This window comes from Garra rufa, chromosome 18, assembly GCF_049309525.1.
Source record: "Garra rufa chromosome 18, GarRuf1.0, whole genome shotgun sequence".
NCBI lineage: Eukaryota > Metazoa > Chordata > Actinopteri > Cypriniformes > Cyprinidae > Garra > Garra rufa.
Window position 1 is genome coordinate 28,785,450 of NC_133378.1, and position 71,105 is coordinate 28,856,554.

Below are 71,105 nucleotides of genomic sequence, written 5' to 3' on the forward strand. Positions count from 1 at the left end.
TTCACATACCTGACCGAAAATGATAAGAACAAACACAAATATTGACAAGATATTTGCCCTGGAAATCCTGGTTCAGTTTGTTTTCATTCAGTGCCACCAAGATGGCCGATTGATGACACATCGTGAAAACAATCTATTCCTTAAAGGAGTAGTTCACTTTCAGAACAAAAAATTACAGATAATGTACTCACCCCCTTGTCATCTAAGATGTTCATGTCTTTCTTGAGTCGTGAAGAAATTATGTTTTTTGAGTAAAACATTTCAGGATTTCTCTCCATATAATGGACTTCGATGGTGCCCCCGAGTTTGAATTTACAAAATGCAGCTTCAAAGGACTCTAAACGATCACAGCCGAGGAAAAAAAAATCTAGCAAAACGATGGGTTATTTTCTAAAAAAAATTACAATTCATATACTTTTTAACCTCAAATGCTCCTCTTGTCTAGCTCGGCAAGACAAGCGTTTGAGATTAAAAAGTATATAAATTGTAAATGTTTTTAGAAAATAACCTATCGTTTCACTAGATAAGACTCTTCTTCCTTGGCTGGGATCATTTAGAGCCCTTTAAAGCTGCATTTTTCCTCAAAAAAACACCACTTCTTTACGACTAAAGAAAGAAAGACATGAACATCTTGGATGACAAGGGGGTGAGTACATTATCTGTAAATTTTTGTTCTGAAAGTGAACTACTCCCTTAAGCTTATTGCTGTTACTGTGGCAGCCAACAACAGTACAACTTAACCTTGCGCACATTTTTATAGTCACATTATAGTTACATTAAAAAAGTTTCAGTTGAATTAATTCAGTCCCACTTTAACATGGCTTTCTATTGAGACCGGAATAGGAGAGCACCCAAACGGAAGTTAGGCTCCTGCATGGCGGCGCTCATCAGAAAAAACAGGAAGAATAGACCTTATTCCTGATCTGTTTTTAATGTAGCTAAGGTCAGCAGCTTCGTGTCATCTACACACACATCTGACAAATGACGGTCATTGCGATATTGCTAAGTGATGGTGGAGCCATGTGCTTTTTAAAAACATTTTAATAGGTTTAACATTAGATTATCAACTCGGAATATACACTAATTTGACTAGAAACAATGCAGACCGGAAATGCAAAGCATTCTTCAGGTTAAGAGTCAGGCGTGACTTCCGCATTCAGGAAAAACGTCTATAACAACGTGCAGTAAACAGTCAAACTGTTTGCACTACAAACCAGTGTGTTTATAATTAACATAATACATTAAAATACATGGTAAGACAATATCAAGCAGCAAAACAAGCTGTTTTGTACAGCTAAAAAACTAGCTTGGCGTGGATGAGATGGGAACCCTGAGCTATAAAATGTACAAATGGCCGTGCCGGTGATTAGGGGACACCCTAAAAACAAACACAAATGTTGTCAAGATTTTTGGCCAATCACAAACACCTTTTGTTCCTCAGACAGTTTTTTGCACTCTTTTCCTTGATGTGTTATAACGTTTGGCAGTCTATAGTAGGCTACTCCAAATGTTTTTCCCCGTCCGACCGATTAGTACAGCCCAAAACATGACAATAATTGACCGTTTTCAGAAATTGTATTTTTGGTCAGTGTTTCCTCCCACCCTGACGGTGGCGCTAAAGACCGTCATGCGCTCCGACTCTGCACACCAAAAATCAGCGTAGTTTGATCTGGCGCTGGGGCGGGGCGAAAGGTGGTAAATATGGCGGCGGCCTTGGAAGAAGATGAAATCGACAATGATGACTATTATTCTCTGTTAAACGTCCGCAGAGAGGTATGACATATTGTTATTAACAGAGAAGAATAATGTGAGAGAGCTGCAAGTGAATAGTAAATGCAGACGCCTCAGGTATCGCGCTTTAAAACAGGATCCGACAGTTTGTCGTTAAGCTGTGGCTCAGTCAGCACACCGTGACCCTTACATATCATTGTCTTCATGCAGGAATTTGACTGCATGGCTACTAATAGATCGGATTCATGTTATATGTAAATACCTTCTGTTTCTCTTTAGACTTAAACAAGAAGCACTGAGTATAAACACTAAGTAAGTGATTATATTTGGCGCTTCTGAACTCTAAAAGTGAAACTGCTTCAAAAGTGTTGAACTCAATGAAGAAAACTCCAGAAGTTATAATAACAACACGCATAAAGATTGTTTTGTCTTTGACAGCTGTTAAGATTATATTAAAAAAAATAATTCGCCTATAAATGAAAAATCTGTTACCATTTATTCACATTTATTTCTCTAATCTGTAAGTTTCTTCTGTGAGATGTTATGCGCAATGTTAGGGTCTAACAGCCATTTTTTGACATATTGTCATTAAATGTTGACTACCATTTTGTGTAACTTAGGAAAATAAAATCAGAACAAAAATGACATTGTTAACTGTCACTTTAATGTGTTCACAGAAGTCTTGAAAGAATTTAAATTTGTCTTGATCACAACTTCTAAACTTGCTTTTAGATTGATCTTGCACCTTTTAATATTATGTCTTACCAAGAGCAATGCTGTAGTTTAGGTTTATGATGAATGATTTCTTTTTAACTTTATATCCAGGCCACACAGGATGAACTCAAGGCTTCATATCGCCGTCTTTGCATGCTCTACCACCCAGATAAGCACAGAGATCCAGAGCTTAAGAGGCAGGCAGAACAGCTTTTTAACTTGGTTCACCAAGCATATGAAGGTAAAATGTTTTTGCACACTCTGCCTTTTCAAGCCTTTGACAAAGCAAGCCACTTTTGTGGCATTATGTCTGCTTTACTATCAAGGAAGTGTGTTCTGTTGTATCTTAAAGGGATAGTCCACCCATAATTGAATATTTTGTCATCATTTAGTCACTTATGTTGTTCCAAACCTGCATACATGCAAAAAAAGACATATTTTGAAAAATGTTGATAACTAAAACATTTCAGTTTAACTTTGTCATCCATTGTATTTTTTGACCATGCGATGGCAGTCACTGAAAACTGAAACTGTTTAGTTACCAACATTTTCAAAATATCTTCTAGAAAGTCATACAGGTTTGGAACAACATGAGGGTGAATAAATGATGACAAAATGTAATTTTTGCGTGAACTGTCCCTTTAACAGACAGATTCTCTTTACGAAAAGCAAGTTTTTAATACCAAGTCCTGAATATTTCATGATTGTGATTAATGTTCTTTTGCAGTACTAAGTGACCCACAATCTAGAGCAATCTATGATATATATGGGAAGAGAGGGCTGGACGTGGAAGGATGGGAGGTAAGTTGAAGATTCAGAAGACTAAAAAATGCTTTCCACAGTTTCATAACATTTCAAGCAAATCATTTTCCCAGTGGGCTTTTGTGTCATCTTCTTTGTGCTCACTGCAATAATGATTTCTAGGTAGTGGAGAGGAAAAGAACGCCAGCAGAGATCCGTGAAGAGTATGAGCGACTTCAAAGAGAGAGAGACGAGAGAAGACTACAGCAAAGGACCAACCCTAAGGTTTGACCTAATGATTTCAAAGCAGCAGCAGCAGCAGCAGCAGCTGTCATGATTAATACAGGTTTTGCTGATTGTTCCTTGTCTCACTCAGGGGACAATAAGTGTGGGTATTGATGCGACAGACCTCTTTGATCGCTATGAGGAGGATTATGAAGAGATCTCTGGCGGCGGTGGTGGTGGTGGTGGCGGCGGCCTACCGCACATCGAGATCAACAAGATGCACATATCCCAGTCAATAGAGGTACAGTCTTTAAATCATGTTTTATGTGTCAGTTAGATGTTTGTGTTTCTTTTGAAGACATCAATACTTTTATTCAGAAAAGATACATTAAACAATAAAGATTTGTAATGTCACAAAAGATTTCTGTTTAGAATAAATGCCATTGTCCTGAGCTTTCTGTTCTTCAATATGGGGTTCCATTTGTGCCGAAAAAAAGAGTCAATTGCCTTGTGCTTTGTACTATACATTTGTCTTTGTCTTCAGTCATTGCCTACTTGTTCAGGTAAATCAGTATATGTTGACGTGCATGTTGTTTGTTTACGTCGTCTTAATCTGTCGTCCTGCTTTCCTTTTCTCTGTTGTTTTTACTGTTGTCTTATTCTGTCATCCTGTTCTGTCGTCTTATTCTGTCATCTTGTTTTGCCATCCTTTTCTGTCGTCTTGTTCTGTCATCCTATTCTGTCCCTGTTCTGTCGTCCTGTTCTGTCGTCTTGTTCTGTCGTCTTATTCTGTCATCTTGTTTTGCCATCCTTTTCTGTCGTCTTGTTCTGTCATCCTATTCTGTCCCTGTTCTGTCGTCCTGTTCTGTCTTCTTATTCTGTCGTCCTGTTCTGTCATCTTGTTTTGTCGTCCTTTTCTGTCGTCTTGTTCTGTCGTCTTATTCTGTTGTCCTATTCTGTCCCTGTTCTGTCGTCCTTTTCTGTCGTCTTGTTCTGTCGTCCTTTTCTGTCGTCTTGTTCTGTCGTCTTGTTCTGTCGTCTTATTCTGTTGTCCTATTCTGTCCCTGTTCTGTCATTTTGTTCTGTCGTCCTGTTCTGTCGTCTTATTCTGTCATCCTATTCTGTCGTCCTGTTCTGTCATCTTGTTTTGTCGTCCTTTTCTGTCGTCTTGTTCTGTCGTCTTATTCTGTTGTCCTATTCTGTCCCTGTTCTGTTGTCCTTTTCTGTCGTCTTGTTCTGTCGTCCTTTTCTGTCGTCTTGTTCTGTCGTCTTATTCTGTTGTCCTATTCTGTCCCTGTTCTGTCATTTTGTTCTGTCGTCCTGTTCTGTCGTCTTATTCTGTCATCCTGTTCTGTCGTCTTATTCTGTCATCCTATTCTGTCGTCCTGTTCTGTCATCTTGTTTTGTCGTCCTTTTCTGTCGTCTTGTTCTGTCGTCTTATTCTGTCGTCCTAATGTTGTGTTGTTCTGTCATTTTTAAGTGCGGTAAAGTTAGTTTTAGATTTGATATTTGCTGCATATTCGACTAAGATGCTTTAGGGATCATCTGTAAATTTACCTCACAGTACAAAACGAAGTCCAATAATTCATTCAAATTAATGTTTACAGGACTATCGTTAATGCCTAGTGGGTAATAGGCCTGCAGCGACTTGTCGATGACGTCGACGACTCGGTTCTAAAAAAAACGTCGACGTCAAATCCAGTAGTCGACACATCACGCCCACTCACCAGACGCATGTGGGCGACCAAAACAAAGCAGCATGGATAACTAAACTCCGTCCACTTCTCAGGTTCAGCAGCCTGCACTCCCAAGCAATACATGTCATCAGAAACAGGGCTCACTGACTGTTTTTGTTAACGAAATAAGCAGCAGAACAGTCGCAAATCTGACAAACACACAGCAGTGTTTCAATACTGAATGATTTAGCATTTAATTTAATGAATGGGGTGAGTCAGTGAACGAACTGGTTGAATCCGTCTATGGTTGAATCCGTGACTCACTCATTAAGACAGTGACTTATTGCCACCTATTGGTGGTTCGGTTTCATATTTAAAAGTAATGCATTTTTTTCAACATTTTAGATTTATATGTTAAAAAAAGTACAACATTAATCTTAAAACATTATTTATGCATTTGCAATTTTACTGTGCAAATGCATTTTTTGGAACCTCTTATCTTCATTTAACAGTCTAAGTAAATACATTTAAATAGCATTTTCGATGCAGACTGGGTTTTTCCTGTGCAGTGGAAAGATGGAGTTTGTTGATACTGATTTAATCTGAATGGTAACCATACAGAGTGTAGTTATTCTAATTGAATGTATTGATTAAATTTCAGAATTGAATATAAATGATGATACATTTAGTAAGGTTAGGAAAATAAAATTAAAAAGTGTCCTAGAATCAATTTAAGGCAAATATCACAAATATTCTGATTAAAGTAAGACCTTATAGAGCACTGATGAGACTATTGCTTCAGAAAAGATTAATTTACGGCAAAAAAGGCTCTTTTTTGCCTTGGACAAGTAAATTTTTTACTCGGACAAGTAAATCAGACATTCACTTGTCCGCGTAAAAAAAAGTCAAAGCTTAATGTCAAGCCCTGTCATCAGAAAACAACTCACCGTCCTACCTCAAAGGTGTGGGAATATTTTAAACACAGCCAGAAACGTAACGGTATAGTTATATGCAGTCTTTGCAAGATGGAGCTAGCATACCACACCAGCACGGCTTCCATGTGGGAGCATCTTTTAGGAGGAAACTGCTAACTATGTAAAAAAAAATAATAATAAGATAAATCATCTAATTAGTCATTAGAATAGTCGACTATTCGATAAAATAATCGCCCGAATAATCGTTTTAAAAATAATCGTTTACCCCTAGCCCTAGTGGGTAACTTGACTAAATAAATGTTGCCAATTGGAACTATTGTGTAAAGCTAGATATTGGCAAAATATATTAAGTCAGTTTGCTCAGCGTTTGCTCGTTTTGTACTGTGAGGTAAATTTGCAGATGATCCCTAAACCATCCTAGTCGATATGTAGCAAATATCAAATCTAAAACTAACTTTACTGCACTTAAAGATGACAGAACAACAAGACATTATGACGACAGAACAGGACGACAGAAAAGGATGACAGAATAAGACGACAGAACAAAATGACAGTTAGGACAACAGTAAAAACAACAGAGAAAAGGAAAGCAGGACGACAGATTAAGACGACGTCAACAAACAACATGCACGTCAACATATACTGATTTACCTGAACAAGTAGGCAATGACTGAAGACAAAGACAAATGTATAGTACAAAGCACAAGGCAGTCAACTCTTTTTCGGCAAAAATGGAACCCCATACTTCAAGGAATACCTGAAATATGTATGTTTCCACAACATTATTAAGCAGTACAACTGTTTTCTGCTGTGATAAGAACTATTCATTATATAAAACTTTTTTTAGCAACAAATCAGCATTTTATAATGATTTTTTTGAAGGATTCTGTGACACTGGAGTATAGGGCTGCACGATATTGGGGAAAAATTACATTGCGATATATTTTTTTCTTGCGATATATATTGCGATGTGTACAAATTCATTTATGTTCATCAGGTTGTTTTGAACTGCTTAAAAATCAAATAATAATTCAAGAATAATTGGAGTAATTTTGTAAGCATTTTCAAAGAATAAAAAAGTAAAAGTACAGTATAATCAAAACCCTGAAATAAAATACTTTTTAAAGCTTATTTTGGGTAGTTTCATAAACAGTTTGACTCACCTTATTCACTGTCAATTCAGGCAAATCAAGGCTCTAATATGAAATTAATAATGAATGTTTCTTTTACCCTGATGAAAGGGAAATCAGCTTCTTCCTTTCACGAAAAGCTTAGCCAAGATGGAGGAACAGCTAGCTGATCATAGCTGTTACAGGGATAACATTTTTTAGCAGCAGAGCTACTGCAAGCAATTTTTAGTTTTGGAAATCCATTTATCTTTGTTTATTTATCTTTGCTGAAACTTTCACGTCTTTAGGAGAGCGCGGGTCATGGTTGCTTAGCAACGGCAGACGCCACTCTGCCACTCAAGTTACAGAGCGCTTTGGAAAGAAGGAGAACGCGACGCGTCTAGCGTTTTCCACGCGTTTTAAGGGGCGACATGTGAACGGTCCCTTAAATTCGTAGTGTTTCCGCGAGTTGTGGCAACATCTGCCAGGCACTCCCGACAAAGCACCTGTTTTTGGTCAGCAGCATCCCTTTTGCATCCTTTTGCACCCGCGCTCATTTCGCCATGCGCACGCAGAGACTGCATGCATGAAGTAGGTGAAGCAACGTGTGCATTGTAGTTTTTAAAGAACCCTTAAATATGAGTTAATTACTTTATTTTAGACAAATATAGATCCGTGAATAGAAAGTTTAGAAATATAGAAAGTACATTTTAAAATCAGACACACATAATTTTTTTTTTGCCCTGCATCGTGACTGCCACGATGTGACTATCGCGCATGCGTGCATCGCGATGACGATGCTGAAACGACCTATCGTGCAGCCCTACTGGAGTAATATTAAGCTTTGTGATCACAGAAATAAATTAATTTATAATTTAATTATAGAATAAAAAATTCTAATAATATTTCACAATATTATTAGTTTAACTATTTTGTATAAATTCAGCCTTGGTACGCATGAGAGACCTCTTTCTAAAACTTTTATGATAGGGCACAATGCAAGTGTTTACATAAATATTCACATTTCATTCACATTTAAAAATGCATTAGTTGCATATAGTGAATTAGTATTTCATTCTCTGTATTTGTTTGAAACACTTTTTACTTAAAAAAAAAAGTGGTTTAAGGGTTTGCACTTATGTCATGGTTTGGTCAGTTTGCCTGAATGTGTGGCCATATTGGAGATACTCGGATGTGAACAACAACATGAATTGCGCGGTTAATATGTTACTGAATACGTTGTTCCTCAAATTTTTGCTACTAAATCATAGAAAAGGACTTAGTAAGCAGGAAAGGGTGCAATGTTTTGACAAACTAAAGTTAATAGGTGGTGAAGTTACATACAAGCAATATTAATTAAGACATTGGCCTAATATTTCACCTACCTGACCAGAAATGATAAGAACAAACACAAATGTTGTCAAGATTCTTGCCCTGGAAATCCTGGTTCAGTTTAGACACAAACGCATTTCGTTCCTTAGACAGTTTTTTGCACTCTTCCCCTTGATTTGTTATAACTTTTAGCAGTCTATAGAACTCCAAATGTTTTTTTCCCATCCTACAAATGAATACAACCCAAAATATAACAATAATTGGCCATTTTCAGCAGCAGTAATCAGCTAAATATGTGAGTTTTGTTCAGATCAGTGCCATTGTTTACGTACAGTGCTGCCAATATGGCCCATTGATGAAACGTCGTGAAAACACTCTATATAGAATTAATAAATATATTTAATCCATTAAATTCAAACCTGGGTCCCACTTTATATTAGGTGGCCTTAACTACTACGTGTTTTCAGCAGAAAATAAGTACAGTGTACTTAATGTGTTCATATTGTATTGCAAGACACTTTTGCTGCTCTTGAGGTGAGATATGGGTAAGGTTAGAAACAGGTTTAGTGGTTTGAGTAGGTTTAAGGTTGGGTTAAGGTGTAAGGGATGGTCAACAGGGAACTTTATAAATTTAATTACAGAAATTAATTACAGATGTAATTACACTAAAAAGTTTTCACCAGATTCAACTTAAAAACCTAAGTTCAGCAGCTGCCTTAAAATTTTAAGTTAAATCAGCTTAAAACTACAAGTCACTTTAACTTATTACAATAAAAATGAGTTGATTTAACTTGTGAGTTGAAATGCCTTAAGTTGATTTAACTTAAAATTGTAAGGCAGCTGCTAAACTTGAGTTTTTAAGTTGAAACTATTTTACAGTGTAGGTATTTTTCAAATATAAGTACAATGTAAAAACATGTATGTACACAATAATAGCATCGAATCAAATGATTAATTTAAATGTAAGTACATAGTAGTTAAGGCCACCTAATATAAAGTGGGACCTCAACTTGAAAATGAAAGCTTTTCAGGGAAAAAAAAACATGAAACATAAATTTAAAAAAAAAGCACATTTCTGAGAGAATTTCTAAGAGATTTAAACTAGATATTTCCTTTCTTTTAAAAGTTGTTCACTTTTGTTTATTGTTGAAACACACTCATGTCATTGACCTTTATTTTAACACAGTCGTAAGGCTTATATATTGTCCAACTCTGCTCTCATAGGCCCCTTTGACAACCACAGACACAGCCATTCTTTCTGGCTCTCTCTCCACACACAACGGCAACGGGGGAGGAAACATAAATTTGGCCTTGCGACGAGTCACCTCGGCTAAAGGCTGGGGAGAAGTAAGTGCTTTCAGTTTGTGCTTTACATAATAATGGACTGGATTGTCATTTTTGCTGAGCATGTAACCAAACATGATTCATACATGTTTAATACAGCTTGAGTTTGGGGCAGGAGACACACATGGCCCTCTCTTTGGGTTAAAGATTTTCCGTAACTTGACTTCACGCTGGTGAGTACAGCACATCTCTGTGGTGTTTGAGTAATTTAGTTGAATTTAATATCTCTTGATTTATTTTTGTAAAAAATATTTTGACTGTCTTTGTTGCAAGTTGCATGCTATTGGGTGTTTTGTATACTAAGATATATTTGTTTTTTAGCTTCACGACGGCTCATTGTGGTTTGCAGTTTTCATCCCGCGGTATACGGCCGGGTCTCACTACTATGCTTGCACGCCACCTGGATAAAAACACTATGGGTTATTTACAGTGGCGCTGGGGAACGCAGTCTTCCATGAACACCAGCATCGTCAGGGACACCAAAAGCAGTCATTTCACCTTCGCTGTGCAGGTCAGTTGCTGTTTTGCACAGCAAACCCTAAGCTTTATTCCAGTGTTTTTTCTCACTGTTCATCATCTTTTTTATTGCCATAGTTGGGAATTCCACATACATTTATCATGATGAGCTACCAGTACAAATTCCAGGATGATGACCAGACCAAGATCAAGGGCTCTGTCAAGTAAGTATATGTGGATGCTGCCTTTGTCTTTTGTGCGTGTGTGTGTTTTGCATAGAGACAGCTTGTTTTTTTCTGGCTACAATTGGTTAGTTTAAACAGGTAGTTCATAAATCTGGTTATTTAAAACGGGTACACTGCCATTCAGAGGTTTTTCATGTTTTTATAGAAGTCTTTCCTGCTCATCAAGGCTGCACTTATTTTATTAAAAATACAAAAAAACAGTAGTATTGTGAAATATAAATGGTGCAATTTAAAATGGTGGTTTTCTATTTTAATATACTTTTGAGGGTACCCTAGTTAAAAATAGAATTTATTACTGCAAAGCTGAATTTTCATCAGCCATTACTCCAGTCTTCAGTGTCAAATGATCCTTCAAAAATCATTCTAATATGCTGATTTATTATAAATGTTGGAAACAGTTGTGCTGCTTAATATTTTTTTGGAACCCATGATAGTTTGTTCTGGATTCTTTGATGAATAAAAGGTTAAAAAGAAAACAGCATTTATTTTAAAAACAAATATACACTACCGCTCAAAGTTTTGGGTCAGTCCAAAAAAAAAGATTATTTTCTTTTTTCTTTTTTAAAGAAATTAATGCTTTTACTCAGGATGTGATTAAAAAATTTATGCTTTCACTAGGATGTGTTAAATTGATAAAAAGTGATAGTAAAGACTTGTATTGTTAGAAAAGATGTCTATTTTGAATAAATTCTGTTTTTTTCTATATATTAATCAAACAATCCTAAAAAAAAAGTATCAAAGGTTACAAAACAATATTAAGCAGCACCACTGTTTCATAATAAATTAGCATATTAGAATGGTTTCTGAAGGACTGTGTGGCACTGAAGACTGGAGTAATGGCTGGTGAAAATAAAAATATATTTTAAAGTATATTAAAATGTAAAACTTATTTTAAATTGCAATAATATTTTAGAATATTCTTTTTTTTTCTGTGTTTTTCATCAAATAAATGGGACTTTGAGCATAAGAGACCTCATTAAAAAAAATCCTGATCCCAATCTTTTGAACAGCAGTGTAGTTCGAAAAGGCACTGCTAGAATTTGTCAGCCAGTATTAGCTTTAATATTATTATGCACAATATTTGTAAAAAACATTTTTGCTGTATTTGAAGAGTTCTGTTTTATCAAATTCTTTATCTTTGTTATACTTTACTTATCATTCTGCTTTAGATTTTTTTGCTTATCACGTACCCTGTTTGGCACAGACTTTATCTTGACTTTTTGCATATGTAAACAACAAAAAATGGTTTGCATCGAGTTTGTATTAAATCGGATTTGTACCCTGTCTGACCTCTAAATGCATGTATCTGATTTCTCAGAAATATTGCAGATTTCTCATTATTTTTACAGAACTGATAGGCTCAAGTAAAGTTACTATATGCATTGAAATTCGCCTTTTTTTCATACCGCCTATTTTAATCTGTTACAGTCTTTAGTTCAAGCTGTAGTTGAATTAGGTTATCCTTGTATTTTTCTTTGCTTATTTTGAGATCAAATATTATATGGAGAGCACTTTGCAGTATTGCTGTGGACTCCCTAGGGATCACAGACTTATTGTTGAAGACAGCTGGACTAATGAATGTAAATAAACAGGAAATCTGTCTATTTGTCCATGCGGTGTAAATACAGCTATCCTAGATTCTGTGTTCATATGACCTGTGTTTGTGGCTAATCAGCACTAAGTGTCTTAATGATTCTCATTTTCTGTTTCTAGCCTGGTAAAATAACAGCACTTGTGTTGCAGGTCAGGGTTTTTTGGTACGGTGGTGGAATACGGCGCCGAGACTAAGATCAGTCGACACAGTGTCCTGGGCGCTACCGTCAGTGTCGGAGTACCTCAAGGCGTTTCTCTCAAGATCAAGTAAAATGCTTTTGATCATTCTGAAGCTATTTCCCAATAGTAGTTTTTCAGTAGCTCTGTAATCGTGGTATTTTTGTCTAACCCAGGTTGAACCGAGCGAGCCAGACGTACTTCTTTCCAATTCACTTAACAGACCAGCTTCTACCCAGCGCTGTTTTTTATGCCACTGTCGGACCCCTTGTGTTCTACTTGGCCATCCAGCGGCTAGTTATCAGACCTTACCTTCGTGCTCAGCAGGAACAGTAAGCCTTTTTAGCTGATTAAATGTGCAGTAACATTCTCCACCTGTTTCATTTTGTTGTCTTTTATTGGCTAGTTGACTTCCTCCTCTCCAACCTTTATCCCCTGTGAGTCTGGAAAATAATAGACTGAAATCCGTTTAAACGGCTGTGAAACTGTGAGTAAAAGAGCAAATGAGTAAATTAAAATTGAACCTTTCGTCTTTTGTTTAGAGAGCTCGAGAAGCAGCGGGAGAGCTCGGCATCAGACATTGCCAAGAAGAAGCAAGAGGCAGAAGCAGCTGTGAGTTCATAACGCCTAAATACGCTGCAAATAATTTATAATGCATGACCGTTTAAAGTGGTCATAACTTTCACGGCAGGCTCTTTGTGTTCACAGAAACAATGAGTTAGCGTCAGGCTATCGTTTCTATCTGCACATCAGTCGTTGTGTCAGGGTGATAAATGTGTGCCTTCACTATGTGCATATACAAGCAGTCTTATTTGAAATCACTCTTTTCTCTAGGTTCTGCTGATGCAAGAGTCTGTGCGTAGAATTATCGAAGCAGAGGAGTCCAAAATGGGTACGATAGCATTGGATGAGATCAAACTATGAAAGTGAGGATTGGTGACTTAATCTTCTTGTGTACTAGGTCTGATCATCCTCAACGCTTGGTATGGCAAGTTTGTGACAGACAACAGCCGTAAGCATGAAAGGGCAAGGGTCATTGATGTGACGGTGCCTTTACAGTGCCTGGTAAAGGACTCCAAGCTCATTCTCACAGAAGCCTCTAAGGTAAAGCACAGTTATGCTTGCTTTGTAATTGGTTTTGGTCCAGAAGACAAATAAGGGATGAGAGTAGAGGGTTATTGGAACGGCAATAAATTCTCAGAAGGATTTATCTAGTTTTATTCTAGGTTTTTGTAATGTTTTGTATGTGCTTTCCAAAGCTTGATTTTTGCTTCGGAAATAATAAATGTATTTTTAGTATTGCTGTGCTGAAAGAGGAGAAAGAAACAGCAAAATTATGAAAATATAAACTATTTTAAACAAAGATGTACAGAAGAGTTCAGAAGTTTTAGGTTAGTATGAATATCTTTTTAAAAAGAAAATACTTTCAGCAAAGATCCATTAAAGGATTAGTTTACTTTCAGAATAAAAATTCCCTGATAATTTACTCACCCCAATGTCATCCAATATGTTCATGTCTTTCTTTCTTCAGTTGAAAAGAAATTAAGGTTTTTTAAGGAAAACATTCAAGGATTTTTCTCCATATAGTTGACGTCGATGGAAGAAAAAGGGTTGAAGGTCCAAATTGCAGTTTCAAAGGACTCTACACGATCTCAGCTGAGGAATAAAGTTATAAAATAAATAAATAAAATTATATACTTTTTAACCACAAATGCTCAACTTGCACTAGCTCTACTTTACGCATTATGTAGGAAAAAAATTGGAAAGATTTTGAAGTTGGAGGAGAAAATGAGATGTAGTTTTTTGCCCTACTCTACATTTTTGAATCAAGGTACACAGACAAAGAGTGAACTTTCCAACGTATTTACATAATTACGTGAATCACAGAGCTAGTTCAAGAAAAGCGTTTGTGGTAAGTATATAAAATGACCCTTATTTCTTGGCTGGGATCATTTAGAGCTCTTAGAAACTGCATTGAAACTGCAATTTGAACCTTCAACCCATTGATCTCTATTGAAGTCCACTTTATCGAAAAAAATCCTGGAATGTTTTCCTCAAAAACCTTAATTTCCGTCCGACTGAAGCAAGCATCTTGGATGACAGGGTAAATAAATCAAGTAATTTTTATTCTGGAAGTGAATTAGTCCTTTAAATGTATTACATGTATTAAATGTGACAACAAAGTCTCAATTTCATATAAATGAGTTGTTTTGAACACTGTTCCTCAAAAAAAAAAGTATCAATTTCCACAGATATATGAACTAGAATGACATTAAGAATTGTTTGTTGAGCACTAAATCAAAAATGTTTTTGACATTTAAAACATATTATGATTCTAAAATCATAGTAGTGGTTTTAAATGTCCTAGTGTTGTACTCTGAGAGCGTTGTAGAAAATGTTTAACAAACAAAAGATAATAAAAACCAAACCTTGGGAAAAACCGAATTGCTGTGCCCATAATGTTAAACACTGTTGCAGGTGTTAATTGGATGTTTTTGCATACATGTCCTCAGGCTGGGTTACCGGGCTTCTACGACCCCTGTGTAGGTGAGGAGAAGAGTCTGAAGGTGCTGTATCAGTTCAGAGGTGTGATGCACCAAGTTCTATGTGGTGACACAGAAGCACTCAGGATACCTAAACAATGTGAGTATGCAAAGTTGTTTTAGAGCATTAATTTTAATTCCTAATATCCTGACGAATGCTATTCCCAATTGTAATTTAAAATCTCATGTTCTTTTGTCTTTCCTCTCCCTTGTAGCCCACAGGATTGATAACGACAGTTAGAAACATGTATCTCTTAAGCTGAAAGGGACAGTTCGGACTGGTATAGACTGATGAGACACAGATGTTCTGGAGTAGTGCCCTGGAAACACTCTGTGCCCTTAAAAGTCTTCATATACCTATTTATCCTTTATTTTGTGCTGTTTTAAATATTATTCTACATGATGTCTGTTTGCAAATTAGAACTAATTGGAACATTTAATTTGCTGGATTTGCATTAATAAAATGTCATTTCCCAGAAAAAAAGCTAGACAACAGATATATTTTTGTGTTGGTAGGCCTTAAAACCATTTTTAAACAAAGGCCCCCTTCTCAACTATGGATCCACAACGGTGCCTGTAATCAGCACTCAGCAGAGAGAGCTATTTTACCCTCATTACATCACAGAGAAACTATTGCTGCTTGATCCGACTCACTGAATCCCACAGGAGCTGGTGTGCCCCAGCTGTCAGCCTTCTTTCTATATCTGACTTTTTGTACCACCAGCTTCCAAATAAACGATCTTGCAAGTGTTTAGGAGGCAAAGCATGTTCTTAGTGAAACCCTGGCTGCTTAATCATTTGCATTGTTTTTCTTTTTCATCCCATTCCCTTAATATTTCGAGGCCCACCTTTCGTACTTTACATCTGCCAGCAGTGTCATAGGAATTGAAGGGGCCAGTGCACACAATATGCTGGTACTGTCTATTGCGTGCTGGTTGAGGAAACAGAATGTGAACTGTGTACTAAATCTCACGTAGGGCTAGTCTCCCACCTTGTGTCCAAAGACTTGAATAGCAGTGGATGAAGGGATAATAGTGGAATGTCCTCTATTTTTATTTTAGACTCGATCTCCCTTAATCCCTGCATTTTAGTGCCATAATTCATACAGGGAGGATGCAAAACCCTATTATAGTCTTTGGTTGATTTAAACTTTTTGTTGCCTTTTTGGTATTTGGGTATTCTTTATGCAAAAACATCACTTGTCTTGATAAATGACTTCACTTTTATTTGAAAGACTGGCTGTATGGAATCTGTTTCCTTTTTGAGAAGTAATAATTTATATGAAATGTGTCCATTCTGCACACTTGCCATTTGATGTTAAAAAAGACAATCTATTATTGTTGGCTGGAGTATCGATTGGTTCAAAGGTGTTTGTTATACTTTACCCAATGGCCTACCACTTGCAGCAAGTATAGACTGTCATTTTTAAAAATAAACCATCAAGGAGCAATGGAAATGTATGTTGTGTTTGAATAATGAATGGTGTACATTATTTTAATTAAAAAAAATAGAGCATGACGTTTCCTCCAGTGTTTTAAGCAGGGTGACATTTGATATAATGTAATCAACGCTTTATAGTGAGGTTCTAATTAACATTAGTTAACATTAACAATTAATACGTTAAAAGCATTTATTAATTTAATCATTTAGTAATATATTAGAAGTTCTGTTAATAAAGTTTAGGTCAAAAGTTTACACACACACACACACACACACACACACATACACACACCCTGCAGAATCTGCAAAATGTTTTGTCAGCAAAATAAGAGGGATCATACAAAATGCATGTTATTTTTAATTTAATACTGACCTGAATAAGATACTTCACATAAAAGATGTTTACATATAGTCCACAAGGAAATAATAGTTGAATTTATAAAAAAAAATACCGTTCAAAAGTTTACATACGCTTGATTCTTAATACTATGCGGTTACCAGAATGATCCACATGTTTTTTGTTTGTTTGTTTGTTTAGTGATAATTGTTTATGAATCCCCTTGTTTGTCCTGAACAGTTAAACTGCCTGCTGTTCTTCAGAAAAAAATCCTTCAGGTCCCACAAATGATTTGGTTTTTTAGCATTTTTTGTATTTTAACCCTTTCCAACAATGACTGTATGATCTTGAGATTTAGTACTGCTCTTCAAAAGATACATGTTTCCCAGAAAACAAAATAAGTTCAATTTACCCTGATCTTCAAATTCAAAACATTTTCAGACTCTTAAAGCATTGTTTCTCCTTCTGAAGCATCAGTGAACCTTCTGTAATAGCTGCACATGAGTCCCTCAGTTGTCCTTAGTGTGAAAAGATGGATCTCAGTCATCGCTGGAAAGGGTTCAAATACACAAAAATGCAGAAAAACTAAAGAATTTTTGGGTCCTGAAGAACAGTAGACAGTTTAACTGTTCAGGACAAACAAGGGACTCATGAACGACTATCACTAAAGGGGAAAAAAATGGATCGTTTAGGTAACAAAACCGTATTAAGAATCAAGGGGATGTAAACTTTTGAATGGGGTCATTTTTATAAGTTCAACTATTTTCTCTTGTGGACTACATGTGAATATATTGTATGTGAAATATCTTATTCGGGTCAGTACTAAATAAAAAATAACATGCATTTTGTACAATCCCTCTTATTTTGCTAAAATAACATTTTACAGATTCTGCAAGGGGTATGTAAACATTTGACCTCAACTGTATTATTTAATGGACCTAAGCTAGCATTTACTAGCAATAACCTTTCATATTTTTATTAACTAATGTTAACAAAGATTAATAAAAGGGACCTTATTGTATAATGTTCCCATTTATTCAAGAAATGTTCTCCTAAAATTCTTTGGGCAGAAAATCTTTCACACAAGTCAAAACCAAAGCACAGTAAATTGAAGTTTTAATTGGACATATCTGGCCAATTAAACAAAAAACTTGTCACTTTTGCCTCTTTTCGAGAAATATATGCTGAAACATTGTCCATGACCAAAAGTTCAGTCCTCCTTAAAGTTCAAAAATGTTTGTGCATCCCGAGGTCTTTATTACTGCTTGACTAGGTCTTGTAACAACTTCCACATCGTACTGGGAGCTGTAAATGTCTTTGGCGATATGTATATTTACATCTGAGCTGTCGGCGCAAAGTCAGAAGCTTACTATGAGCATCTTGCAGTTGAAGTTTCATTCTTTTTATGAGTCTGCATTTGGTCTGCAACCTTTTCTGCAGCCAGCTGTTAGCATCCAAAACATTAAATAATTGAGTTTTGGTCGTGCATGGATCCAAAAGAGCATAGTTGTGGTCTGTTGCAGATAAATCCTGTTAAAAAAAAAACATTTATTCCATAACTATTATTATATATATATATATAAACATAAATATTAGAGTAGGCTGTAAGATAAAAGATTTACTTTTGGGGTTTGACAGTAACCCTCTTTATTGCTGTGAGAGTGTTGAGCATCCTCATTGAAAGGAGGTGTCCTCTCAGGTGCAGTGTCATCCCATTTATCAGCAGCAGATTTTAAAGCTCTCTTCAGCCTCTTCCTAGAATTATTTTGCTGACGGCACAAAGATGACAATGAGACCAAGATGAAAAACTGAAAAACACATTTTGTATTAATGTTTTATCTATATTGTGAACTTATTTACCTTTGTATCCTGAGGTGGGACGGCAAAGAGAGTTGGCACTGCATTCCACAGCAAATTTTTACGGTTGCCCAAACCACTAAAACAGTCTGGAGTGAAATGAAGTGAACAGATAACCATGTGCTTCCTTGGCTGAAAGTCGTCACGTCCAATGTTCTCTAACCACTGTTTCAGAACCGATGGTTTACTGAAAGGGAACCTGCCAAGGAATAAAGGTGAAATGTCTTGCAAAAATTGTTTGTGACCCTGGACCACAAAAACAGTCTTAAGTAGGGTATATTGTAGCAATAGTCAAAAATACATTGTGTGGGTCAAAATGCTCGATTCTTCTTTTATGCCAAAAATCATTAGGATATTAAGTAAAGATCATGTTCTATTAAGATATTTTGTACATTGCCTACCATATATCAAAACTTAATTTTTGATTAGTAATATGCATTGCTAAGGACTTAATTTGGACAATAAGGATTTTCTCAATATTTAGATTTTTTTTTTTTTTTTTTTTGCACCCTCAGATTCCAGATTTGTAAATAGTTGTATCTCGACCAAATATTGTCCTATCCTAACAAACCATACATAAATGGAAAGCTTATTTCTTCAAAAATCACAAGAATGTCTCTAAGATCGTCTTGACAGTGAGCTGTCTATTATTACCTACCTGTGGAAGGTGATTTCGGGATTTTTGTTGTTGTACCTATTTGTGCAATTAAATGCAGAACAACTTTTTGGCATCTTTGCCCCGAACAAAAATGGCGCTTATCAAAAGCCCCGCAGTATCTCAAAATGTTTAAAAACTACAGCATGAACACTGATCTTTGCTGTAGTATTCGATGTATTAATTATATTATAACCAATAAAAACGAGATAACTCTAATATAACATTTCCTTATTCACATAAACAATCCTTAAAACGAACTGAGTACAATTTATTTCAGTTCTGTTTTCCGGTGATTTTCCACCAAGCTTTTCAAAATAAAAGTCCCAGGGTTGAGTATGAAGATGCGCCTTACTTTAGCAACTCATAAAAGTTCTTAAAAGGGACTTTGTTTGGTAACTAATTTAAACAAGATTTCTTAACTCATGTAAGGCCCCGTTTACACGAAGGGAAGACGCAGATATTTCCCTGCGGTTTGGCCTCTCATTTACACGAAAACCCCGTTTTTATCACAGAAAACGATTATTTCTAAAAACACCGGCCAAAGTGGATAAATTTGAAGAAGCCGTTTTCACGTTGTAGTGTGGACTGTGAAAACCAAGTACTGCTCACTGCTGCAGAGCCAAATGGCCTCCAGCTCCACCTCTCTTGATGTCCAGCTCCACCTCTGAGTGAACAAATGGGTGGAGTTAAGGTTAGGGATAGGGTAAGGGGTAGGGTTAGGGTGTGGTTAGGTGTCTATCTCCACCCATTAGCTCCAGCTCCTCCCATATGGCTCTGCAGCGAGCACCCTCTCGTGAAAACGGAGGCTTTTGAAAACGATGACGCATATTTATAGTCATGTGACGCATATTATACCAATAGATATCTATGTTTACACCAGTAATTGTGCCTGTGCTATTCACTGTCACACTGCTGCTAAAGAGATTTAACGTTACCTTGTATACTCTTCAAATTACAGTCCTAAAATGATGATAGAAAATTTACTCACAGTTGCTGTAAAGCAAAACATGACTGCTTTTCAGATAAAATATGAATGAGCGCGATATAGACGCGTCAGTGGATGATGAGATATTTCCGTAAATTATCCCGCCAGAAGAATTGCGTGAAAATTTATTACGTCTGTATAATTTTGGAGGCTTGCAGTAAGGCGAATTTGATATTTTCCTATGTTTCAGTGTGGATGAGAAACTTTTGGAAAACGCTTAACGCTGGTGTGGACGGAGAGCGTTTTAAAATGAAAACTCCGTTTTCAAATGTATCCGGATTAATGTAAACGTAGCCTTACTTCTGGTAACATTTTTTTTAATAAACATAGTTTTATAATCAACGTAAATAAAAGAGTGGGCTTGATGTGAACATTTTACATGACACGGTTTTTAAGTCCCACCCTTAACATGATTCAAAACTCCATAAAAGGACGTTTGTAAAACATGTCAATACAGCTACCAATTAAAACATGACTTTTTAAATTACTATGCTTATTTAACTAGAAAACAATTGTTAAAATTGTGACCTTGACGTATTTTTATTTTCAAGTAGAAATATTTACTAGCTGATGCAGTGTTTCTATGCTGTCTTTAAATACTTTAAATAACGCTTTGATAATTGTGAGATTGCCTTGTGTAGTAAAAATCCACAGAGGAACTAACGAAGCACAAAAAATAATAATTCTAGTGTTTTATGTATGTGTCGTGCTGCCTAATATGAATCACGTTTGATCTCGCCGCGCATAACAATGGGCGTGGCCTCATCCCGTCAGATGCGTCAGATGAGCCGCGGCTGTAGGAGCGACTGAAGAAGAGGGGGATGGGGAGAATTGTTTTTGTGTTGCATTCCTGCAGTGTGTTTGACCTTTGACCTCATTGTTGTGTTCTCCTCGTCTTGCATTCCAAACTGAGGATTTCCTGCAGTATGCCAAAGGCTGCTGGGGCTCGCCTGTTCATCGCCCTGTCTCTGTTTACCACTATTTGACCAGCGAGGCGTTGTAAAAACTATCTGGAACGCCACTGCTGCAACATCCGAGCGCTTTTTTGCAAGCCGTTTTACAGAAACGCGTGCGTGTTTAAACAGAGCGAATACGCAAGTACTTAAGACGAAAGGGAATCAAAGCCCCCGTTTGGTGTTGCTGCTAGCCTAGCACGCTAGCGGGCTTGCCGTCTTTCACGCACACGTTTCATATCCGCTGCAGAAATCCGCACCCGCGCGACAACGCTGAGGAAATGAAGGACAAACAGAAGAGAAAGAAGGAGCGCACGTGGGCAGAGGCAGCTCGTATGGTAATATATTAATCATTTTAAGTAAAATGTAACGTTAGCGGTTTAAACATTGTGCGTGGGGTTATGGGTGTTGTACGGCAGCCGCGAACAAAGCTGTCTGGTCGGGTAGGACACATGCAGGCGCCGCCGCCACCGCTGCTGCTGCTGTTTGTGTATCTGTAGGCAGTGTGTGATGTTTCATAACCAAGCTTTTACCTTAACGTTTTAATCTACGGTCCTTGTACTCACCCTGTCAACATAAGCGTTACATTTCTACTGTTTGTGTCCCATTTGAATGAAAGAGCCCTTGCTGGTAGCCTAGCGTGTTAGCTGCTCTGCCTGTTTGACCCTTTGTTTCCAGGGCTTCTTTTAGAGAGCTGAATAAAATGCTGAAAATACTCAATTAGGACATCCTTGTTTGTCATTAAAACGAATTTGAATAAATATGTCGTAAATGCTCATTTATACGTCTTGCTTGTTTTAAGCTGTGACTGTATAAAAACAGTAGGCCATATTTGTGCCTATTATGTTTCTATCCAGTTCGTAATCCATTGATCTCCTTTGTCAGTTTTAGATACTAAGCAAATAAAATCACGAATGCTTCACATCTTTATCAACACATGCAAATGTGTGGCTAATAATATGTAAAGACTAAAGAGGTATGCGTCTGCTATTATGATAGCAGGGTTTCTCCTTTATTCTCCACAGTGTTGGTTGAATGGTGTATATACTTGGTCTGTCATGCATATATTGTTGTATATTAAATTTAATTCTACATCCTGTGGTTGTATTCCTCAAAAAAAGCTTTTCTTAGTTGATCTGCATCATCATAGCTTCTTTGTTGCATTTGGTGCACATTAAATGGAAAATGTATGTCAGTCAGTGTTATTTTGCACAAAAACTAATGTTTTAAGAACTAACTAACAACTGGCATTTAAGAAAGGTATATGAACCTTTTTCATAAGTCTGACCTCTAGACTTTCATCTTAGTGTTATAAAGAGTTTTGATAGAAACAGACCTGTATAATGGATTCATGAACCTGTTTTTGTCTATGAAAATCTGAAGTGGTTGTAGTCATTATGTCTGTCAGGTCTTTGTCTGCTTTTCTAGGTGATCTTGGCAGCTATCACTCTTGAATTTGATCCACCCAAACAAAACGGACTGTCTTAGAATTTAGTCATTTCTGCAGTTTAGCTCATGGCCAGTGTGAGATTACGAACAAGAAAGGTTGGATGTGCTACAGACCTTGATATCTGGTGAAAGTAGATTTTGAAACCCAGGGGTTGCCGTTTTGGGTGGGGATCTCATGTTCTAGAGAATGCTGTTATGCTTGTCACAATTTAGAATCCGTAATTCATATAAAATGAATACCAAGTGAAACATCAATTGTGAACTCATGAATAGTTACTTAGTGTATTGTCTGTGATCTAAATCCTTAAAGATTATCAACCCAACCAAACAAATTTCAGTCTGTGCTCTTTTGCAAGTATCACACATAGTGATTGAGCTTTGGGAAGCAGGTATGGGCATGTCTGTATACCAGGAAGGATAGTCACCTACCATCTCCTCTTCTGTAGTAATGGATCAGGGAGATGCGGGCACAAAGGAACCCTCACAACCAAATAGGCTGAATATTTTAAATGCAAAAGCAGAATTTCATTAATTAAAGAAAGATCGGGTATTTAGATGATTCGGTTTCAAAGAGCGTTGCAGCATTATATAATGAGTTTGAAACAAAAGCAGTGGTGTGAAATGGCAGCTTTGGGAGTAAGATGCAACCAGATGCTTGGGCTCAAGGCCAATGTATATCAGATCATCTTGCGATACACTTTGAAGCAATAGGAAATGTGAAGCAGGCCACCTATTTTAGCTTTTCTGGTCCTTCTCGGTGGTTCCTTGCTTAAGGTGATGGTAACTGTATAGCCGTTCTTGGTGTGTTAAAAATACTTCTTTTTTTTTTGTGAGAAAATTTGGTTTTCATTAGTCCTGATTCTGGATGTGGTTGAAGCTGCGGTTTGTTTTTTGTGGTTGTTTTAATATTGCATCCTCTACAAATAGATTGGATTTTTGTGGGAGCAAAGGAAAAGTCACTGACTTAAATGAGGATCAGAGCCTTTTCATCCAGTTTTGTTTGCAACTTTAACCCCAGTCTGTTCAATATTTATTCTCCAAATGCATATGATAATGAATTGTCCTATATAAGGTCTTTAAAAAGATGAGTTCACCTTTGGTTCAGGTTTTTTTTACCTAATACTGTTAGTCTTAGCTAGTTCTCGGAAAATACCTGCCTATTGCTTAAAGGGATAGTTCACCCAAAATTGAAAATTCTGTCATTTAATCACCCTCAAGTTGTTCCAAATCTCTATTAATTTCTTTTTTCTTTGAAAGATGTATGTTATCCATACTATGGAAGTCAGTAGGGATCAACAACTGTGTTATTACCCACATTAGTCAAAGTATCTTATTTGGTGTTCACCAGAAGAAAGAAACTCTTACAGGTTCGGAACAACTTGAAGGTGAGTTAATGTTGACAGAATTTTAATTTGGGTCCCTTTTATCTCTAAGACATTTTGTCTATTTTCTAAATGCATGTTTTTGATTTTATTGTGAATAAATTTTCAATTTATAAGTTGGCCTTACACTGAAATGGCAGACCTCTCTCTGGTGATGCATGCCAGATTTCTTCTATTTCGTCTGCATACACCTCCTTCCTTTCTTACAATAAATTGCAAGTTTGCCTTCAGATCTACCTGCATCCAATCAGTAACTTAAGCACTACATTTGTTCTGTTTGGATAATCTTTTTCACTTAAATGAACATTCCTAATACGGAAGCAACGTTGCTGCTTTCATTTTGTCATGGCTTTAAGAATACTTATAATAATGTTAGGAGTATTTTCTGTTCTCTGAATTATGGTGGTATATAATATCACTCCATTTTTCCTTCCCTATGGTAGCATGAAATGGCTGGCGTGAGAGTTACAAAGATTAGGCTGGCACAATGCATGACTTTCCAGAATAATGCTTAAATGTGCCGCTCCTTTCAATCGCATTTTGTACACATGAATTTTGGTGCCTTGTCAGGACTGTGTTATAAATAACTGGGAAGTTTGTCTTGTCATTGGTCTAGTAGTTTGGTTGAAGTTCTCCCAGCTTGACGTTTTCATGCCTGCTTCCTTGCAGGAAGTGCACCTGGTGTTTTATAATTTAGTGCACATTTCTTTTGTAGCTTGTGCTGTTCCATTTCCTGTCCCAGTGTCCTTGGTTCTAGACTCGGCTGAGCACAGTGGGAGCAGTGCTCCCTGTTTTAACCACCAATCTAACAGAAGGTTACCTGCTCTTGTACACCAGGACTGGAAGGAAATTATTTGCGCTTTATAAATGGAGAGAGGAGTGTTTGCTATTGTTATAGTCAGTCCCCCATTCCACATTTTAAAAGCCTGTCATACACGCCTGGAACTACTCAGCTGTGTGTGGCAGCTGCAGGTCGATGTTATACTTTGTACATTGTGCAGAACCTGCGTAATATGGACCTAACAGAAGAAAGCCGAATGCTTCTGTTAAAAATGACATGGTCTTAAAATAAGTATGAATTGCTATGGCACTGTAATTGGCAAGCTGAGAGCGTGCTGTGCTTTAACTGTTAAGCCCTCTTCACAGTAAAACCCTCACTGAGAGATGTGCCTTTTTTTAATTCATCCTCTTTGAATGCCGCCACTACATTCATATAGATACAGTTGGATGTCTTCAGTGGTCGCAGTGCAACTGTTTTTGAGTCTCTCATGCCATTACAATTGTGTCAAGTTAAAAAAAAATCTGTGACAGATCATTCAATCGCACTATGCCTGGGTGTTTTTGAATGTAAAAATGCAATGTAAACATCTTTTAATCGACTAAATGTTCTCACAACCTACCAACCAAATTTGTAAATATGTAGTGTCCCCATCCCTAATGAGTTAAAAGTAAGGTGACTGTATACATACTGAATTGGAGAGTTGTTGATTTAATGTGATTTTGTTTGACCTCTTGCAGGTTCTGGAGAACTTCTCTGATGCCCCAATGACGCCCAAACAGATTCTGCATGTCATCCAAACAAAGGGGCTCAAAGAAATGAGGTCTAGTATAAACCATTCATGAACATTAACATACTATGTTTCTGTTTAAAAAGTACTATTTATGCCTGAGATTTGTTTCCATGTTTACAAGTACATTTTTGCTGCCTCTTGACCTGGTTTGAGTATCTTTATAAAATTTTGTTTTTCTCTCTTTTTCCTCAAACCTTTTCACCTCAAAATAGAAGGTAGGATGAATTTATTTATCGGTATGTTGTATTTTTACCTTTTGAACTGAACGGCAGTTAGACATTTCTTCCTTACTTTCCTTCCTTCCTCAGTGGCACAGCTCCACTGGCCTGCCTGGTCACCATGCTTCACTCTCAAGTCAGAGGAGACAGAGTGAAGAACAGTATTTTCTTCAAGCTGCCTGGAAGGATGAGTTTGTTTACCCTAAAGGTAGAGAGTCCATGAATCCTTCTAGCATCTTTTCAGTGCTTAACGCATTTCACTCTGGTTTAGCAACTGCATTATGATGCCAAAACCCACATAGAATGAGCTACATATTCTGTGTCTCTATGTACCCACTGATGCCTACAGAAAAATGCACTTCAGTGGACAAAGAGCCCGACTGCGAACGAGTCTGGAGATGGGACTCCAACAGCATCCACCACCTCAACAGTTGAAGGAGCAGAGCAGGAGAGTTGTGACTCCACAGAGACGGCTGCTGCTAGTGGTGAAAATGATGGTGTGTGGACTATTCATTCTTTTCAATTTTTTTCCACCAGAATTGATTCATTCAGCCTCTTTTCCAGTAAGTGGAACAGGCTTATAAATTAAAGAAGCATATAAAAGAGCTGAAAAGTAGAGGCCCCATCTTTTCATTTTAAGAAAAGCTTTGATTCCAAATGGTGATGAGCATTAAATACCCTGAGCTTAAGAAGCATGTAGTGCCTGAGAGACATTGATTTCTTTTTTGCTTTGGATGTGTGTGTTGCCATGGATACTGCAGCACATGACACATCCAGCAGTGACCTAGATGAGAGTGGTTTAGAACGTGTATTTGTGTTGCATGAAGGAGAATACGTGCAAAAATATGCCTGGAAATGACAAATGTGTTTCACATTTGCTGTATTTTATGATTTTCTTGTGAAAACTGATTCCTTTCCTTCATGACAGATCTGTAAGGATGGTACTTCGAAGCCTGATGTTTTCAGACATCAGCAGTATATATTAATCTTCTATTTAAAATATATTTACCATTTCTAAATGTGCAAAAGTATACTATACCATAAGCATTAAAGGCAATTACATGTCTTAAATACTTGCATGGGTTTTCTGCCCTTAATTTGGGTGCTGGAACCCAGTATTTTTCCTTTTCCCTCTGGTTTATAAAGTGATGCATATTTACCACCTATTGCAAAGTTTAAAAGGAGTACTATCTGTCATTATTGGTTAAAAATGGTATATGAAAAAAGATTGATAAATATTTTATATGGTTGTATTTTACTATGTCTTTTCAGAATCTGTTCAGTCAGGAAGTAGCTGCTATTCTATCAGGGTTCCTGCTTCTTAAAATCTTTTACATCAGTTTGATCAAATTCACAAGTCTTTAATATCTTAAATATTAGCAGTCTTAATTATCTTTTTGAAAAGGTGTTAAATTTGAGGACAGATTGACAGGACTGGCAATACGGCCTAACGTGTGATGACTAAACTTTGAAAAGGCTGTGATAATAGTAAATGTTTGTGCATGTTTTACTGGCTCACTGGTTTAGAGTGGTTCATAATCAGTGAATTTTGCATGTTTATGACAAGTGATTGCTTATAATTAGCAAGACCCAATAGCTACCAAGAGGCTAGGTAGTGGGAGAACTTGTTTACAAGCAATCATATTTGCAATCAAGAACAATATTGATGCCTTTTTTGTGCATTTTATTGCGATGATGCATATGAGGCCAATTGCAACATGCATGCAGTCAACAGAAAGTTGCCTTTCTCTTTTCTCATCCCTCTCCCCGGTAGCAAACCATCAATACATAATAAAGGAAACGTAAATATTCACCTGTGCCCACGTGTTAATAAACAACACACAAGAAGTAACAATTAATTACTGGGGCCTGTGCCATGAAGCCGGATTAGCTGGCTAGTCATGTAATCTTCAGTTTGATTTGTGCCAATTCTGGGTTTTAGGTACCATGAAAGTGGCTTGGCTTTAATTGGTGTTCAGTGCCATAAAACAACTTGCACTCCATGGCTAACCTGCCTCAGGGCAGGTTATGTTCTGGGTTAGAGATCTTAAACTGAAATTGGACCAATGAGATGAGCGAAGTGACACATTTGATGCAAAAAAAAAAAGAGTTTTTCTCTTTCTCCAGTTAAAGGTTACAGTATTAAAAAAAGATTGTCTGGCTTTAATGTTTTTTTTTTTTTTTTTTTTTAAGTTTTGGTTTAGCAGTTAAATGAAATATATACAGGTCATACGCAATATAAATAAGCTGTAAAATCCATAGAAAACACTTTAAAAATGAATCATCTTGTGACTGCACTGATAAAGCAAGATCATTTCTTTTATTTGTCCTCTTTCATGAACAAGTACTTTTTTTTCAATGTAAAAATCCATCATATTCTTCAGTTTCTTCAACTTTAGCAAAACCATTAACCTTTAGTTTTAAATCTCACTGGGTCTTTCACGAGAAGTGAATCATACTTACCATATGTTGCAAGGCATGTGATTGGCTGTTCGCCACTGATGTCACATTTACATGCACACGCTCCACAAACTCAGAATCAGTTGAGTTGACAAACAAAGGTGGTTTGGGTTTGTGAACTCGAAACTAATCCTGTAACTCTGAATTTGTTCAATTACCATCATGGTACAGTCCCCAGGTCTTACACTGATGAATTATGATAGTTTACTTTGTTTATATTAAAATGTGTTGTAGATTGTTGTAAAAGTGCATATTTAAACTTAAATATAAAAACTATATTGTCATTAACACAAGAACATGATTAAAATGTGATTCGCTCTAAAGTAAAATTGTTGATGGATATTCTGCTTGTTTCCTCTTTGCTCTAGCCTCTGTGGATGAGACTTCCTCCAGTGCCTCTTGCTCCACAGAACCACAGACAAGACTCAGTCGCTCCTCACAGGTACCCACAGTGCCTAACTTCACCTTTGCACTAAACCATCACCTTCATAACTAATTTTTACATGCAGGACTCTCAAGAATGGATTTCCATCTCACCGTCATTCTTATGCACAGCACTCAACTCCTCCTCAGATCACCAGTTATGCTGGAAGGCAGTTGAATGCATGACGTGACTATGTGAAAATTAGTCATTAGCGAAGTGCCGAAAGTTGACGTTATGAGTCAAATCAAGAAAACCCCACAGATAACGCTGACTGCATTAGTCATGACTAAGACCTTTTGGTCTTTGCGCGTCGTTTCAATTTCAGGTCAGGGATTTCTTGATTTGAATGTCATCAGATTCTAATCAGATCATTTGCATGGTTGATCGTTTACAGTAAATGCAGTCAAATATTTTGTGTGTTTTTTTTCTTCTTTTTTTTTAAGCACGGAATGCACAAGAAACTCCAGCACCAGTTAGCAGATTTTGAAACTTAAAATGCCTTCATGCATTTGTTTAATGTTGAACTTAGACACTCACGCTGCTTGTCAGTTCCGCAATCCCCTGCCAGCCACTCATCTCTCATAGAGAATGAGCTGAACTGTCAGCTCTAGGACAGTTACACCCTGTCCTTTTCCTTTATATTCTTTGTACCTGCATTAATCTTAATATTTTATTGTTAAAATCCTAAAATTTTTGACTTATCAGACATCCATTTCCATTTAAATTCTCCTTTAAGAGCATGCCGTCATTTTCCATGTCTGTGGAGGACCTGTGTGTATGTGCGTGCTCATGATTTATTTCTCCCATCTCTCTTACAGTCAGGGAGGCAGAGGAAGAAAGCTGTGATGATGCCCCGTGTAGTGCTCACTCCTCTCAAGGTCAACGGTGAACACGTCCCATCAGGTTACAATAGCTCTTTTTCTTGTTCACTTTTTTCTCCCCCTTCTTTCTGTTTTCCCCCCACTCTGCAGTGGTTTTGTATACCTGCTCCCTCTGACTGTGGATGCTCTTTATCTGAGTGGCCTGACAGTGTTTGTAATTTTACGCACTGACACTCTCTAATCATTTATAGTGCAGTCTCCTCAAGGGCAGTTTTCCCACAGTTCCCTCCTGTTGACAGCCGCCTCCTCTATTTCTTGGTTAACTTTGCACTAAAAGCAACATCTTTTCTAGAAGCCACTGACGTGTTTGTCACTTGAGCGTCAATACCCCTCAGTGTGAAAGCAGTGTTTCTGGTTTGTCCTGTCAGCCCTGCTCTGTTCCCCCTTGGATATCTGCTTTGCATTTGCGCCTTAGAGATATCCATTCACCCCTCTTCCTCTTTGTCTCTGTGCCTTGGGATATCCGTCCCTTTGACTTTTCGTGTTTCACGCACATGCCAAATCTTTGCCTGTCACTTTGGCCTCTTTAGTGCCACTAGCCTTCATGCCTCAGCTGCCCTACCCACACTCACTCTATCTCAGAGAGTCTCACCAGCCTCCATCCTCCCCCCACCTTTACCCTCAGGAGCAGCGGGGAGGCGCAGGGAAGGCTCTAGGGGGGGTCCAGGCCCCACTCTTCGTACCCGCTCCGAGCTGGGCTGGAAACGCACCCAGCACTTCAAGAGCATACGTGGTCTTCGTTCAGGTACAGAGGATGAAAACCAAGGACCCCCATGTATTAATTACTACCCCTAAGCCCCTTGCTCACCACTTTCCTCTAGATTCAGTAATTCAATAACTCCTTCCCAGGTATTACACTTAAAGAGTGAATAGCTAACAAGTTTGTGTCAATCTAATGACAACAATGTCCCAATCTTCATTATTTCTAACCTGTAGTTAGGGCATTTGGATAAAGCAATAGGGAAAATAAACAAATAGCCCATTATTCATATTGTTTTATCATTCATTATTTGCAGTGGATGGTTGCATGTTTTGTTTTTTGTTTTTGCCTTGATTGTCATGCTGGTTTCTCAAAGTGTGTTTGACCTCTAATAAGTTACACCAGCTGTCACTTTCAAAATTTAAGGTATGGATACCTGTCTATAGCAGTTGGTAATCCAGTGTTTATTCTTTTGCTTCAACTCATTTTATTGCTTTTACCTTAGTGTAAGTGGCAAGCTCATAGACACCCCACTCATTTCAAACTTTAGTCTATGGCAGAGTACCAACCATGGTTTGTCGTCTGCATTTTTTTTTTTTTTGTCAATGTACTTTTTTTTTTTTTTTTTTTTTTTATTCTGTCAAATCTAGCTAAGACCATCATAGTGAGAGATTGTCATATCTACATGTCTATTTTAATTGTAGATTTGTTTTGTAGCGTGCATTATGCTTTGGGTTATTAATTGCAGCACTTGATATAATGTTCAGTTGCTAAATAATGTAAAAGCTGTGTGGATTGATCAATAGCTCAGGTGGAATTAAACCATTATTATTGCTTTACTAGTGTTCTGCCGTAACACCCTCTGATTTTATAGATTTACTAGAGCTTTTTATTCATATACATTTATCATACACTTTTTATTTTTATTTTTATATTGCATAAATATGTTCCTGCCGTGCACAAAGGTTTCATTTACCAAAGTTCTTATGAACACTCAATACAAGACTGTATTTTGCAGGTCCCATGAAAAGGAATCGAGGAGGAGTGGAAGTGGATTTTGAGACTCCAGGCTCCATCCTAGTCAACACCAACATTCGTGCTCTCATCAACACGCGCACCTTTGCTGCTTTTCCTTCTCACTCCCAGCAGCAACTGCTTCAGCTTTTACCGGAAGTGGACAGACAGGTATATTGCTTAAAGGCTTTTTAACCTTTACTTCTTACAATTTTATACATGCTGTTTTCTCACCAAATTTTTAATTCTTTTAATGCACAGGTTGGCCCCGATGGCCTTGCTCGGCTAAGCAGCTCGGCCCTCAATAATGAATTCTTTACTCATGCATCCCAGAGCTGGAAAGAGCGTCTAGCTGAGGGTAAGTCTCTTAGTATTGTCCTATTATAAAGAAATATCAGGAACTGACCAAGACAAGTGGCTTTAGGTAAGTTACTATAATGGTGATAAAGTGGGAATATTTTTAATCTCTTTAAGGTGAGTTCACGCATGAGATGCAGGTTCGCTTCAGGCAAGAGATGGAAAAGGAGAAGAAAGTAGAAGCATGGAAGGAGAAATTCTTTGAAGAGTACCATGGCCAAAGGTTCGATAGCCTTTTTTAAATATTTGTAAGCACCTTAATTCCAAGAATTATGTTGTTGTTTTTTTAAATATTTTTTCCCAATTGTTTTTTTAGGTCTGGGTTGACGAGAGAAGAGGCATTAAAGCTCACAATGAGTGATGCTGGAGATGTTGCCGGTGCAGTTATTGACTCTGATACTGCTACAGTGGCTACACCCAAGAGGCGAAGTGTTGGAAGAAGACGGAGGGAAGGACGGATCAGACGGCGTTCACGGGCTGACCTCAGACGCAGGGCTCGGCGCACACTTTGCAAAACTACAACGCCAGCTGTACCTTCAACAGAGACAACGGAAAGCACTCCAACTCCTGATGTTGAACCACCAGTTGCATCACCAGTCCCAGAAGCAACAGCAGTTCAGGCAGAGGTGGTTCTTCAAACAGACCTTGGACTGGAAACTTCAGAAGAAAACCTTTCTGCAGAGCCAGTCCCATCGCCTGCTCCTGTACCCACACCTCCTCCAGCTTCTACAAGCTCAACCTGCGATGAACCAGAAGCCTCCACACACCTTTTGCCTGAAGTACCTGAACCAGTTGTTGCATCCACCTCCTCTCCTTCCTCATCCTCCTCCTCTACATCATCATCATCATCGCCCTCTTCTTCTCCTTCCTCTGCCTCAGAAAGACAGACTTTTGCTGCAAGCTCAGATTCCTCATCATCTTCTTCCTCCTCCACTGCTGCTGTTGCCACCGACCCGCTTGATGATGGGGCTTCGGTCATTACCACTGGTACAGCAGGCACTGGCGCAAGCAGCCGGGAGAGCAGCCCCGCAGCCAGTCCCGCCACAGCAAGTCCAGCAATTCAGCTCAAGGAGCAGAAGAGAAGGCCAGATGAGTCCCAGGCCTTCACCAGCTTTCCCGAGAAAAGGGCGCGGCTGGATGAGCGTCAGTCCTTTCGTAACACAGTTGACTGTGTGCACTCAGAAAAGCCACAACCTACAACAGAGGAGCCCAAGGTCCCGCCAATCCGGGTAAGTTGGACAAGTTATTTTTTTCAGATTAATCTTTTGTACACTTAATGTGAACCACATCTCATATGAGTGTTTCTCTTTTGCCCATTTCACTAGATACAGCTCTCCCGGATCAAACCGCCCTGGGTCAAGGGGCCGCCAACGTACCAAATCTGTCCCCGCATCGTCCCCCCCAACGAAGGGTCGCGGCGCTCTGGGACAGGGGCGCGCACCTTGGCGGACATCAAGGCCCGTGCCCAGCAAGCCCGTGCCCAGCGGGAAGCCGCTGCTGCTGTTGCAGCCTCTGGGGATGGGGGAGGGCCTGGGGGGAGCGGCCCGGGGGGTGGTACTGGGATACCGGATCGCTCCAGCGGGAGGCGTTCGAGAGAGCACCCAGGTCCCGTTGAACCTGGAGGAGGAGGAGGAGGAGGAAGACGAGGAGGAAGAGTTGATCTGGAGGAGCAGGAATCGCCTGCGAGCTCTCATTCGTCTGGAACACAACTACAGCTGTCCAGTGTAGATTCAGCAGACAGGCCTCAAACCTCCACCCCACTGACTGAACCATCTCCTTCCTCTGTATCTTCAAACCCATCTCTACCAACATCAGAGTCTCCGAAAACACTCACGCTATCGCCACCTGCAACCGACAGTCCTACTTCCCAGGATCAGGTGGAAGAGATTTGTGGAGTGGAAGAGGTGACTGCCTGCCCATGTGATAAAGCATCAGAGCAGACCTTAGACACCCCAGTGCCTACGCCAAGTGAACCCGAGTCTTTTTGCAGTCACCAAGAGGGGAGAAGTGAGGAAGCAGAGTCTAGTGAGAGCAGAACAACTACCCCTGTTTGCAACTCAGCATCAAACGATGCTGTATCTTTAGTGCCCACCTCTATACCAGACTCGCTGCCAAGATTTGGTGCCCAGGGTGTGGATGTCATCAGGACTTTGGCAGCTTCTTCTCAACCCTGGGAAGCTGAGAAGAATGGTGGTGAGCATCACCCAGGGTCAACTGGAGTTATCCAGCATGGCTCAGACTTGAAAATGCCCAAAGAAACAATTGTTACAGCCCGAAATGGATGGGTAGAAAGTAGTGAAGAGCATTCCATGAGAGAGGGGATGCTACAAGAGCATAGGAATGGAAGAAGTGATGCTGATGGCAAATACGAATCAGGCTCTCTGCCTTGTCTACCAAGTAATGCTGGTGAGGAAGACACTGGAGCACACAGTGATTCTACAGAGACAGCATCTGACTTTGAAAATGAAACTCAAGAGGATGAAATGGTGGACTGGCATGGAACCCAGATGGACAGTAATGGCATGCAAGCTCAAAATACAAAGTTGCAGAATCAACCTGTCATTCAAACCTCAAGTCGACTCACTTCATCAATGTTGAATCCTCCTCAACACCAGCAACCAGTCATACAGGCCCATGTATCTAACCCCAACCATACTCAAACTGTCATTCAGGCTCGCTTCCCTAATGGTGTGCCAAAACAGCCTGTCATTCATCCCCACAAGCAGCATCCAATTCATACCCATGCTATAAACCATGCTCAGGACCAGATTCCCACTGTTCCCTCACAAGCCCAAGTGCAAGCTTATCTGACACAGGCAGAGAGGGACCAAAGTAGAAATCTACGGCTGAATGATAATAGCAATGGAGTAAAGCTGTTCGTCTCAAACGAGGATGACTCCAAACCTCTCGGCAGAGGTCCTGGAGAAGATTTTGTTTTAAAGAACTCTGCAGTTCCTCACGTTGGCAGAAGAGTCCAAGGTTCATCTCGAGCAGTTTCCTCTGTAGAGGCCAACAACCCTCTTGTCACCCAGCTTCTTCAAGGCAGCCTACCTTTAGAGAAGGTCTTACCCCAGCCTCACTCGGTCAGCAAGCTGGAAATAAACCGACTTCCAGGTGCCCCTGCGGGTAACTCAACCAGTCGCCAACCTCTGAGAAATCTGGGACCACGTTTTAGAGGCCCGTCTGAGTCAGGAGGACCTATGGAAACTGGTGACTTCCAGCACAAAGCCCCATCTGCTCGAGTGTCTCCTGGACCTGGCCGAAACTTTGGATCTTCACCACCGGGGTCTACTCCATCTCGAATGGCATGCTTGTTTGAGGAAGCTAGCCCAAGATCAGCAAATGTTCAGTTCACTTCTCAACAACCAGGAGGTGCAGTGCCCCCAGGAGCAGTACCTGTCATAACATCCCTCCCTTCAAACTCCTCTGCAAGAACCTCAATGGATATGAACTCTCAAAATGCTCCAGTTTATGAATCAGCTGTCATTAAAGAGCACCCTGGACCTCTTCCTCAAAGGGGTGAAACCCCGGAGAGACCAGCTGGCTTTCAACAGCATCCTAACAATCTCTCCCAGTCTGTGTGCAGAACTGCACCTGATGCTCCCTCACCTCCACATGGCGACCTTTGTCCCTCAGAAGTTGTACCTACTGTTAAGATTAATTGGCGCCCAAGCAAACCCCAACCACCTCAGCATCTGACGTATCAGCAACAGCTCTCTCCTGTAGCTACAGTAAAAAATGAAGTCTCATCACGCCCTTCGTGCCAACAAGCTCTGACCAAAAACTTGCCTGCTCCAAACAATACTTCTGTCGTAATAACCAAAAAGGAGCCTCTAGACAATTTTCATGGAGGTGGTGGAGCTATGGAAGGACTGTTAAATATGGAAATGTCTCTTGTTAGAATGGCCAAGAAGGAACAAGTCAAAAATCCATATGCCCGCCAAGCAGACACCTCCGCTTCTCCCATCTCCTCCTCCCCTTCCTCATCAGCCTCCAGTCTCCCTTACCAGCTATATGGCAAGCTACCAAAACTACAGCAGAGTGGGGGCAACGGAGGGTCCTCATCCGGCTTCAGTTACACAGCTAATGTGTCCGTGGTGGACGGTAGCGGGTTCTCCCGCAGTTTAGCCGATGGTGTGCTGCAGCTAAGGCCACGTGTGAGTGTCAGCAACAGTGGAGGCCAGAGCGCTACACTTAGCATTCAGGCATTTGCGGACAGTGCTGCTGAAGAAGTGGCTCTCAAGTGTTCCTGCCGACTTAAGGCTATGATCATGTGCCAGGGCTGTGGCGCTTTCTGCCATGACGATTGCATTGGCCCCTCAAAACTATGTGTGTCATGTTTGGTTGTCAGATAGTTCGTTGAAACTGAGCCGGCTGGTCAGAGGAAATGCTTTGACCACTCCAGACAATTCTAGCCCTTTGCCTGTGGTTGGATACCACTGGAAGTCTTGGACTCTTTTGAGCAAAGAATGAAGCAGGACACTGCAGTGTTAAAACGGGCGGCTTTTTTTTTTTTTTTTTTTTGTTGATGGGCCAGGCAATACAGTAGGGCTGGAAGATAACTTGTAAGATAAAATTCAGTCTGTATTTTTGTTGCATATTTTTTCTATTGCTGTTATGATGGTGTTATTATTATTATTAATATTATTATTATGATTACAATAATAATGATATTGTTATTATTGGTATTATTACGTGAATTTACATGGCACGGTTGATTGTAAATTGTGCCTTTTTTTCCCCCAACAAAACATTTACCTCATCTACTTGACACCAGTTATCAGTTCAGTGTGAAAATGGTGGCGTTCCTGTTTGTTTTCTTCTCTTAATGCCTCTCTGTGAAGAGAGCTTTAGGAGGATTTTGTGTGTAATGTCTTGCAAAGAAATATTTTTTTAATCATTAAACAAGAAAATACATTTTCGTTATTTTGTAAGTGCTTTCACTCTTCTTTTTGTTTCCATTTTTATTTCTTATCCAAAGTGAAGTCCAGTCTGTACTTGGCGGTTAAGCACAGTATTCAAATCTAATAAAGCTGAAAGTGAGCGTATTTTCTCTATTTGATCTTCTTTAAGTGAGGGTAAAGTGGGCCAAAGTTGTGTTTGGGGGAAAAAAAAGTATCATTGTATCATCACAGTGATACAAAGTATCATTGTATTTGTTTTCACAGCATGTCACCCATTTATGAAGTATTTATTATATCCAGCCCTCATAATAATGCATAAAGTATGGTCCACACTTTTAAAAATCTAAATTACACATTTAATTATTTAATCTGTCTCACATGTGAGCCCAATGTTTATCAGTGTTTAGACTTTATTTAATTTTCCATTAAACGGTTGCAGAGACTACGGTCTGAGTTTATGTATCAGAATACAGACATAATACTTTGGTTTGTGTTCTCCAAAAACGGCAAATTGATTTACACATCAAGTCAATTCGAACCCTCTAGTCTTTGCTACATTTGGCACCTCACTGAACTGATGCAAGCTTTTGTTAATAGTATGCCACATGCACACTCTCATTTGCATAATGCTAATAATTTTTAAGGTGAAGGATTTTGGTCATGATAATAGACAATATAAATGTATAATTCAAAACAGTTTTTTTTTTTTTAAATTAGTGCATTCTACATCACTGGACAAAGTGCACATCAGAGCATGACCACAATTCAGAGCACCATTTTATAACTTGTTACACAACTATATACTATACCTTTTATATAGCAAAAAGCAAACGCAAAGGCCCTGAAAACAGTACAAACCCAAAACTATTTCAAATTGCCAAAACACCTTATAATCAGCCTTTCATTTTGAAATCCCTGAAATTGTACGACATTATATTGGACGATCACATTTTTTTTAAACGTGCCATTGTTTTTTTTTTTACACAATATAAGTGTAATTCAGCACACAATTAGACATTTTTTACAAATCCATACATCAGAAGAATATTTAGGTTTTGACTTTTCATAGTAAATCTATGAGCTGAAACTAAATGGTATATAACACACAAAACAAGTGAGAATACACTGCATTAATGTTTTAGTAAACTGTTGAAAACGTCACTGCACAAATAACATGAAACGCAGATTAATAAATCAGTTTTCACTCTGTTTCTTGATTCCATGGTTATGGTTGGCATTCAAAACCAAATTAGAATTTCCTCACAAAATTGACTTGGCAGAACAAACAGTGGTGCAGTTCTATGAGAAAGGTTACCAGGATAATGCAAAAGTGGGCGACTAAAAAGCCATGGATTCTTGATGCGACAGTGCTAGATGTGAGTAGTTTAGAAGAGACTATTCACTGAAAGGACAACTTTACTTCTCTCTATAGTAAAGAAGATACATCTTGAGAGGCTCTGGCAAAGGCAGGCTAAGGATCCTCTCTCTTAAGAGGTTCACTGGAGTCTCTATCACCAAAACACTGCCTTCGTTCCTCCTCTCATTCTCTTCTTTCTCCTCTAGTTGTTCACAAACCCTTCTGCAGTCTTCATCTTCATCCTCATTGTCTGTGGATGACTGGTTGTTGTTGTTGTCCATGGGTCCGGGAATCAAGCGACTCATGAACAAATAACTATTAGTGAGAAGAGGGGTGTCACGGTGCTCCCGTTTCTGTTTAAGGTGATTTCTTCGCTTCAGTCCAGTTCTCCGAGGTAGCGGCAAGGATCCAGACCCGGATTTCTTTAGAATGTGACGGATGGTGATGCGAGCCAAATCCTGAAGACTCCGCACCTCGAACATGGCAGCTGAACATGAAACAAGGGGTTTTTTTTAATGCATTTAAGAATATAGACTAAATATTATTATTGTACTTAAATGATTAGTTTACTTCCAGAATAAAAATTTCCTGATAATTTACTCACCCCCATGCCATCCTAGATGTTCATGTCTTTCTTTCTTCAGTCGTAAAGAAATTTAGGTTTTTAAGGAAAACATTCCAGGATTTTTCTCCATATAGTGGAGAAAACGGGTTGACCTTTAACTCATTGGAACCACTTTATGGAGAAAAGATTCTGGAATGTTTTCCTCAAAAACATTAATTTCTTTTCAGCTGAGGAAAGCAAGACATGAACATCTTGGAAGTGAACTAATCCTTTAACTAATCCACTACAGTTAAGAAGTTGGGCTGGTAAGATTCTTTTTTATTTTTTGAAACACGTCTCTCCATAGATGCATTTATTTGATTATTTTTCTAATTTAATTTATTCCTGTGATAGCAAAGCCAGATTTTCAGCAGTTATGACTCCAGTTTTCATATCATTTGTATACATAAAATACAGCAGGTGACTTACGTAGAGACACTGCTCTCGGTTTGCCATTTTCCCTGTGTTTAGGGAGCACAAGTGGTGCGAAGGACACAGCAATTATCTTTCTCGTCTCCCATGTGTTATATCCTGTCCGAGTAATTTTGGTGAGCTAGAACAAATTAGAAATGCATAGACGTATATAAATTTCATGAATAATGTATCCCTGCTGGACAAACCAGATGCACTGTAAAATTGCTTTATTCACCTTTTCTTCCAGAGGCAGTACTAAGATACCCCCAACCTTCAACAGCTTCTTCATGTAGTCTTCATGTTCCCTCTGGACCCCTGCGCCACAATAAACCCTGTCATACTGCCTGCTTTCTGGGGCAATCTCCAGACAGTTGCCCACCACAAAGGAAGGCTCACAGAACTCAAACCTAGACCAAAAATATGAACAATGTCAGTTATAGTGCCTTGCGAAAGTATTCATACTCCCTTCGTATTTTTCACGTTTTATGTTGCTGCCTTATGTTAAACTGCTTTAAATTACTTTTTTCCCCACATCAATTTATACTCCATACACCATAATGACAACAGATTTGTGACAACTTTGCAAATTTATTAAAAATAAAATATTGAAATAAGTACATTGCATAAATATTCATACCCTTGTCTCAGTACTTAGTTGAAGAAGCCGGATTGGTGGAGTGTTGCAGTGATGTTTGTCCTTCTGTAAGTTTCTTCCATCTGCATATATGATCACGGAGCTCAACTAGAGTGACCATCAGCTTCTTGGTCACCAGTATAAACAAGCCTCTTCTCCATCAATTGCTCAGTTTGGCCAGGAGGCCAGCTCTAGGAAGAGTCCTAGTTGTTCCAAGTGTCTTCCATTATGGATAATGGAGGCTACATGCTTTGGTGAACCTTTAATGCAGAAGAATTTTTCTAAATTCTTCCCCAGATCTGTGCCTTGACACAACCCTGTTTCTGAGCTCTACAGGCAGTTATTTTGACCTCAGTGCTTGGTTTTTGCTCTGATATGCATTTTCAGCTGTTAGACCTTTTTCTGAGGGGTGTGTGCCTTTCCAAATCATATTCATTCAAATGAATTTGCCACAGTATAACTCCACTCAAAGTGTAATAACATCTACAAGCAATATGAGTGCTCCTGAGCTAAATTTCAAGTGGCCCAGAATACTTATACAATGGAATCATTTCCGTTTTTTATTTCTAATCAATTTGCAAAGTTGTTACAAACCTGTTTTGCGCTTTGTAATTATGGTGTATGGAGTGTAGATTGATGTGGAAAAAAATATATAATTTAAAGCAGTTTAACATAAGGCTGAAACATAAATAAATGTGAAAAAAATGAAGGGGTATAAATATTTTCGCAAGGCACTGTACTTTATTTTGCATGAGTTTAGTACAAAAGCAAAAAGCCAAAAGCTACTAGACCTGTCAAAACTATCATTTGTCTTAATGAAGAAGTCCAGCTTCTGATAAGCATATTCTATAACATCTTCATGCAGTTCCACACCATGATTCACACCAAATGGCCCTGAAAATATGACACAGATAAAGTCAGTGATCACATATGTGACCCTGGACCACAAAACCAGTCTTAAGTCGCTGGGGTATATTTGTAGCAATAGCCAAAAATACATTGTATGGGTCAAAATTATTGATTTTTCTTTTATGTCAAAAATCATTAGGAAATTAAGTAAAGATCGTGTTACATTAAGATTTTTTGTAAAATTCCTTCTGTAAACCTATCAAAATGTAATTTTTGATTAGTATTATGCATTGTTAAGAACTTAATTTGGACAACTTTAAAGGTGATTTTCTCAGTATTTTGATTTTTTTGCACCCTTAGATTCCAGATTTTCAAATAGATGTATCTCGGCCAAATATCGTCCTATCCTAACAAACTATAAATCAATAGAAAGCTTATTTATTGAGCTGTATATATCTCAGTTTTGTAAAATTTAACCTTATGACTGGTTTTGTGGTCCAGGGTCACATATTATAGCATGTGCAGAAAATGTACTGAGAAAAAAAAAACAGGGTTCAATGTTAAAAACTCAAACGCGATGAAATCTTGTCATCATTTACTCACCCTTATGCATTCCAAAGCTGTATGACTTTTTTTTTTTTTTTTTTTTTTTTCGTGAACACAAAAGAAGATATTTTGAAAAATTATGGTAACCAAACAGTTTTGGTTCTCATTGATTTCCATTGTATGGAAAAAAAAAACACAACAGAAGTCTGTTTAGAAACTGTTTAGTTACCATTCTTAAAAAATAACTTCTTTTGTGTTCCCCAGTAGAAAGAAAGCCACACAGGTTTGGAACAAAATGAGGGAAGTAAATGATGGCAGAACAAAATCATAGCCTTCATATTCTCTAAGAACTCACCTAGTATAAGTCCCACCATTGTGCTGAGGTAGCCTGTGCCACTGCCCAGGTTAAGAAAGGACAAGCCAGGCTGTAGGTCTAGAGCCTCCATCACTTCAGAGTAGATACAGGGTGCAGAGAGGTGGATGTTGCCGTGTCTCCAGGCCAGATCCTTGTAGGCACTGTCACGGAATTCTTCCAGATAGTAGTCAGCACGATCAATGGCTCTGAATGCATGTTCAACCAGATCTGAGCGAATGTACTGGGCCTCCTTCAGGTTGTCAATTAACTCGTCGTTGTCTTCCCCAGCACTGACCGCACCTCCCATTTTAGCTATTTGTTAGGGGAAAAAGGGAAAGGAAGAAAATAAAAGACATGTAAGTGTGCACATAAATGAAGATTAAAAAGTGGCAACATATTGTTGATTTGGGCCTTTAAAAAAAGTTGAACTGACCACTTTTATTTGTTTCTTGCTGTAACAGAAATTATTTTGCTTCAGGAAAGTGGTATCCCAACACAGTACCAAGACTGAGTAACATATACAGTCAAACCAAAATTTATTTAGACATCTTCAACATTTCTCACATTATCACAGTTTATTCACTATAGTTTAGAAAATGGTAATAAAATATGACAAGATAGTAATGGATTACAATCAACCAAAAATAAACTGTTAGTATGACAATATTTATACAACTATCAATACTTTGTTGACCAATTACCAAGCAATGCTTAATTTTGTTCAGTCTATGGTGTAAAAAGGTATCATTAACAATTAAAGCAAAAAAACTTAAGCAAAACATGGTTAGGTCAAACGCTACTGTTCAAAATCGAATTCAGTAATATTTTTAATGCTCTTGAAAAGTCACCAAGGCCTTATTTATTTGATTCAAAATACAGTAAAACAGTAATGTTGTGAAATATTATTACAAATTAAAATAACTTTTTATGTGAATATATTTTTAAAATTTCTGTGATGGCAAGGCTGAATTTTCAACATCTTTACTCCAGTCTTTTGCGAAATGCTGATTTGGTGCTCAAGAAACATTTCCTACTATTATGAATGTTGAAAACAACTGTACTGTTTGTTTGTTTATTTATTTATTAACTTTTTTATTAACAGACTTTTTTAAAAGAACCGCATTTATTTCAAATAGAAACCTTTTCTGTCACTTATGATCAGTTTAATGCATCTAAGCTTAATAAAAATATTAATTTGTTAAAATAAAAAAATATATATTATACTACCAACTGCCCCCAAATGTCTTAATTTTAGTTAAGTTTCTTTTAGAGTTTGATGGTTCCTTGCTCTTGGCAGCCAATAATTAACCATACAAATCAAATTCAGGTTGACAAATTGTGGTGAGCCTGTTCATTTTGCTATCATAACTATACACAATCATATTAGTTGAAGTTTATAAGTTTTTGTAGAAAATACATATAATGCAATATGCATTGCTGTCTCAGCCAACCATTTAGATTGTGACCCACCTGTTAAGAACCACTTCTCTAAAAGATGAACGATTGCATATATATTTATACATCTGGCTACTGTCTGACATCCAGAATTTGTCCAAATACATTTTGTAATCATTCTTAAAACTATATATTGAGTTCATAAGTTTAAGACTTCTTTTTGAGAACTATCTTGCTTAAGAAGTGTGTTAGTGTTGTACTTCTTTAAATGCCACTAATATTTGTTATCTAATGCAATGACACATACATGTCTAAATACTTTTTGGGGCTACTGCACATGTTTTGGGCCTAGCAAAACAGCATTTCTGCTTAGTTAACGGATGGTGGCGCTAGGCTGCGTTGCTGGAAAGTTAAAGCTTCCCCAGAGACGCTGTGTAGAAACTGCAGATGTGAGGAATGTTCCCACCAATCACCGCGCTCTCAAATGCAGCTGCGCCATTCGCTAACAAACGCATATTGTGCAGTGTTTTGTTGAACATCCGGGTAGTTTATCAAATACAGTTAAATATGAAATAACATAAACAAGCCCGTTGTTTTTAATCTGCACGACCTGCTGTTCAACCAGCAAGCTAAACTACTGGTTAGGCTCAGTGAAAATGCACTAACCAAGAGTTTATTATTCTATTACCACGCTGGAATTATAGTATATAACAGCGAGCACGACTCATATAATGCGCTTACCTGCAAAAAGTAGAGCCAAATGAAGACAAAGACGGGAGAAATCAGGATGGGGGTGTTTTGGGTATAAACTCGTCACGGGAAACACCCCGACGATTTCACATTCGACCGAGCTGAATCGTCTGACACCCTCAAACACCCTGATTATAGTCTGTTTATGCTGTCTATTCGGTTAACTATTCGGTCTCCTGTTGTTTCTATCTCTCGGTTTCTTCCCATAAACGTTCACGGCGAGCAGCGCTGGATGTAAACATTGGCCAGCTGACTCCGTGACGTCACGCACACAAACAGAAATATGGGCCATGGAGCACATGGGTCCTGCACTACATTATTTTATGACATATTCATAAACACAGCAGTCTCTGGAGTTGATAAAGATAGCGAAATAAACGGAAATTTGCAAGGGCGTGATGTCACACCGTATGGGGTAAGTTGTCACAAGGGAACCTGCCATTCCACAGTCATTAAACATTAATGTTTTTTTTTTTTGTTTGTTTTTTTATAATACATCGATAACATTTAAAAGTCGTGACAACTAGATATGTTCTCCTTTAAAATGTGACTATTTTAAAATTATCTCTCTGCGGACTTACAATGTTGTTGTAAGGTTATTTAAAAAACATTTGGGTTTTTATTATTAGTCATTTTATGAATATTCGGCTTAATATTAATATTGACAAGTACAAATATGTTTTTTTTTTTTTCAGCTGAACAGAAATCGTGACTGAATAATTTTGTATCCAGCAGATGTCAGCCAAGTATCCTACTGAGAGAACGTTTGGTTTGTATTTCATCTTTGGTCTAATAAATGTCAGAGAATTCAAAATGATTGGGACTGACCAGTATCTCACAGAATATCACTGTTGGATCAAGGGCAAATACAAGCTTGTAAATATGCAGTCATAATAACTCAATAAAAAAATAAAAAAAAACATTAGTATTAAATATGACATACTCTCTGATGTAGGTGATAGAATTCCCATTTATTTTATCAACAACATGGGCAAAGACTATCCATATGCAGCAACCACTAACACAGAGACATTTACAAAATAAATATGCCACAAGATCTCCATTCAATTTGTTCTTAAATACTAAATAAATAACAATAAATACATCATATCTGTTCAACCCACTTCACTCTGGAGGGTGTCAAAATACTTTATGGAAAACAGAACTCATTAAATAAAGAAGAATATTAAAAAACAATATAAAAATCGTTAGGTAGAAAATATTTGCACTTAAAAAAGAGATTATAAATCTCTGTCTTTAAAATAAATAGGAAGGTTTATAAAACAATTTGCTGTCCATATTCTTAAAATATTGCCTCTTTCACAACGCAGAGGGCAACGTCTCTCCTCTTAATAACTGTTTAAAAGCTGTGTATAGAATTTTGCTTTGTGAAATAAATTGTCCATAAATAGACACTGATTAATAAATAAACAAAATAATCCTTAACATGAATAAATAATAAATTAAACTTACATTTCAAGGACCCAATTTAAATAGCCATAATAATAATCATAATCATAATTACAATAATAACATGACGATGGAACTACAAACTATTCATGGAAGTGCAATATCTATGTTCTCAAATACGATAAATATTACTGAATGGAACAGGAGCGCATTTACACCAAATATGAGACGACATTATCATACAGGGATCGGATGTAGCAGTGCTGCATACTAATCATATTTTGTCAATGGAGGTCATTAATTGTGAATTCACCTTCGGACGTTACACATAAAACACTCTGTTACTCATACACACATAGACTCTCCTCCACAGACGCACGACAATCTCACGACTTATTGTTCACGGCAACCTCCATGCACTGAGGGAAGTAAGAAAGGCAGATCAGTGTCGGTGAAAGTTGCTCTATAAAACAGTAACAAATGCTCCAAAAGATACCCCAAAACAAGAAGAGCCAGCTTGGTTTAAGAGGCAAAGGATCATGTATCTCATCAAAATTGCTAAGCAGCATAATTTGGAATTGGGATTTGGTCCTTTTCTCTGACTTCCGCGGATCTCGTGACGCTCCTCGTTTACAGAGGCTGCCACGTACAAAACCTGAATGTCCTTAAACAGTATTTTCATGTTGTTGGTCTGGTTATTTAACCCACAGTGTCTTGCAGCATGCCGCTCCTCTGCTCACACCTCGATGCCTTTGACGGCCTGGTTGATCGACTCGAGTAGGGCTCGGTTCTCTGGGTTCTGATAGCATTCCTTATCGGTGAACATGTGGGTCAGTGTGTCCACGTAGGTGTCGAAATTCTGCTCGGTGATGGGCTCTTGCTGTGGTAAACAACAGATAATGGTTTGTTAAAAGCAAGCTACATAAAAGTATAATGTACAGTACTTGTGTTTGTTGGGCGTAGTCATAAAAGGTAATAGATAGCGAGCGGACTGACCATCTGTGGTAGACGGATGTTGGCAAGGCTGCGGATAAGAGCCTGGCTTAGGCCTGACAGTTCCATGAACAGAGCCTCATTCTTCTCCTCTATGAGCTTATTCTCTTCCTCCATGCTCTTGAGATTCTTCTCCATAGATGAGATCTATTGAGAGATAGAAATGCATGAATAAACAACAGCTCCAAGATCAAGATGTGTAGTATATCTTTGTGATGATAAAATACTGCCATTTGTAATATAGTATTTGAAGTACTGTAAATCATTATCAGGTTAGCAGTGAAGGGCCTTATGATATATGCTCAGATTACAAAGTTGCTTATAAGTGCACTGTTTAAAAGTTTGGGATCAGTAAGATATTTAAATCTGAAGGAAATAAATTGCTTTATTCAGAAAGGATGCAATTAATTAATCAAAAGTGACAGTATTAAGACTTAAAGACAATATTACTGTTTTTACTGTATTCTTGACCAAATAAATGCAGCTTTGGTGGTCATAAGAGACTTCTTTCAAAAACATTTTTAAAAATCTTACCGACCCCAAACTTTTGAATAGTATGCATGTATTTAATAAAATCAGACCTGTGTATGGAGGTTGGCCATGTCTGCTTCCATTTCAGAGTTCGACTCATTCAGTTCATTGATCTCTTTGTTCAGCTGCTTTATGTCTTCATCATTGTCAAGAACTGATAGGATAGAAAAACAGTGCGTATGTTAATGACGAGCACAGAATGAACATAATGGGAACGAAATAATAGAAGCAAATTATATTTGATCTTACCATCACTTGCCCTGAATTTCTTGCTGATATAATCATCTCCTGGGAACCTGGCTCTCTTCTTGTTAGCTGAAGCTCTAGGGCAACCTGAAAGACTGTAGAAATACATTATGATTATGAGATATGAAACAGTTTATTGTCTTAGACTAACTGTTTTTATTACATCATCCCTCAGTAACCCCAGAAAGCCAAGAACAGGCATTTCTAATATTTCAAAACATATTTCTATATAATTTCCAAGACATTTAGTTTTTGTTATGCAGTTGAGGTCAAAAGTTTACATACACCTTCCAGAATCTACAAAATGTTAATTATTTTAACAAAATAAAGAGGGATCATACAAAATGCTTGTTTTTTGTTTAGTACTGACCTGAATAAGATATTTCACATAAAAAGCGATTTATATATAGTCCACGAGAGAAAATAATAGTTGAATTTATAAAAATGACACCGTTCAAAAGTTAACATACGCTTGATTCTTTATACTGTGTTGTTACCTGGATGATCCACAGCTGTGTTTTTTTTTTTTTTTTTTTTTTTTTTTTTAGTGATAGTTGTTCATGAGTACCTTGTTTGTCCTGAACAGTTAAGCTGCCTGCTGTTCTTCAGAAAAATCCTTCAGGTCCCACTAATTTTTAGTTTTTTTTAGCATATCTGTGTATTTGAACCCTTTCCAACAATGAGATTTTGAGATCTCAAAATTTTTTAGGTCAGTACTAAATAAAAAAATAACATGCATTTTGTATGTTCCCTCTTATTTTGGTAAAATAATTAACATTTTGCAGATTCTGCAAGGTGTATGTAAACTTTTGACCTCAACTGTATATCTAGTATAGAAAATGCATAGTTTTAGCCCTATATCTGGAATATTTAATACTATAATACTAATATTTATCTGTAAATTTCACCAGGCCCCATCTGTACCTGCGATGAGTGAGAAAGCTGCCGTTGGCATGTCCTGATCCATCACATCCTGGCGTGGGGCAGGTCGGGCCCTCAGTCTTGAAGGCCTTCCAGGAGAATGGTGTGCCATTTAACATGCCCTCCTTCTGCCGGCGTGCTGCCAGCGGGCACCCATAGGCACTGCGGTGGGTGGCGTATTTCCCACTGATATGCCCCAGACTGTCACAACCTGGCACCGGGCACCTATAGAGAGGTAAGTGATGAACTGGCAATCAGGTTTGGCATTCTCTAAAGATACAGGCTGTGCTCAATAAATGCACTGTTTTTGTACAGATTGTTTTGTTAAAAAAAACTTACTTTAGGAGCTCAGAATCTTCCTTGTCATCCTTAGTCGGGGTGGTTTTGATTCCTCCCTTCTTGGCACGTGGACATCCAGACAGACTGTAATAGAGAAAATGTAAATCATATTATTTTTCTACATGAGCAGTTTGATATTTTTAATACAAGAATAGTTGCAAAGCTTCATGCTGAATCCTAAAGTGCATCTTGAAAGCTGGTACAGTGTATGTACTATTTTTATAATTAATACCTTCTATGGGAAGCATAGTTTCCAGTGATGTGTCCTGATCCATCACAACCTGGGGTAGGGCATCTGGAGGTCACACAGAGAAAGACAGGTTAGCATGAACACTAAGACAATTAAAATATCACACATACAGTCATACTGGAGGTCTATATAAACATTTGGGTCTCAGCCTGGATGCTTAATGTGTCTCAGCTGGTTTGATGCATCTCTAGGACACAGTCCAGAAAAATTATATTTTTGGCCACTGAAAATGTAAAGTGATTACTGGTTCAAAGAGTGCAAGAATAGCCAGCAAAAGGGACAGTAAATAGTGTTTTGCAGTAACAGCAGTATTCAGTAGAGTCAAACAAAAGCAGTAATCAGTGAAGTTTGGTGAGGATTCATTAGAGGAAAACTTAGAGCACAGACATACTTGAGTTCAGCAGTGTGGGCAGCCATGAGGGTCCGAAGACTTTTATCAGCAAGGGGACAACCAGAGAGACTGTAGAACAGTCGAAAAACACCAGAAAGAAAGAATAGAGGGAAGAGGATTTAATTCAAGATGAAAGAGATATATATGTATTCTGTAGTACGTGACTGATGTGTCATTTCTATGTATGTATTTTAGCAAATATCATTTTGCTAAAAATCATACAAAAATACATATGATGTAACCTAAATTAACTACAAAGAGATGTGAGTAAATGAGTTGGCCAATAGCATTAAAGAGACATATAGCATTTGTTTGCAGTCAATATAGAGAGCAGAAGCTGTAAGGGTTTGGCAGAGAGGAAAACATAAAGAAAAAAAGAAAAACAAGTAGGACTGATCAAACTAGAAATATTGTGTCAGCTTCCCTGGCATACCTGCGGTGTGATGCATAGTTCCCAGTTATATGTCCACTGCCATCACAACCTGGAGTGGGACATCTGGAGGGAGATAAAGGGAGTATTAAATCCCTGTGGAATCATTCTAGTGATTTATTAACCTTTGCAAGACGTTTACAGACTTCCTTTATTGGCCTAGCAGATGTGTTTTATGTTTAAATAAGTCTGTTGTTGCAGCAGACACTTACAGCAAGATCTCTTTCTTGCTGTCCTTGGGCTGGAATTTGACCTTGAAGCTGGAGGTTGTGACCTCACCAGGGTACTTCCTGTCCTCCATGCTCTCCTGAGTGGCATCGTCGTCTTCTCCATCAGAGGAGGCGTATGAGTGTGTGGTGTACTCGATCTGAGGACATAGAACATCACAACAGACAACTGTCAAACAGGTGCAAAAGGTGACAGTTTATTTCATGGAATGCCTAACGTCTTAAAGGGATAGTTCATCCAAAAATTCTGTCATTAATTACTCACCTTCATGTCGTTCCAAACCCATAAGACCTTCATCTTTGGAACACAAATTAAGATATTTTTAATGAAATCCAAGAGCTTTTTGACCCTAAATAGCAATGGAGCTACCATGTTAAAGGCCCAGAAAGGTAGTTAGGACATCATTAAAATAGTCCATGTGACATCAGTGGTTTAACCACAATGTTATGAAGCTATGAGAATACTTTTTGTGGGCCTAGAAAGTGGTAGCTGCATTGCTGTCCATGCAGGGTCAGAAAGCTCTTAGATTTGATCAAAAATATCTTAATTTGTGTAGATAAATGAAGGTCTTACAGGTTTGGAATGACATTAGGGTGAATAATTAATGACAGAACTTTCATTTTTGAGTGAACTATCCTTTTAAGGTTTGCTGTCAACCACGATTTAATATACATTTACCTCCTCTGGCTCCTCCTCTTTTTGTCGGTTTGACTTGGTGTAGTCCAGAGGCCCCTCCCACTCCTCTTGTTTGTAGGTGTGGCTAGAGTGGGGTGAGGTGACGCCATGGTGTTGAGAAGATGATGACGATGAGGAAGATGGGTCTGGTGACCTGACTCCTTCCATTTTGGGTTTCTTCATGCTTAGGTCCAGGGTGCCATTCTCATCCACCTCAATGTCCATGTCCTAGATTGTAGGAGATAATAATTAGAATATAGCGTATATAATGTGGATGTTGGAACCCAACTTTCCAGATACAAATAGAGAGGAACTCACTTTGCTAGCCAGTTCTGGCTGTCTGGTGCTAAGGTTTTCTGGCCTCTCCCAGCAGCGGGTGGACAGGTTGAGAATGGCAGTGGCAGCCATGTGTGCGGCTTCGGCATCATGGGTGTAATCGTACCCGCTTGAGGTGGAAGAGGAGCTGCTTTTGGTGTAGCCTCCTGACAGGCTGTGGCTGGGGGACGAGGCTGTGGGGAACAGTTTGGCTGTTTATTATCATGGCAATAATATAATAGATGTTGTGTTTGTTTCTTACTCATTCTTTTAAAGGAAATGAGGGGGTGCTTACATTTGAAGGCTTTAGGTGAGGTTTCGCTGGTGGGCATCTTGGGTGCAAGCATGCGCTTGCCGAACACCTGTACATCGAAGCTTGCATAGTCGAAGGACACCTTAGAATACTTCTCCAGCTCTTTTGCCAGGTTGGCGCGAGGAGTGGCTGGCATGGCATTGGGCCTGTAGCTACCGTACTGAGGGATATCCAGCTGTTTTACAAAACACATCGGCCTGTAAAGAAGAGAAGATTCTTTAGTCACAATGTTTACCCATCAAAAATGAAAATTCTGTCATTAATTACTGACTCTCATGTTATTCCAAACCCGTAAGACCTTTGTGGTACTCTCCAGATGACGTTGAGAACAAGAATAGTAGAATAAACTCATTATTTTTGTTTTCTTTGCACACAAAAAGTATACTCGTAGCTTACAGTTGAACCACTGATATCACATGGGCCATTTTAATCATGTCCTTACTGCATTTCTGTGCCTTGACCGTTGTGGGACCCTTGCTGTCTATGGTGGGTCAGAAAGCTCTCGGTCTTAGGAGTTTGGAACAACATGAGGGCGAGTAATTACTATATCTTTAAGATTCTAACTAGGATGTTGAAAAGTGGAGGAAAACACTCACCTGAGAACTCTATCAGAGTTTGAGCCTCCGCAGACAGGATCACTGACAGAGGTCTGCGGCTGTGGCAGCTTTTCATGGCTTTTGTGTTTCCCTGCAGCAGCAATAGGACAGCCAGAGAGACTAAACGTGTAAAATGGAAGAAAAACACATGGTTTTAGAGGAAACCCAATGTGAACGGAAAGTGACAACCTTAAAAGTTTTAAATAGTTAAGGAGTCGTACCTGCGATGTGTGTTGCGGTTGCTGTTCACATGTCCCTGTCCAGTGCATCCAGGTGTTGGACACTTTAGCACATTCTCGTGCATTGCCAAGACTAGTGCCAAAAAACACACATTAGTATATTGAATATTTATACTCTTTCAAATGTTATTTGTTTGATTATGACCAAAAGTGACAGTAAAGACATTAATAATGTTGAAAAAAAGGTATTAAAAATACTTTTTAAATAAATGTTAATTTAAACTTTCAAATATCAAAATAAAAAAAATCACAGTTTACACAAAAATATTAAGCAGCACAACTCTTTTGAACAATGCTAAGAATAAAAATGTTTTTGAGCACCAAATCAGCATATTAGCATGATTTCTGAAGAATCATGTGACACTGAAAACTGCTGAAAATTCAACTTTGCCATCACAGGAATAAATCATATTTATATATAAAAATATATAAAAAAAGAAATATATAAAAAGATATTTTAAATAGTGATTAAATGTGTTTTTTAAAGACTTTTAAAGAAGTCTCATCGCATTTATTTAATCCAAGGTACACCAAAACAGTAAAATTGTAAAATATTTGTACTATTTGAATTTGTTTTCTATTTGAATATATTTTAAAATATAATTTATTAGTGATTTTAAAGCTGAATTTTTAGCATCATTACTCCAGCCAAATGATCCTTCAGAAATCCTTTAAAAATAACATTTAAACTTTACTTACTCTTACTGTTCAAAAACTTTTGACAGGTAGTGTATATAAATGTAAATGTTTTTACATTTATATTAAGATATATTATGTGTGTGTCACATATTATAATAATGAAATAGTGCAATGCAATCCTTACTCTCTGGAGGAATTCTGTCCTTGTGTGGGCACCCAGAAAGGCTGCGGTGGTGTGGGTATAATCCAGTCACATGACCTGTCCCATCACATCCTGGTGTAGGGCACTTTATTTCCTTCTTCTCTGATCTAGAACCTTCTGTGCCCAAGAGTGAACAGACAATGATAATGTTATTGGAATTTAATTGGGGTGATAAAAGATAGGTAGAAATGTTCTGTCACCTTTGCCATAGTATGCTCTACGAGCTGTGATGTCCATGGTCTTATTCATCCTCTCCTCTGGGCTGAGATAGCACTGCTGCCCAGGAGAACAGCTCTCTTCAGAACTGGGGCCTGTTTGTTTGGCTTTCAGTGCAATGGCCTGTTCCAGAAGTCCCAGATTCCCCCTTGTCATGTCATATGTCTCTGAATCATCGGTGACCTCTGACCTCTGTGACATGCTTTCCAACTCGTCATCGTCCAATTCATCAGGCTCCTCTTCTTCTCCATCATCTTCATCTTCCTCTTCTTCCTCTTCCTCTCCCTCTGAACCCAGCTCGATGACTACAGTGGGTGAGTCTTTATCTGAAGCATCATCTCTTTCTTCGTCGTCCTCTTCCTCCTCGTCTTCACCGAGAGGGAGGTTTAGATTTATGTTGCCGTGTGTCATCACGTCTAATTCCTGAGCTGAAACAGTGGGGATAGGGGCAATTAGGGAGGAAGGCTCTACCTGGGATTGGATCTCCTCCTCATCTTCTTCCTCATCGTCATCATCTTCACTGTCCTTCTCCATCTCCCCAATCTCTTTGGTCTGGATTTTGCCAAAGTCCCCGCTGAAGTACTGGTGGTCCGAGTTGTTCTTCTGGCTCAAGCATTGTGTTTCCTCTTCTCCCTCTTCTTCTTCCTCATCCTCCTCCTCTTCTTCTTCCTCAATTGTTGTCACAGGCTCGTCGGTCTCTTTCAGCTGCTGGGTCACTCGCTCCTCCTCTGTAATCTCTTCTGCTTCCTCCTCTACCTCTTCTTCTCGAGCCTGAATCTCTTCGGCGACCTGTAGACCCTCCTCTGCCTCAGTATCCATGGTGATTTGTTGGATGGATGTAGCCTCGATATTGGCTTCTTCTTTCTCAATTTCATTTTCTGGCACTGGACTTGATGTTTCTCTGACAGGTGTCTTTTTCTCTTCTGAATCCACTTGGGAAATTTCTTCTAAGGGAATGACAAAACGGGCAATCATAAATTATAAATCTTGATGTTTCTTGACCATTTAGGGTGACAGATGTTCATATAATAAAGCTTAAATACATAAAGACTATAGTATGTGCACTGCATGGTACATACAGTTGAGGTCAAAAGTTTACATACACCTTGCAGAATCTGCAAAATGTTAATTATTTTACCAAAATAAGCGGGATCATACAAAATGCTTGTTATTTTTATTTAGTACTGACCTGAATAAGATATTTCACATAAAATATGTTTAGATATAGAGAAAACAATAGTTAAATTTATAAAAATGACCCTGTTCAAAAGTTTTCATACACATTCTTAATACTGTGTTGTTAACTAAATGATCCACTGCTGTTTTCTTCAGAAAAATCCTTCAGATCCCACAAATTCTTTCGTTTTCCGGCATTGTTTGCATGTTTGAACCCTTTCCAACAATGACTGTATGATTTTGAGATCCATCTTTTCACATTGAGGAAAACTGAAGGACTCATATGCAAGTATTACAGAAGGTTTAAACACTCACTGATGCTTCAGAAGGAAACACAAAGCATTAAGAGCCGGGGGTAATAACGTTTTGAATTTGAATATCAGGGTAAATGTAACTTATTTTTTCTTTTGGGCATCTTTTTTTGGGGGGTTTCTTCTGTAGTTTCTGAAGGGCAGTACTAAAGAAAAATATGATATTTAGGCAAAATAAGAAAAATCTTCATTCTGTTCAAAAGTTTACACCCCTAACTCTTAATGCATCATTTTACTTCTGAAGCATCAGTGAGCATTTGAACCCTCTGTAATAGTTGCATATGAGTCCCTCAGTTGTCCTCAGTGTGAAAAGATGGATCTCAAAATCATACACTCATTGTTGGAAAGGGTTTAAATACACACAAATGCTGAAAAACCAAATAATTTGTGGGACCTGAAGGTTTTTTCTGAAAAACAGCAAGCAGTTTAACTGTTCAGGAACAAGGGACTCAAGAACAACTATTACTAAACAAAAAAACACAGCTGTGGATCATTCAGGTAACAACACAGTATTGAGAATCAAGTATTTTATGTGAAATACAAACTACAAAAAAGTAGTAAACTACAAAAACAAAAATTATTAGGTTAAAGTTAATAGGTTATTACCCACCTGTCATTGCTTCTGATGTAGGTGCTTTTTCTTTTTCTTCCATCTCTTTATCAGCACTTTCTTCTTCAGACTCTACTCCCTCATCTTTTGTTTCTGTTTCACTATTTGTGTCACTATCTGCATTGAACCCATCATCCATGGCCAGCTTTAGGGGGTTGGGCTTCTTTTTGGCGGCTGGCTGATTCTCCTCGGCCTCCTGGAGTTTTCTTTTCTTAGCCAATGGACAGCCCAATGCACTGAAACAGATAAAAACTCTGTTGCTTACCTTTTGTTTTTTTTATAGGCAGCTGTAAGAGACAGAATTCTTACTACCTACCTTCTGTGTCGTGCATACTTTCCACTGACATGGCCTAAGCCGTCACATCCCGGCGTAGGGCAGCTGCAAAACAAGAGTTTTCATTAGCTATAGTCATTAACCTACTCTACTAAACTCTAGTCTTTATAAACATGACGTGTAACACTACAAAGCATAAAAGCTCTCACCTGTACTCTTGTCCGACAAGCTCAAGAGGAACTGACATAAGGAGAGAGATAAAAGCTCTGTCAGTTATTACATTCACTGAAATGGACAAAAAATATTTTTTACGTTTTTAAGAGCCTCTCACCTCTGATTCCTTTTGAGCGTGTCCTCGTTCGCTTCTCATCTGTGTCTTGGCTCATCTGGAACACAAACACATGGGTGATTATGATATTATTATAGGTGTTTATTAATGTCTTGAGATATTTACACTCTCCATTTCTCTAATGTGTCTCTAAAAACATATAAAAAAGCTGTTACTGTTCTCCAGCTCTTATACTTTCCGACTGTGATTTTTATCCTCAGATCTGAGGAGGTCTGATTTCACAGACACCAGAGTAGCCCCCAATCCTCTTAAATGCTTGTAAAGAGCTCAATCAATAATACACATTCAATAAGTTCTTTCAAATGCACATCCCTTAGTGGAAGCAAAGTGAAATATAAGAAAGAAATGAGGCCCTCCCAGACTGAGAAAGATGTCAGAGATTCAGAAAAGGAAATGTACTTTTAGCTTCCTTGGTTTTGTGGTAGACTGTAAGACAAAAGATAATCAATGAAAATGAAGCTAATTTGACACACACACACACACACACACACACACACACACACACACACACACACAAAAACACACACACGCAAGCAAACACACAAAATGTCTCACTTTTTGTCTCCGACTCCTCTTGTTCTCACAGCTGCTGACTCTGTCCCCTCGTGTCCACCTCTGGCTCAGCAGCTGCCCTCTGAACTCATTCTCTGTTTGACAAAAAAGGATAAGATAACAATTTTAGTCTAACATGTCCAAATATTAAAAGGTGCATACTTATGTATTACAAATGAAAAGTTACACTAAAGCAGGTCAACTATTTATTACATATCTAATATATATTTATAATATTAGTTTGAAATATGCAATAAAACTAAAATACAAAGAAGACACGCAGATTCTTTGTAAGCAATTGAGCCTTTGAGCTCCAAAAATAAGCAAGTCTATGCCAGTAATGCGGATTCAAATGCAACTATTGTAATGTCATTTTCCACAGGATGACTATCAAAGATGAACACCCCTAATCCAAAAGCAAACATTAAAAAGCCCCCAGAGGACCCATGCACTTTGGTCACTGAATGGGCTTTCAACAGTCCATCACGTTCTGACAGAGTCTGCGTGCCTTCATGGCTGTGGTGTTGATTATTCTTCCTGGGTGACGAGAGATCCGGCCGTGACCCAGCTGTTTTTATCAGGGCGTCATTACATGTGGTCTGATTACGTTTTAAGTAGCACCTGGTGCTCAGTCACGTCACACACGTAACAGGGGAGGGAATTCCCTCGAGAACCGCAACAATTGCGGCACTTGCCGCATATGATGCAATACGCAATGCAAACCTTTCTTAGAACTCAATGTCCCATGTCTGATCGCATGGAAACCAATTAAACAGATTTTAGTGCATTTGCTGAAAACTTTCTATAAAGGCAAGATGAATACAAAAGGGAGGAACATTATATTTCTGAAAAGAATAAAAATATTTCTTGATCCTATTTTCCAACACATTAGGAGTCAAGTAACATAAATGAGAATGTTCTTCAAAACATTGCTTCTTAGAGACACTTTCAAAGGCAACAACTTGTAAAAGATAAGGATTATTTTTATTCTGGCATGTTATTTCTAGATAAAAATGGTGAGCTGATGCCAGACTTTTTGACCTGAGTATTTTTAGAGATCCCTTTTTAAATTTTTTTTTTCTCAAAAAATAGGGCCCATTCTCTTGAATGGCTGTATTTCCCAGCATACAAAAAATATTGTTTGCCTCCCATATGTGATCCTGGACCACAAAACTAGTACTAAGCCAAAATACATTGTATGGGTCAAAATTATTGATTTTTCTTTTATGCCAAAAAATCATTAGGATATTAAGTATCGATCATGTTCCATTAAGATATTTTGTAAATTTCCTACCGTAAATATATCAAAACCTATTTTTAATAGTAATATGCATTGCTAAAAACTTCATTTGAACAACTTTAAAGGCAATTTTCTCAATATTTTGACTTTTCTTGCACCCTCAGATTCCAGGTTTTCAAATAGTTGTATAGTTGTCCTTTTCTTACGAACTATACATCAATGGAAAGCTTATTTATTAAGCTTTCAAATGATGTATAAAGGCCACATATAGTAGGCCCATGCATGAAATAGACAAATGGGAGTGCATGTTAGCCACAAATTGCTCTTACATTTAGTATAGACTAATATTAGTATTTCTTTTGTCGCATGAGGCCCTTGACTTCGAAAAAGCACCATGATGCTGCTGCGCATAACCTCTTCTAGCACACCACGCCTTTCAGTTACAACCAGCCAAACCCCTCCGCCTTTAAAACACTGTCACTTTCCTCGAGGAGAAACAATATCCAGCAGAACATGTTTACAAGATCCGTGACTGTATTATTAAAGCAATAACGTTTAAAGCCCAACCTACAGAGGTCCTAAAACAACTATAAGCGATGAATAAAGCGCAATTAAAATGTAAAACTGAAAGAAAAGGCTTTAATCTAATAAATGAATAGTGCATTATGTAGGCCGAGCCTGAAGTAAACAGATGGTTCGTTTGCATTGTTTTGCTTGTGGTAAATAACGCACGCACACAAGACGAAACATATGCTGCTTTTACGTTGCTTAAGGGTTTCTAATGACTGTCCGCTTCTATAAAAAACATTGTATTTGTATATCTACATCTGACTTTGTGTGAATCGACAAACTTCCAATGAATATTCCGCTTGGTTTTGAACTTCCACGTTTGCGATTCGATTATAAATGTTGTTTTAAAACAAGCACAACACTGAAAATGTAATATGAGAGGCTGGATATTGTGTTGTAGATGCAATAGAGGCCCTTTTAAGTTCTTGGGTTTCTTGAAAATAAATCCGCGATGTAACTGACAAAACAATTATTCAAAAAACACAGTAGAATCGTTCTTTTTACACAACGTAATTGTGGTGTATAGCAATCAAGCGAAAATAAGACAAAATGTTTAAGAAATGTAAACACGGTGGCACTTCTTCTTTAAGAGATTACAAGTCCGGCGTCCATTTGGCTTCAATAGTAACGGAAATCCAAACCAGCAAACCTTTCCAAAACATTGAAATTTTCACCAACATCAGCATTCGAATTAGTAAACAAAAAGAATACCATAAGCAAACGACGTTTTTTTTTATAGCAGATGCGAGCGGCCTCTTGCTCTTTGTAGGCTCTGTGTGTTAACTTCAGTGTTGTACACCTCCCCTTCAGAATGAGTCTCCTGTCGCTACCGTTAAAAACCTCTAGTAATTCGTTCAGGACCGGTCCGAAACCTCTTCATGTTGTAGGCAAGACGCATATATCCATTAATCGACAGGTAATGTGAGCACAAATGCTGCCAAAATCATTTCTCCACACGCTTTGTCGAACGATTCTGACTTACCTTTCGCTCACAGGCCCATTGTCCACCCCTCCTCTACCCTGCGCCGTGACATCATCATCATAGTAAATCATGTACAACACAAGATGGAGAGTGGGCCGCTATTGACCCCCACCCACCCGATATGAAATACTCACACGCAAGAGGAAAGTCGTTTGACATTTAACTTACAATCTTACGTAATTTATTTGCTTATTTTAGAAGAAATCTGTAGGTTTAGATGCGGGAGCTCAGCTGAAAGTTCAGCACCCAGATCAGCGCTGTTTCAGTACCATGGACAAGAGCGCTATCCGTGGCAGGTGTCTATTTCGGAGAAAACGCTGTTATTACTTTTGTTAAACGCTGAATATTACATGCGCAGAAAGTTATTTGATACATCAAATGCAAGCTTTTGTTTTATGTTTTAAAGACTATTGTCCGATTGCCATACACGGTAATGTTCAGTATTGACAAGAAAGAGAATAATTTCTGTAACTGAAAAACAGTTATTTAATATGGATCTATTTTTTCTTGCGCAATGACACATTTGCCTTTCTTCAAAAGCGATGAACTACTTTTCTTTTATGTTTTTTTTTTCTATGTGACCTAGTTTTGTGGGAAATTATGGAATTAACTTCATCTGTCTGAGTAAACGGTTAAAATAGTATTATTATTTTCTTCCGAGGTTGCCAGATTGTAAAATGTCGAAAAAATGTGAAGCTTCAAGTTTAACTGCCGGCTAAATTTTTTAAGATGTCAAAGTGATTTTAATTGTTAAAAAACAATCACTTATCTTCCTGAGTAATAAACATCAAGAAATAAGTTTAAATTTCTTACTTGATAAAGAATAAACAAAACAAATAACGTAGTTAACATTACTGAAATCATTTTACAGTGCAGTAAACCAGTCAAACACCGCATTTGCGAAGTTCGATTGATGGTATAAATATTAAAATCCATCTATCAATACTAATATACTATAATAGATGTAACTTAAAAAGGAAAATGCATTTGCTCTACAATGAAGGGGGGGGGGGGGACTCTTCACTAAACTTAAAAAAAGTTTCTTATCATATATGAAACTTGCAAAAGCCTTTGAGAGTTTTGCATATTTAATGACACCGAAGTTCTCCGGTTACCAGCTGGAACTTTGCTAACCCCTGATCCTAAAGTTTCGTATACAGATGGATAGCCCAGCATACAATTAAAGCCACAGTCTGTTCCCACTGGCCAGACACTGTGTATAAATATTACATAGGATGCCAGCTGAGCGAATGAGAAGCACAACACCCGGAATCCCCCCACAGCCAGATGGACTGATCCCTCCCAAATACAAAAGTTTTAATACGCCAGAAGTCCGACGGCCTCTGAGTTTAAAGCGCAACTCCCTCTGGGAGACAAAAGTTGCCTTTGTTAAAAAACTGCCTGATTTCGTTTCGCAACTTTTAAAACATACAAAAAATCCGGGATGTGGATCAATACTATGCGTTCGTCAATAGCAGAGCAATTTTAAAGAGTTAAAACGTAATCCAAGTCTATTCAGATAACATTTTATATTAATACTTAGCCTAAAATGAAAGTAAACAAAGAAGCCAGCAACAACAAATGTGCCTGTCGGTATAGGTTTGTAATCAGTATAAATATTTAGTATAATTATATCACTCGTGTTTTGCCTACAATAATAAATCTACTGTGAATAGTGATTGTTAACAAAAAATTAACCAAATCCACCGACTATCAACAAAACCACAGCGCACCAGACTATATCTAAGTTTGACGCTCGTCAAAACTGAAATAAGATTAAAAAAATAAATCCAGCACTTACCGAGAAAAGTTTTACACAACTTCATCTTTGCGGTGATTTCTTCGCTTTCACACCGCAAAACTACTCAACTTCATTACAGAGAAAGTTACTTTAAAGAAAACTTACAGACCGAGGTGGGCGGGCTTATTTGGTAGAAGTTGGCTTCCGCCAATCAGCGGTAGCCAGGGAAGTTTTTGTTCGTTGCGACAAGCCAATGAGAGCGCTCCTCAACGCCTGTGTCCCCACACAATGACCTCTGAAAATGAAAACAAAAGCATGTCTTGTGCGACTCGAGTCATGTGTCAGGACTTTAAGAGTCTCTCTGTAAAACTTTTCACTGAGTCATTTTCTTGCATTTTCTTAAGAAATACATATTTTAAACACGTTTTAACAAGGTAAGAGAGCACAACCTGAAACTACGGTTCCTTGTTTACTGACAAATTTTCTGAAGAGACAAAAGATTAAGAGACAAATTTTGTTTCATTGGTTGCCACAACTTGGTTGTGTGTTTTAAACTAGTCAGCCATGGTATTTATAGTATTTTAAACATGCAAATACAAAGCTCATGTGGATGTTCACATTAAACGTAATTAACATGGTCCTAAATTATAAAGCACACAGGAAATGTTATATTATATTATTTATATTATACTTTATACTATACAATATATTTATATTTGTTATATTTAAAGTAACTGTTTTCTATTTGAATATATTTTAAATTTTAATTTATTCCTGTGATCAAAACAAAATTTTCAGCATCATTACTCCAGTCTTCAGTGTCACATGATCCTCAGAAATCATTCTAATATGCTGATTTGTTGTTCAAGAAACATTTATTATTATTGTTATCAATATTTAAAACAGTTTAGTACATTTCTTCAGGATTGTTTGATGAATAGAAAGATCCAAAGATCAGCATTTAGCTTTTGTAACATTATACACTATACCATTCAAAAGCTTGGAGTCAGCATAATTTTTTTTATTATAGAAATTATTAATTTTATTTAGCAAGGATGCTTTAAATTGATCAAAAGTAATTACAAAGACATTTATAATGTTACAATTTCAGATAAATGCTGTTCCTTTGAACTTTCTATGCATCAAAGAAACCTGAAAAAATCTACTCAGCTGTTTTCAACATAATAATAATAATAAAAGTTTTTTGAGCAGCAAATCAGAATATTAGAATGATTTCTGAAAGATCATATGACTGGAGTAATGATGCTAAAAATTAAGCTTTGAAATCACAGGAATAAATTACATTTCAAAATATATTCAAATAGAACATTAAATAATACAAATATTTTACAGTTTTGCTGTTTTGCTGTTTTTGGTGTACTTTGGATAAAATAAATGCAGGCTTGGTGAGCAGAAGAGAGTTTTTTTAAAAACATAAAAAATCTTACTGTTCAAAAACTTTTGATTGGTAGTGTACATTTATTTATAAAATATTACATTGTATAGAAATTAAAGAATGTGTACATTTTTTATATAAAATTTAAAAATGTATATATATATTACACTTGCTGCATTTATTTGAATAAAAATACAGTAAAATACACACATTTAATCACTATTTAAATATATATATATATATATATATATATATATATATATATATATATATATATATATATATATTAATATTTAAATATAATTTAAATAGTTAATTTTTTTAAATAGTAAAAATATTTCAAAATTGTACTGTTTTGATGTACTTTGGATCAAATAAATGCAGGCTTGGTGAGCAGAAGAGACTTCGTAAAAAACCTAAAAGATCTTACTGTTCAAAAACTTTTAACTGGTAGTGTATATGTCATCCATGTGATTTCTATATAGTTAAACTGATGTTTACCCCATATGAACTAAATTTCAATAATAATAATGACAACAACAACAGCAACAACAACAACAACATTCATTTATTTGTTTGTTTAGGGCCTTTGAGGACCTCAAGGTCACTTTCCATAGAAAAAAAGAGGAAAAAAATAAAAATTGAAAATATATTTTAAAACTTTTCTTAGAATTTTCACAAAAGTTGCATGTTCAAAAGTTCAAATATTCAGTATTTTGGATTTTTTTTTTTTTTTAAACAAACTTTTTAGTCTTTATAAACTCTATAAATCAGTTAATCAATCAGTCAGTGAAACCTCATGCCCTCAGACCAGGCCTTCTCATTCTTTCCCAAACTCAATCTGTGCACTCTGGTGTAACTCTCTTCTCCCCCACCCTTTCCCCAGTCAGGCCAGTGAGAAGGCATATGTGCTGGGATACTGCTGGAGCCCACGTAGGCCTCTTTACATGATCTGAAGTCTTACCCCCCATGACAGATGGGCCCGCTGATAATGATGCTGAGAACACCCCCCCACCAACTTGCTGTTGCCATGGTGAGTAAGGAGGGGGACCATGGGACGTATGGAGGGGGCCAGGGGGTGCTTATTAAGGCATTTACACTTAGTGGACACCAGGCCTGTAGAAAGTGTGAAAAGCTTTTAGAGGTTTATTTGGAAGGACGCGTATGAACATATGAGTGCCTGGAGTCTGTCAGCAGTGGCTTTTATGTGTTTAACTGGAGTCTGTCTCATCTTAGTGAATATTGAGGATTTTATAGTGGCTGTTTTGGTTCTGCTGATTAATTATTTACACTCTTGCTTCTCATACATAATGGTTGATGATGACTGTTTATTATTGTATGACATGTTGTAGAGTTGAATGAAAACTGAGGGTAAACTCAGACTACAGGGAGGGAAGAAGTCTAAACCCACTCACTCTCCTTCTTCATACACATGCACACGGCCTCATTACAATAACAATGGCTAACCACACTTAAGGGCGGAGCTTAGAGTGTGATTTCCAGGCCACTGAGCCAGGCTCCCTAAATGAGCTTTGTGTGTGTGTGTGTGTGTGTGTGTGTGTGTGTGTGTGTGTGTGTGTGTGTGTGTGGTGAAGGGCTTTTTGGCACAGCTGTCACCCTGGAGGGTGATATCAGGCAAGCCCAGCTAGTCTCCTTTTTCAAGAATCTTGTGAGAAAAAAATGGGGGAAGGGACTGAGAGGAGAAACAACTAAAGTTTAGATGAGATAACAGCAACCAAATTATGACTGAACAATGAGTGATATTGGACACTGCATGACATAAATCAACAGAACAAATGGCAAATTAAGCATTTAAGCATCTTTATTTTTGTGGGTGAAAACTTTTGCAGCTTTCCTTTCCCTATCCAAATACACTGCCGTTCAAAAGTTTGGGATCAGTAAGATTTTTAATGGTTTTAAAAGAAGTTTCTTATGCCCATCAAGGCTGCATTTATTTGATCAAAAATACAGAAAAAAAACTGTAATATTGTGAAATATTATTAGCGGTTTTCTATTTTAATGCACTTTAAAATATACTTTATTCCTGTGATGCAAAACTTAATTTTCAGCATGATTACTAGAGTCTTTAGTGTCACATGATCCTTCAGAAATCATTTTAAAATGCTGATTTATTATCTATGTTGAAAACAGTTGTGATGCTTTATATTTTTTTGGAACCTGTAATACTTTTTTCAGGATTTTGTTTTTGATGGATAAAAAGGAAAAAAGAACAGCATTTATAGATAGAAATCTTTTCTAACAATATAAGTCTTTACTATCACTTTGTATCAATTTAACACTTCCTTGTTGAATAAAAGTATTAATTCATTTAGAAAGAAAGAAAGAAAGAAAGAAAGAAAGAAAGTTTATCCCAAAGTTAACCCCAAAGTTTTTTAACAGTAGTGTATGTTTTACAAATGCCAGACAAAACAGACTTATGATTTTAGCTTACATTTTGCAAGTTAAGACAAGTAATATATATGAAAATAAATAAATAAAAGTTTTAAAGTTTGGGATCAGTAAGATTGTTCTGTTTTTTAAAGATGTCTCTTATACTCATCAAGGCTGCATTTACTTGAATAAAATACAGAAAAAAAACTGTAATATTGTGAAATATTATTGCAATTTAAAACACCGGTTTTCTGTTTTAATGCACTTTAAAATATAATTTATTCCTGCATTATTCCTACAGTCTTCAGTGTCACGTGATCCTTCAGAAATCATTCTAATATGCTGATTTATTATCAATTGGAAAAAGTTGTGATGCTTCATATTTTCTTGGAACCTGTGATCATTTTTTCAGGATTCCTTGATGAATAAAAAGTTAAAAAGAACAGCATTTATTCAAAATAGAAATCTTTTCTAACAGTATAAGTCTTTACTATTACGTTGTATCAATTTAACACATCCTTGTTGAATAAAAGTATTAATTTATTTTAAAAAAGAAAGAAAAAAGTTTACCAACCCCAAAGTTTTGAACAGTAGTGTATGTTGTTACAAAAGATTTCTATTTTAAATAAATGCTGTTCTTTTTAACTTTTTATTCATCAAAGAATCCTGAAAAAAGTATCACAGGTTCTAAAAAAATAAAAAGCAACATAACTGTTTCCAGCATTGATAATAAATCAGCATATTAGAATAATTTAAGAAAGATCATATGACAATGAAGACTGGAGTAAGGAAAATTCTGCATTACATCACAGAAATATATATTTTTTATTATATTAAAATAGAAAAGCATTATTTTAAATGGCAATAATATTTTTACAATATTACTGTTTTTTCTGTATTTTTTATCAAATAAATGCAGCCTTGATGAGCATAGGAGACTTCTTTAAAAAAAAACATTAAAATCTTTATAAAAGTCTTTTATTTATTTATTTATTTTCATATATATTACTTGTCTTAACTTGCAAAATGTAATCTTATATCAGCAGTCTGTTTTGTCTGGCAGTCCAATACTGTTATATTGTGAACAGACAAAAGCCTTTGATTGCTTGCGAAGTAAAACCTCAAAAGTTCAATAAGAACTTTCAAGTTTGGGGAAACTTTGCAGACTGCTAACACGTCAAAGACAACGGCCTGCGTTTTGTGCTCAGTTCTTTGACACAACAGATATGCAGCTAATCTCTGGGCAAATCAGCTTAGCAGCTGTCCTAAAGTATAGGTTTTCTTGTCTTAGTGAGAGAATAAGACAAAAGTAGCTGAAAGAACAGGAGACAAGCTCTTTTCACACCATCCCTCCTGCTCTCTCTCTCTTTCTCTCTCACTGCTGAACCCTCATCCAACCCTCGTCTCTGCTCCACCTGTTCCCGTGCCCCTCAATTCCCCTCACTAATTATTCACATTCTGGACACAAAAGTCTAGATTGGTGATCTTGACTCGTATATGATGGATGCCCTCATATCTGAGCGCAGAAGTCCCCTAAAAGTTGCTCTATTTAAATGCTAGCTAAGCCATTATGTAATTCTGTGTCATCAGGCCCTTAAATTTAATGATCCAAGTGGTGCTAATGGTATTTTGAGAGGGTCTGCTCAATTAGTGATCCAATACAAATGGCCCTCACCCTTTCTCGCAAAAATATCCATGGTAATTAAGATGCCACCTGTGCCCAGTGATCGAAACACAGTAGCCATGGTGCTATGAAGTATGCTTGGAAATTATGGGTCAGTCAGCAACTCTTGCCTTGTTGCCAGGACTGCAGCCCTCCCTCCCTCCCTTTCAGCCCCAAAGTGGGGCTGACTAGACATCTGTATGCAAATAAACTAAATAGTATAGAAAGTACATACATCAGAAGAGGGGGTGAGACTGCTTTCCCCAGCACTACAAAGACTAAATTGGTGGATATTGTGAGCATGCACAGCTGACTGGCTGGTCTGGAAATTCCTATTCAAATATCCATACTCAGTCGCCATCTGCAACTTTTCAGATAATAGTGATTCAAAGTAATCACTGGGCAGGATAATCACAAAAGGTTAAGAGGCAATTATACATTTACATTTATCAAACTTATGTAAAATATTGGGGGTATTTACATGTATTCTGTTATTACCTTTTCTTCCCTTTTTAAGCTTATTTGAATTATTTAAATGTTATTTTAAATTTTAATTTATTTTACATTTTTATATATTTGCTTGATTTTGTTTTCATATTTTCTTTTTCTATGTTCCATTTTTGTTTTAATCTAACTCAATAAAAGTTTATATGTGACCCTGGACCACAAAACCAGTCATAAGGTTAAATTTTACAAAACTGAGATATATACATCCTATGAAAGCTCAATAAATAAGCTTTCTATTGGTGTATGGTTTGTTAGGATAGGACAATATTTGGCCGAGATACATCTATTTGAAAATCTGAAATCTAAGGGTGCAAAAAATCAAAATACTGAGAAAATCACCTTTAAAGTTGTCCAAATTAAGTTCTTAACAATGCATATTACTAATCAAAAATTACATTTTGATAGGTTTACAGTAGGAATTTTACAAAAAATCTTCATGGAACATGATCTTTACTTAATTTCCTAACGATTTTTGACATAAAAGAAAAATCTTATAATTTATAATAATTTTGACCCATGCAATGTATTTTTGGCTATTGCTACAAATATACCCCAGCGACTTAAGACTGGTTTTGTGGTCCAGGGTCACATATATATTTTTATATATATACACACTGTCATTTAAAAGTTTGGGATCAGTGAGATTTTTATGTTTGTTAAAGAAATCTCTACCTATTTGTTGGTTAAAAATATAAAAAAACAGTATTATTGTGAAATATTTTAGCAATTTAAAATAATGGTTTTCTATTTTAATATACTTGAAAATATTATTTATTTCTGTGTTGCAAAGCTGAATTTTCATCAGCCATTACAGTCTTCACATGATCCTCCAGAAATCATTCTAATATGCTGATTTATTATTTATGTTGGAAACAGTTGTGCTGCTTAATATTTCTTTGGAACCTGTGATACTTTTTCAGGATTCTTTGATAAATGAAAAGTTAAAAAGAACATAATTTATTCAAAATATAAATCTTTTCTAACAATATAAGTCTTTACTATCACTTTTTATCAATTTAACACATCCTTGCTGAATAAAAGTATAAATTTTTTTCAAAGAAAAATGAAAGAAAACATTTAATGACCCCAAACTTTGAATGGTATTGTACATTGTTACAAAAGATTTCCATTTTAAATAAATGCTGTTCTTTTTAATGTTTTATTCATCAAAGAATCCTGAAAAACTATCACAGGTTCCAAAAAAAAAAAAATCAGCACAATTGTTTCTAACATTGATAATAAATCAGCATATTAGAATGATTTCTGAAGGATCATGTGACACTAAAGACTGGCGTAATGATGCTGAAAATTCAGCTTTGCATCACAGGAATAAATTCTCTTTTAAAGTATATTAAAATATAAAAACACTCTTTTAAATTGCAATATTATTTCACAATATATAACATTTTTAATCAAATAAAATTATCAGAAAGGTGTCTTTAAAAAACAATAAAAAATTTTAATAATATTTTTTATATTATATTATATTATATTATATTTAAATTGTATTTATTTTATTTTTTATTTTTTATTTTATTTATTTTTAAAATGTATTCCTGTGATAGAAAACCTACATTTTCAGCAGCCATTACTCCAGTCTTTAGAGTTTAATACAGTGCTTCCTATTTTTAGTGAAAACTGTTATATTTTTCATAATGCTTTGATGGACAGAGTTTAAAAAAAACAAAATTTATTTAAAATAGAAATTCTTTGTAACATTTTAAAATTAGAAATGTTTACTGTCACTTTAGATCCATTAAATGCGTCAGTTTTGAACGAATCGCTTTTAAATTATTAATTTAAAATAATTAATTAATTATTTTTTATTTAATTATTTTAAAGTATTAATTTATTTAAAACACACTTTTTTTGAACAGTAGTGTACATGTACTACTTGTCTTCCACAAATTCATTTCTGTGATGGCATGACAAGACCTTTTTTTACAAAATTTGATCAGGAACACACTTTAATAGCAAAAGTCCCAAACTAATCACCAAGATTTCTGACATGTCCCATCAACCCACCAGGGAACTAAATGCTTCCGGGTCGCGTTACAATTGGACGCAGTGAATCGGAGTCACTTTGGGACAGCCACACCGGTCAATGCTTGACCTCTGACACACCGAGGTGTTTTATACACAAGGGTCGCGACCTTTGTTGATCTCTTTATTTCAGAGAGCAGGTGCTGTAGGAGAGATGACCCTAGAGAATGCCAGGACAGGGTCACTGAGGGTCACTTCTTATTTACTAGTTGTGACACGGCACACGTGCCACTTTCCCAAGAGAGCGAGAAATCAAGTCAGCACTGTTGACAATTCTCCTCACGCTCACATTTTTGTGTGCTCTGTAAAGTGCCGCACTGTCAAAATAATCAGGTGGAGCTTGTATAAAGCTCATATTCCTGTGATAAAGCGCTTCCCTGTGTCCCTGCGCAGATACACACATTTATACACCCTGAATTGAAGAGATAAGAGGCCCTGATGGCTGAAATCTGGCTCTGCTCACTCTGGGCACAGAATGAGAGGTGCAGATTTGCAGAGGAGACCACCCGAGGTAAACTCATTAAGACTCCAATAAAAACCTTCTGTCGGGACGGCAGGACTCCCACAGATACTCTAGTGACAATACCATCAACAACAAGAGCAGAGAAAAGAGAAACCCACAAACAAAAGAGACCTGTAATTAGCAGAGCACTTCCAAGTGACATATGCTCCTGGAATCGGGAGTGAGGGATAAGGGAAAAGTATGAAGAGAAGAGAGTGAAGAGGAACTGCCTCAGGCGTGTAGACAGCAGGGCCTGTGAATGACTCCTGTGCCATAAAGGCAGCACAAAAGGACCCGAAAGCCTATCAACTGTACCGACGAACGCATCGTTCTGTGGTCATTCTTTCTGTTGTCTGGATGCCGGGATGACGGTCCTAACGGACTCCATAGGGAGGAGCGGTGATAATGTGTGTTTGTTTTACGCTGACATTCCTCACAGATTAAATGAAAGAAGATTAAATATTGAAAACTGAATCATGCTTGATGTATTTGAGGGATATTCTCTGTCCTTTTGTGCTCTGTGGCATCAGATAACCTCTATCCATCGATACAATCCCAGCGGAATCTTTGATGCGTGGATGACATTTCATCACAACACGCATTGACAGAACTGCAGAGCCACTGTGCTTCACACATCTACACACATATAATGATCAAATAAATTCATGTAAATATTTTACAAGGCTCTATAACCAAGGTAATACCAAAAATAAGTTTTTATATTGGGTTAAATACACAATTATGTTACACTGCATTTGTGTGTTTGATTAAAAAAAACGTATTTGCAGAGACAATCATGTTACATCTTTTTATCTGCATGTACTAATCATACCTGACCAGACTGTTGCCAAGCAACATGCAAAATACATTGACTAACCTGTATAATGCAAATATCAGAAATGTAGGATAAATACTATATGGTTCAAAACGTCTTGGAAAAAAATGTCTTTTCCCACAAATTTTGTATGTATGGAAATTGTATAATATCCATGGTACACATTTCTAGTAATTGTGCAGTTAATTCTCATATTGTATTTTCAGAAAGTTTTGGAATATTAGTCCTCTCCCCAAATTTGTCAATACTGAAACACAGTAATTTATAATTTAATATTTTTTTTTTTACATGGACCTATTAAGATTTTGCTTATATCTTCCTTGTAAATATATTTTTAATATTTTATTAAAAAGTTTTCAGAGGTTAATCAATAACAATTACAATTTTAACAATACGTCAAGTGTGATTTATAAGATTTCTTGCATTTTGAATGCACATTTTTCTTTGTAAAAGGCAAAAAGTTGATGATACTGATTTCCTACTTAAGGATGAATTAGTTTAAATATACATTGAACCTAACGCTATCATTACATCTTAGTTGATAATTCAGTATACTTTATCTTTGACAAAACATCCCATGTTTCGGTCATGACTGCACATTTTTGTTAGTGACAGTAATGTTTTGGTAGAGACTACATCACATTACAGAATTTGAACCCGCATACTATTAAAACATACTACAAAAAAATTGCATAACTGTACAACATTTTTGTTTATTTTCCTCAAATAAAGAATTATGTGTTCCTTTTTGTCACTACCGAAACAATGACATGTTTTGGTCGTTACTGTTTTGGTAGTGACAATTTTAGATACTTTTGGGCCTAGCTCAAAGGTGCTAATCAGTACATGGTTAACTAGCACAGTTTTGAACAGTTGTACACACATAAAAACTCCATTTTAGGGAATAACACCCAAAAAAAAAACAATGATGTGACTACTGAAACCAAATGTTTCGGTCATGACTGTTTCGGTAGTGAAAATTTTTGGACTTTTGTACCCGGCTCGAACATGCTATTTAGCACATGATTAGCTAGCACAGTTCTGAACAATTGTACACATATAAAAACTAGGGCTGTCAAACGATTAATCGCGATTAATCGCATACAAAATAAAAGTTTATGTTTACATACTATATCTGTGTGTACTGTGTATGTTTATTATGCATATACAAATACACAAACATACATGTATATATTTAAAAAAAATATATGTATATATATTTATACTTGTATATAATTTAGATTATAAATAAATTTAAATATTTAATATATACATATAATACATAATAAATATACACAGTACACACAGATATAGTATGTAAACATGAACTTTTATTTTGCATGCGATTAATCGTTTGACAGCCCTAATAAAAACTAAATGTTATGGAATAACTCTCAAAAAAGTGTATTATGGAAAAATGGTGTTCGGTAGTGACGTTTTTTAAAGTTACATATACACACACATTTACCTTAAAATGATGGGGCCTATCTACTCACCATTAATATTGATTATAAATCTAGGGGTGTAGTTATAATCAGTCTTAGCCAATGGACTAAAACATATACTGTTTCGGTATAGTGACATGAAAATGCGGGACACATTTGTTTTACATAAATTTTCATAATTCCATTTTTTTAAACTTCACTTTTTTAAAAAGACATAACAATATTTTTAAAACAACAATAGAATAAAATGCAAAAAAATTATTTCAATA

At 37.1% G+C, this 71,105-nt stretch overlaps 5 protein-coding genes across 6 annotated transcripts; 2 read left to right on the top strand and 3 right to left on the bottom strand.

Annotated features, from left to right (window-relative positions):
• Positions 1-1,686: 1,686 nt before the first annotated feature.
• dnajc11a (DnaJ (Hsp40) homolog, subfamily C, member 11a) lies at positions 1,687-16,339 on the top strand. The gene is made up of 16 exons (XM_073823173.1): positions 1,687-1,773; positions 2,557-2,686; positions 3,173-3,246; positions 3,370-3,471; positions 3,563-3,712; positions 9,688-9,810; positions 9,907-9,980; positions 10,129-10,318; positions 10,402-10,487; positions 12,252-12,368; positions 12,455-12,610; positions 12,821-12,890; positions 13,113-13,170; positions 13,240-13,382; positions 14,792-14,921; positions 15,037-16,339. The coding sequence occupies exons 1-16, from the start codon at positions 1,702-1,704 to the stop codon at positions 15,060-15,062; spliced, it is 1,701 nt and encodes a 566-aa protein (XP_073679274.1). The 5' UTR covers positions 1,687-1,701; the 3' UTR covers positions 15,063-16,339.
• A 1,333-nt stretch (positions 16,340-17,672) lies between these two features.
• thap3 (THAP domain containing, apoptosis associated protein 3) lies at positions 17,673-19,514 on the bottom strand. Its single transcript, XM_073823837.1, has 4 exons — positions 19,114-19,514; positions 18,459-18,654; positions 18,221-18,367; positions 17,673-18,128 (listed from the first exon to the last, which is right to left on the bottom strand). The coding sequence occupies exons 1-4, from the start codon at positions 19,185-19,187 to the stop codon at positions 17,868-17,870; spliced, it is 678 nt and encodes a 225-aa protein (XP_073679938.1). The 5' UTR covers positions 19,188-19,514; the 3' UTR covers positions 17,673-17,867.
• A 1,377-nt stretch (positions 19,515-20,891) lies between these two features.
• Positions 20,892-36,555, top strand: asxl1 (ASXL transcriptional regulator 1). Of its 2 annotated transcripts, XM_073822612.1 has the most exons (13): positions 20,892-21,389; positions 25,401-25,483; positions 25,666-25,668; positions 25,762-25,879; positions 26,021-26,168; positions 28,500-28,573; positions 29,374-29,458; positions 30,062-30,181; positions 31,155-31,321; positions 31,412-31,508; positions 31,625-31,730; positions 31,824-32,736; positions 32,833-36,555. In XM_073822612.1, the coding sequence occupies exons 1-13, from the start codon at positions 21,333-21,335 to the stop codon at positions 35,860-35,862; spliced, it is 5,001 nt and encodes a 1,666-aa protein (XP_073678713.1). In that variant the 5' UTR covers positions 20,892-21,332; the 3' UTR covers positions 35,863-36,555. The 2 variants fall into 2 exon arrangements, with proteins under 2 accessions (XP_073678713.1, XP_073678714.1); XM_073822613.1 differs by lacking the exon at positions 30,062-30,181 and having other exon boundaries at positions 21,247-21,389.
• Positions 36,556-36,697: 142 nt separating this feature from the next.
• Positions 36,698-43,566, bottom strand: pcmtd2a (protein-L-isoaspartate (D-aspartate) O-methyltransferase domain containing 2a). Its single transcript, XM_073822611.1, has 6 exons — positions 43,307-43,566; positions 41,171-41,482; positions 40,212-40,314; positions 39,022-39,193; positions 38,802-38,925; positions 36,698-38,255 (listed from the first exon to the last, which is right to left on the bottom strand). The coding sequence occupies exons 2-6, from the start codon at positions 41,475-41,477 to the stop codon at positions 37,828-37,830; spliced, it is 1,134 nt and encodes a 377-aa protein (XP_073678712.1). The 5' UTR covers positions 41,478-41,482; positions 43,307-43,566; the 3' UTR covers positions 36,698-37,827.
• A 713-nt stretch (positions 43,567-44,279) lies between these two features.
• myt1a (myelin transcription factor 1a) lies at positions 44,280-58,274 on the bottom strand. The gene is made up of 23 exons (XM_073822884.1): positions 58,043-58,274; positions 55,525-55,616; positions 54,952-55,006; positions 54,830-54,860; positions 54,663-54,725; positions 54,347-54,582; positions 52,234-53,196; positions 52,016-52,150; positions 51,175-51,265; positions 50,954-51,073; positions 50,340-50,554; positions 50,048-50,238; positions 49,733-49,957; positions 49,039-49,193; positions 48,830-48,892; positions 48,397-48,465; positions 47,988-48,050; positions 47,756-47,839; positions 47,420-47,641; positions 46,499-46,590; positions 46,300-46,403; positions 45,722-45,865; positions 44,280-45,605 (listed from the first exon to the last, which is right to left on the bottom strand). Exons 3-23 carry the CDS (start codon positions 55,004-55,006, stop codon positions 45,462-45,464), a joined length of 3,465 nt encoding a protein of 1,154 aa, XP_073678985.1. The 5' UTR covers positions 55,525-55,616; positions 58,043-58,274; the 3' UTR covers positions 44,280-45,461.
• Positions 58,275-71,105: the final 12,831 nt, after the last annotated feature.

Coding starts and splice junctions, on each gene's coding strand:
- dnajc11a (XM_073823173.1), top strand. CDS start 1,702: ATGGCGGCGGCCTTGGAAGAAGATGAAATCGACAATGATGACTATTAT. Junction 12,891..13,112: donor AGCAAGAGGCAGAAGCAGCT/GTGAGTTCATAA, acceptor TCTTTTCTCTAG/GTTCTGCTGATGCAAGAGTC. Junction 13,171..13,239: donor AGCAGAGGAGTCCAAAATGG/GTACGATAGCAT, acceptor CTTGTGTACTAG/GTCTGATCATCCTCAACGCT.
- thap3 (XM_073823837.1), bottom strand. CDS start 19,187: ATGCCAAAAAGTTGTTCTGCATTTAATTGCACAAATAGGTACAACAAC. Junction 18,655..19,113: donor CCCGAAATCACCTTCCACAG/GTAGGTAATAAT, acceptor ATTCCTTGGCAG/GTTCCCTTTCAGTAAACCAT. Junction 18,368..18,458: donor TCCCACCTCAGGATACAAAG/GTAAATAAGTTC, acceptor TTGTGCCGTCAG/CAAAATAATTCTAGGAAGAG.
- asxl1 (XM_073822612.1), top strand. CDS start 21,333: ATGAAGGACAAACAGAAGAGAAAGAAGGAGCGCACGTGGGCAGAGGCA. Junction 30,182..31,154: donor CATACGTGGTCTTCGTTCAG/GTACAGAGGATG, acceptor TGTATTTTGCAG/GTCCCATGAAAAGGAATCGA. Junction 31,322..31,411: donor TACCGGAAGTGGACAGACAG/GTATATTGCTTA, acceptor TTTAATGCACAG/GTTGGCCCCGATGGCCTTGC.
- pcmtd2a (XM_073822611.1), bottom strand. CDS start 41,477: ATGGGAGGTGCGGTCAGTGCTGGGGAAGACAACGACGAGTTAATTGAC. Junction 40,315..41,170: donor AATGGTGGGACTTATACTAG/GTGAGTTCTTAG, acceptor TCATATTTTCAG/GGCCATTTGGTGTGAATCAT. Junction 39,194..40,211: donor ACAAATGATAGTTTTGACAG/GTCTAGTAGCTT, acceptor TTTTTGGTCTAG/GTTTGAGTTCTGTGAGCCTT.
- myt1a (XM_073822884.1), bottom strand. CDS start 55,006: ATGAGCCAAGACACAGATGAGAAGCGAACGAGGACACGCTCAAAAGGA. Junction 54,861..54,951: donor ACGCTCAAAAGGAATCAGAG/GTGAGAGGCTCT, acceptor TCCTTATGTCAG/TTCCTCTTGAGCTTGTCGGA. Junction 49,194..49,732: donor AAGAGGAGGAGCCAGAGGAG/GTAAATGTATAT, acceptor CTATGTCCTCAG/ATCGAGTACACCACACACTC.